This window comes from Daphnia magna, unplaced genomic scaffold (assembly GCF_020631705.1).
Source record: "Daphnia magna isolate NIES unplaced genomic scaffold, ASM2063170v1.1 Dm_contigs021, whole genome shotgun sequence".
In the NCBI taxonomy this organism is placed as follows: Eukaryota; Metazoa; Arthropoda; class Branchiopoda; order Diplostraca; family Daphniidae; genus Daphnia; species Daphnia magna.
The window spans coordinates 1,351,735-1,423,486 of record NW_025533118.1 but is presented as its reverse complement, the minus strand read 5'-3'; the positions used below and the strand labels follow the sequence as shown (position 1 = coordinate 1,423,486).

The 71,752-nt window shown below is 39.7% G+C and overlaps 4 protein-coding genes, 1 long non-coding RNA gene, 1 other non-coding gene and 1 pseudogene across 7 annotated transcripts; 4 read left to right on the top strand and 3 right to left on the bottom strand.

Moving 5' to 3' along the window:
• Positions 1-19: 19 nt before the first annotated feature.
• On the bottom strand, positions 20-626 carry LOC123477441 (uncharacterized protein K02A2.6-like). Its single transcript, XM_045180777.1, has 2 exons — positions 548-626; positions 20-495 (listed from the first exon to the last, which is right to left on the bottom strand). Exons 1-2 carry the CDS (start codon positions 624-626, stop codon positions 20-22), a joined length of 555 nt encoding a protein of 184 aa, XP_045036712.1.
• Positions 627-27,510: 26,884 nt separating this feature from the next.
• On the top strand, positions 27,511-28,471 carry LOC123477402 (putative nuclease HARBI1). Its single transcript, XM_045180738.1, has 3 exons — positions 27,511-27,624; positions 27,683-27,823; positions 27,888-28,471. The coding sequence occupies exons 1-3, from the start codon at positions 27,526-27,528 to the stop codon at positions 28,425-28,427; spliced, it is 780 nt and encodes a 259-aa protein (XP_045036673.1). The 5' UTR covers positions 27,511-27,525; the 3' UTR covers positions 28,428-28,471.
• Positions 28,429-29,968, bottom strand: LOC123477401 (annotated as a pseudogene).
• Positions 29,969-36,902: 6,934 nt separating this feature from the next.
• Positions 36,903-37,599, top strand: LOC123477440. The gene is made up of 2 exons (XM_045180776.1): positions 36,903-36,922; positions 36,976-37,599. Exons 1-2 carry the CDS (start codon positions 36,903-36,905, stop codon positions 37,583-37,585), a joined length of 630 nt encoding a protein of 209 aa, XP_045036711.1. The 3' UTR covers positions 37,586-37,599.
• A 42-nt stretch (positions 37,600-37,641) lies between these two features.
• LOC123477439 lies at positions 37,642-39,517 on the top strand. Its single transcript, XM_045180775.1, has 3 exons — positions 37,642-38,445; positions 38,616-38,955; positions 39,252-39,517. Exons 1-3 carry the CDS (start codon positions 37,642-37,644, stop codon positions 39,515-39,517), a joined length of 1,410 nt encoding a protein of 469 aa, XP_045036710.1.
• Positions 39,518-55,876: 16,359 nt separating this feature from the next.
• LOC116924098 lies at positions 55,877-56,040 on the bottom strand. Its single transcript, XR_004394752.1, has one exon. It is a non-coding gene; the product is annotated as a U1 spliceosomal RNA (small nuclear RNA).
• A 954-nt stretch (positions 56,041-56,994) lies between these two features.
• Positions 56,995-58,896, top strand: LOC123477364. 2 transcript variants are annotated; one of them, XR_006652565.1, is made up of 8 exons: positions 56,995-57,265; positions 57,337-57,667; positions 57,738-57,913; positions 57,975-58,060; positions 58,118-58,198; positions 58,257-58,472; positions 58,534-58,613; positions 58,671-58,896. It is a non-coding gene; the product is annotated as an uncharacterized LOC123477364 (long non-coding RNA). The 2 variants fall into 2 exon arrangements; XR_006652564.1 differs by having other exon boundaries at positions 57,329-57,667.
• Positions 58,897-71,752: the final 12,856 nt, after the last annotated feature.

The window sequence follows — 71,752 nt, the reverse complement described above, 5'->3', positions numbered from 1 at the left end:
AATGATCGGCGATGAGCTTTTATATGCTGCTGATTGCTGCTTCGACTAATCCGTTTGATTGTGGATAATAAGGGGAAGAATTTGCAATTGAAATGCCCCAGTCTCTTGCAAAATCTTTAAATTCGACGGCATTGAATTGGGGCACATTATCACTCCAGAATTTGACAGGGGCTCCTGGTCCTCGAATGGAAAAATCACGAATTGCGTTGACGATGAGACGGGCTGTTGTATTTTTATTCGGGAAGGGAATGACGTCTGGCCAACCACTATATTGGTCTGCAATGATAAAAAAATCGCATCCGTTGAATGTAGCTATATCTGAATGTAGCTGTTCAAATGGTCGTGTTGCTGCTTCATGTTGAATAAGCAGCTCACGGGGAAGCGATGGAAGTTTTTCGGTGCATGATTGGCATGTTTTAGCGGCGTTCAAGATGTCATTGTCCATTCCAGGCCAATAAACAGATAATCTTGCCCGCTGTCTCAGCTTTGTGGTACCTTGATGCATGTTGATTAAATCTTAGTCTTAGTCTTAGGAGTAACGGCTTACGGCATTCGGCTAAAATCACGACTCTGGCTCCTGCTACGATCATCCTGTCCGTTTCCTCTATCGCCAACTGGGACCTCATATTCACAAATGGACGTAAAGAGACAGATAAATTGCATTTGTCATTTGGGAAACCGTTGATGATGGTTTCCCTCAGCTCAATCATCTGTTTATCCTTTTTTGGCAGCCATTTTAATGCATTCAAGCACAGGGTCCAGTACTGATGCATTGGACCTACTGATGGCGTTTATAAGAGCCAGCTTGGCGGAGAAAAAATTTTCTTCTTCAGCTAGTTCATCTTTTCGGGATGCAACGTCAATCAGCGCTCTGGATAAGGCGTCGGCGTCGATGTTTTTTTCCAGGTACCCACCAGGCTTTTAACTGGTAGCGCTGCATCAAGTCGGAGGCGTAGAATAGTGGATTGTCAAGTTTGTCGTGGCTGTGATCATTCAGGATCAGAACTAGCGGTTTGTGATCAGTATAATGAGTTCGAACGTTGGAAGACGTTCGATAAACTGGCGACATTTTTGCATCGCCCACGCGGCTCCAAGACACTCTTGTTCTATCATCGCATAACGCAATTCTGCTTCAGACAAATACCTAGAGCCTGCTTGGACCCTTCGCAGGCATCCTTTTGCTTCAAAATAAATCCCAGACCGTGTAGGCGTTATGCGTCGACGTGCAATGCTGTCAGTCGTTTCTGGTCGTAAAAGGCTAGGTCATGTGTTTCTGATGGAGCTATTCTTGCTTTGAGGAACGCGTCTTCATGCGCTATCGTCCACTCCCATATCAGGCCTTTTTTCAGAAGGAGTGAAAGTGGTTTCAGCAACTCAGCAACCTTGATAGAAAATTTGCCGACCTGTTGACATAAACCATAAAATGCTCATACGTCTGTGATGTTTTTTGGCTGCGGGAACTCGCGGATTGCTTCAATTAAATCCGGATTGGGCTGGAAAGCATGGGAGGTCATTTACTATCAAAATTAATAGAAATGAAGAAGATTATCTTTTTTGGAAGAAATTTGAAATTTTGGAGGCTGCAGCCTGGTATTGGCATTTTGTTGACGGAAGAAAAGAATATAGTAAATGATTTATATAGAGTTTTCTATTAAATTCATTTTTTTACTTACCTTCATTTGTTTAACTTGTATACCTCCGTTGTCAAATTACTCCACAACGTAGCCCCCGAATCTCGCTGTTGGTTGCGCAAATATCATTTTTCCAACGTTGACTACGATGTTGTGGTCGGCTGCTCGTTAAAATTGACGACGTACCAGCTTCATATGTTCTTCATACGTTGCAGAAAAAACAATAACGTCTTCGACTATTTCTAAGATTTGGAAACAATATGGAGCCAGGATCTTTTCTTGGCACCTTCTTCGTGATTGCGTTGATGCTCTCATGAGGATAACCAGTTGGTAACATTCCAAGTGCTTTTTGAGTTTTCTTCGAAATTACTCGTTGATTAGATCCTGCAAGACGTGAAAAATTGTGTTGATTGATTTATTGTTGCTGCTGTTACCCGTTGGCCACCGGATAGTTGCTTTGAACGCTCAGCGGCAGATGAAGGGGCTTCCGATTATTGTAATAGCGTTGGTGCCCCTGGGCAAAAGCTTTGCTTCAGAAATTTCGTAGCGATGCATATCGGCTGGAATGGCGTCCATTTGCGCACCTGTTTCTGACAAAATTGAAATTAAAATTTCTCTCTTGCCTCCACTGGGCTGAATACCCGCTTCTCCGAAATCTGTTTCTTCCATGCTGGCAACACGTGCTGGAGGTTTTTCGATGCGTGATGCTTCCTGTTTGAGGAGGAATTCCATTCTTATTGGCGTTGCATACTCTTGCAAAATGACCGATCTTGGTACATTTGCTGCACTTCTTTCCGTTCGCTAGGCACTGCTGACGTGGATGGCAAGTCTGATTGCCACAATTCCAGTATCCATCTGATTTGCCGTCTTCTTTCGGCTGCTTGCTGGAATGTCTGTCCTTTGCCGGCTGACAATTAAAATTAGCGCCGGATTGTCTTTGTGTTCTGCCTTTCTTGTATGATGATTTGGCTAACATCTGAATTGCTGCCGCATTACCTGTTTTAAAATTTGTAGCTTGTTGAGTAGCTTCTTCTGCTACACGTAAAATCTCCATGTCTTGGTCGAGCGTAAGGGTTGCACCTTGCTCCAGGAATTTTTCGTCGAATATCGTCATCGTTAACTCCATACACAATTTGGCCTAAGATGCGTGTTCTTTGGCAATTTCACAGCAGTCGGTAGCGAATTCACATTTGCGAGCTAGATCTCGGAGATCGCACAGTCGATTGTCGACCGCCTCGTTCACCAGTTGTTTGCTCAACGCGAAATGTAGGCGCCAAATGTGTCAATTTTACCCTGCATTGCAACGCTCATGCAACTTCTGGATCACGGTCTAGTGATTTCCCATTTCTGCATCTGTCAGCCCCATCGACATTACGGCCTGTAGAATTTCTTTTGAAAGACAAGAAAGTAAAATATAAGTTTTTTAGGCTGGGCGTTCATCATCATCAAGCACTGTGTCGAGGGTTGAAAGCGCGAGAAAAATCTTCCACTGCTGATGCCAAAGCTCAAACGAATCATTATTTTCGTTGAGATCGAATCGTGGAGGAGAACCGTATGGCTTGAATGCTTTTAAAGGCATGGCTGGCACGGGGTTGTATTCTTCTTCTTCTTGAGCCACGTTGACTAGTATGGAGGTGCCAGGATGGTCTCTTGAATTGCTTTTGCCCTCAATGTGCTTTACCTTGAATAAATGAAGAAACTGGATGACCGTTGAATACTTTCAGAACGGCCGTGGATGTGGCTTTGTAACTTGATTTCTCAAAAGTCCCTAAAAATACTTGCCTCCGATTGATTGTTGAGATCAAGAATACCGATTAAAAATGGTGGCACACGCACAAAAAACGAAAGCATCTAGACAAAGTTGGCTGATTGCTAGTCACGTGGGGGCGTCCATTGTTGACTTTCCTCCTTAATTCTTTCTTGAGTTAGCATGCTACAGTATGGATTGCTGCTCGTCGCTCGTTTTTATTCTTCCCTCTCTGTGTTTCATCTTTTTGGATTTGAGATCAATTATCGTTTTTGTTTCCGCCGTTTCGTTTCGTGAATTTAATACAAACAACGTTGCTTTGCAATTGAGTTAAACCGTATTTTTAGTGACTTCGTTTCAGTGGTTAATATTTGTGTTGATGGACCGGGAATCTCACCGTCAGTGTTCATTTTCTTGTCCATCTTCATTTTAACCACGTGGAATATTATCCCTTGGTCTCGTCTCGTACCTCCCTCGATCATCGTTTGAACCCTTCAAAAGGACGTAAGGATTTCGTCATCTGGCAGTTTGTCCGACCTTTGATGCTAGGTCAATTTGTGTCAGTTCTGCAAACTGTTCAATCTACGTTCGTCGATACCTATTCAGGGTCATCGATCAGTAAATTTAACTTGAAGTTTTTGGTATTCTTTCACTCGGTTTTCTAGGTAATTTATGTGTTTTTCCTGTTCTTCTGTATTTGTTTGCAGTTCTTGTAGACCTTTTTAGAGTATTTTGTTCCTTGCGGCAATCTCTACCAGGCTTTTTCTTAAACTAGTTTATTCTGAAATGGTCTTGTCAAGGTCTCTTTTTATGTTCATGTTAGTTTTTATTTTCATTAATTTGCAAAATACAGGATATCTTTATAAAAATCTTCGTTCTTTGGGTATGTTAATTGCTGAAAACCAAAATAAATTTTTATTGTTTGTAAGAGATAATGTTAAATAATTAAAACAAATAAAAATGTTCTTTGTTCTTAAGCAACATTCCCAACGGACGAAGATTTTTATGAATATACCACAAATTTTGCAATTTTTTATCTGGTTTCGAGCACCGGTCTCCGGTGTCGAAATCATACCCTCTACACATATGCCATCGATGTCTAAGAAACCACGCACAAGCAGCTAGCTAAATTTTTTTGGTAAGGAATTTTTCAAAGCCTTAGCTCAACATTTCTAACTGTCGTTAAAAAAAACAAACCCCCTGAAGGTTTCAAAAATGACCTGACCTGTTACTTGTCCTGAAGAAAAAAAGCAAGGTGTAGACGAGTCAAATTTCACGTCAACATTCGATCCTTCGAAGCGGAGCTTTGAAGCTTATTCTACTTCTAATTTCTACCTCAACATCCTCATTTCATAGTCATGGCAGAGAGCAAAAGCAAGGCCCATTTCTTTAACCCAGGAGATGTCGAAACTGTAAAAAAATGGCGGAGGGTTACCCGTGGTAGGAAAACGGTCACTTGTGACTCAATTCAAGCCAAGGTTAGAGTGCAACAATTTCGCCATGCCGTTTGAGAACTCTTTGCTGAAGTGGCTCAGCTTTTGGAACCACCTTCCGTTACCCATCTAAACTAACAACTCACTTAGGGGTTAAAATGATGAAGTTGTGCGACAGCAAGAAAGATTCATTGAATGCGTGTCTACAGTTTCCTCCACCAGAGAACGCGTTGAGCAATATCTTTTGGATCGCATACAAGATGCGTCATGTTTCGTCTCATTAGTATCGGCAACACATCGGCAACTAGATCTTGATCATATCCCGGGGCCGAACAATCATACTGGCTCATGTGATCTGCAGCACGATTACGGGTCTGGGAAACCAGCAGCAACACGACAGCCAGATGAGTCTTCTCTTCTAGTATACCCAGACAACCAGGCTGATGACCCACATTATGTACACCATCCGAATGAACCCGGTCATCTCTTTGGGACCCGGTTTTGACGCGACGAACCGATCCCAATGTTACGGGATTTACAGAATCTAGGAACTTCACCAATTACCCCGACTATCAATCAAGACCAATCCTATACTCTACGATTAGAAAAAAAGTGGCGTGCCTGTCAGCGGGCTTTGAATGGGTAATCTCCTATCGCATTTGAGGACAACAATCTATGTCATTGGATCGACCCTGACGTCATGGGGATAGAAAGACCTTCCACAAGAATGGACATGGGGCAGCACTTAGTAATGGTTACCCTGAAGGTGTTTCTCGGCGAAGCGTTTCATTGGATTGAGTGGATCGGCATATTCTGTTCACTAGTCCACCAAAACATCCAAGATGTCTGCAGAGAAGCTAACTGTACTTACCAATTATCTGTCAGATGCGTGTTGAAGTGTCATCCAAAGCAGATGTGGGGAGAAAGAGGCCTACAAATACGCATTTCGACGCCTAAAGGAGACCTATGGACGTCGGAATGTCATGCGTGCCGTCCAACTACAAGCCCATGACAAGCAAGATACACCTCGGGAAACCCAGCATGATTAAATAGATTTGCAGAAAGGGTACGTCGACATCTTATTGACCTAAGTCGCAGGAGAGAATCCAGCAAAACCGACGTCATTGGGCAGATCACTCAACGATTACAGTCAAATATCCACCTTACATTGAACAACGGAAGAGGAACCGGACTAGAAAGGCTACAAATTCAGTAACTGGTTATGATCCCGTGCGGCGTACCAGAATGCTTATACCATAGTTGGCGAACAACTATCCAAGGCAACTCTAGCGACCGGATCCAGCCTACATTCGGAAACCAGATGTAAAGATTTCGAGACTGTGTATTTGCCAATAGACAACACTGGTTATGATGTTATAGATGTGTCTTTTTATACTGAACATTGAAGGTTAAGATGGGAGGGGTTTATAGTCACCTTCACTTAACAGTTAGCCTAAAGGAAGGTTGTGTACGTGACGACCATCCTACTGGGTGGGGTGCTGTTGCTAGGTGGGGTTGCAGCTGCCTGTTACATTCCTTCCCCCCTTCGGCAAGAAAAAATTAGTCCCCCAATTTTCCTCTATGTCGTTCGCTTTTCTTCTTCTTCCCCGGCATGTAGCATGACATCAGTTGGATGAAAACCTGTTTTAATTTTTTCTGTCGCCAGTTGACCAGTTTCTTTCCTTCAACATTTTATTTCTACGTTGTCTTATGTATGAAGTTGGAGACACGAAATAAAAAATACATTCCCCTTTTCCCGTTATTCATTGCCATTGGCTATACATGTGTTAGCAAAGAAATCATTTCTACGTTCCTTTTTAGTCGGAATACTACACTAGGTTTCCACTTTTTGTGTGCGATTCTTGATTGTCTTTGTGATCTTGCGTGTTGGTTTGAAAATGAGGCCATCCTTTTTTGGTTTCCTTATGTGTCACCGCGGCAACTTTGACGAGATGCTTGATGATGATGATCTTGAAGATTAGTGTTGTTTTGTAGTGTTTGTGTTATTGTAGTAATTTGCTGCATTGGGAATAACTTTTAAATGGCGTTCTTAACGGTTTCCACATTAATTGGAAAATTCTTCATTATTGGGCACCCTTCGTTTTCGGTTTTGATGAGGTTTCCAGTATTCGAACACGCTTTCTCGAATACTGTCAGTTGTATAGTCTTGTGGTGTCTTTCCGTTTAAATCTATTTCTTCGGTATAAGCTGCGTATCTTATTAATATATTTATTACGTCAGATTGACGAAATATTGCTGCTAGGTGCAGAGCCGTGTAGTTGTCTGGTATAGTCTTTTGGTCGATGTCGACTTTGCTCTTTTCTTCACATGCTACTCTAACGAGGCCTCCGTTTCCATATCTTGCTGCATAGTGTAACACAGTGCTTTTATCCTTTGCTATTTGTGCGACATTGGAACTACACCATAAATGGTTGGCGATATCCTTATGTCCGTAGGCGATTGCAACCATTAACGGTGTTTCTCCCAGGCTATTATACACTGCAAACTTGTATTTGTGATATCGCAATATCCTGATTAAGAGCTTGTTGTTCTCTGCTGCCGCTCTGTGTACGATGGTCTTGCCATCCTCTGCTATGTCCGGGTGAGCTCCCTAGTCTAACAGTAAATCTCTTATGTCCAGTTTTCCCGCTTTCACGCTCCTAGAAGTAGAAGTTTCGTTTTGTCGTTAAATTTCTGGTTTAGAAATTCTGCCTTCGGGTGGTAATTCAATGCAACGGAACCCAATTTCTTGATGATACATCTTCTTATTTCTTTCCTTGGAGGCATCTATCATTTCTAAGAAAATTTCCTGATCACGTAGTCGTGTGATAGCTTGAGTTCGTTTGCGAATGTCATCTGCTCTCGCTGTGGATAAAGTTCGGTGCGCTTTCGTTGCACATTTACCACAGTTTAGTAGTGTTGTTTTTGTGTAGCATTTGGATCGAATTTGAACGTTGGTGGATTATAACAATAATCTCTTAAAAGTCCTTCTTGTTGTGTTTCACTTTCTGTTTCAATGTCACTTTCGATCACTATGTAGTTTATTTCTTTTTGCGATTCACCATCTGTTGCTTAACTACATTGCACTGCGTCTTCACTGTTTCGTTCCATCACTAATGTTTCTTCGTTGTTTTTCTTCACTACCATTTTCCATCACTTCATTACCATTCACTTCCATTTTTACTTAACACTTGATTGTTCGTTGGCTGTTTTAACACTAATGGTATAGTGGAGACAAATCAAGTTTTTTTTTAACGTGTAACATTTTGAATTTTAATACACTTTTTTACACAATTTTTCTTCTATCCCCCTTTAGATAGAATAAAGATTTTTAATGTTCCGAACCATGAAAACATGGTACCGATCTGGTTATCTTGTTTTTCTGACAATACTATATCAGATACTGAATTTGCTTCTGATTCTTGCATTCCGCCTACGATATCGTTCAGAATATTCAATTGTTCGATTTCCATGGGTTCGAGTGCTGGGTGGCTCTTTAGTTCATAGTCGAAGTCGTTCAGGTGCAGTTCTTCAAATTCTGTGATGAGGTCCAGGTTTGGTATATGGATATTTGCTTTTTGTTTTAACCAATCTCTGTCTGTTGCATTATGTTCCCAGGTATGCGGGAATCCGAACCAAATGCGTTTTCCAGAAACAATCGGAGTAAGGATATATAGACCATGCGTCTCCTCCAATTGTGCAGTTCTTATCTTCATAGGTAAAGAATGGCTGAAATCCACATTTCCATTCTTTTGCGGAGATAAAAATCCGTTTTTCTTCGCATTGTCGAAGTGTCATTGTTTATCCAAAGCCTTGTAGCCCCGAGCAAATTGGCAGTCCAAGTGTTGACGCAGCGAGAATGCCGTTACCTTGGGCTAAAATAACAGCTAGTTTCTTTTTATCGTTGAAAGTTGGCAGCATAAGTCGCGGATTTCTTTAGCGAGCTTGTTCTCGTGTTAAGTTTAAACGCTGATTTTGTATTTCTTTTGCATTTTTGTGATTTCGAATTTAATTTTGTCATTGAATCCATTTATGTTTTTGGGTAGGCCATTTTCCGGACTTTCTTCTTTTATTGGTACCTCTGGTATCTGTTCTAGTGTTAAAGATGCTGCCTCGGGTATTTCTTGCTGAGCTGTTTTGTTCAGTGTCATCAATAATTTCCATTATTGCATCTTCCGTAATTGTTTGATTTTTCGTGACCGGGGGATCTTTTATTTTTTCGGTTGTTGTATGATGTGTTGTTGATTATTCAATTCAGTTGTTTTTGTCGCCTTAGTTGTCATCGATAGAATTGTAGTGGATGTTGTTTTAGTTGTAGTTGAGGGCAATGTAAGCTCAGTATTTGTAATTGTAGGGTTAGTTGTTGTAGTTGTTGGCTTAGTTGTTGTTGTTGTAGGCTTAGTAGTTGTAGTTGTTTTCTTAGTTGTTGTACTTGTAGGCTTAGTAGTTGTAGTTGTTGGCTTAGTAATTGCTCTAGGCCTAGTTGTCGGTGGTGTGCTTTTAACGGTTGTTTTTATGGCCGTGGTTGCTTTTTTTGTTTTAATTGTTGTTGTGCTTAATCTTGAAGTCGGTTTTGTTGTCGTCGTGTTGCTTGAAGTAGAAGAAATAGATTTTTGTGTTTTGGGCGTGGTCAAGCTTTTGTTGTTTGCTTTCCTTTCTTTTTTGGGAAGATGTGGTATAGCTGAGAGTGGTTTTGCGTCAATAATTGTTGAGCGTGAAGTGCCATAATGGCTGCTGCAGAAAGTGTCTTCATTTGGTGTGGATTTTGATATTTGAAACTGTACTGTGGTTTTCGACTGGAGCCATGGCAATGCCCCAAGCTCAGACGTCCTACTTTCAGTGTGAGACACTTTCTGTCTGACGCCGGTGAATGAAGACCAGAACTGTCTGATGCCATGAGTTGTCCAGTATGTTCAAAAATGCCCCAAATCGAGCTGGTGTTAGTGCACTCCTGTTAAACAAGCATCGTGGTGTTTGCTTTGATGCAAACATTACTGTTGAATGGTCTGATGGAGACCATTATGACATTACGTACTGAAAAGCTTGGCCTCTGTTTGTTACTTTGCTGCAGTTTCCTACGGATACTTGTGATTGCACTAGGGATCATTTTTTGTGAATAATGTTTTCAGTTCATCTTGACATTTTGTCCAATCTGTATCACAATCTTCCATGATTAGTTGTTTATTAAGCCCATAATGTGTGACACATTTTCCATTTGGATATTGTCAATTTTTCAACAACCCCCCGGCGATCATGTCCGAGATGATATTTCGACTGCCATCATTTGCCTTTAGGATACCTCCAAATATGGGTGAGTTGATTGTGGTTGTAACCGCTCTTCGTTGTTCTAATCGGACTTCTTGAATATCCTGCAATGTTACGTCGGGGAAATTTTCTATAACATCCGGGTTGGTATTTATTATTTGAAAAAACCACTGCTGGTTTATTCTGGTATATCCCTCCATAAAACACTGTTCCAATTTTAAGGTTTTGTCGATTCCTACGGTAAAGAACATTTTTTATTCTTGGGAAATTAGGTAGCTGTTCTCATTTTCTTATATCCATTTAGTTAATTTCCTGGTTGAACAGGTTGGAGCCAAAACGTAGTCGTTTGTTGTTTCCTTGATGCAAATATTAGTGTTTTGTACACTTATGGTTTGATCGACAATGTATTCAAATTTCGATCCTGGTGGGAGAGGGTCGTTCTTTGAAAGTGGACTGTACGTTATTATAGGATTATAGCAATGTATATTGTTGCATCCTTTTGTACGATTTTTCCATCTTCATTGATTATTTTTGGTCTTCTATGCGCCAATCTTATAGTTCCCCAGGCGTATTAAATGCTGTACAGGCGAATCCCAAGGGGTTCGTCTTCGATTTGGGTGTTGAAAAGATAGTGGACTTCTTGAAGAAGAGAACGTTGTGACCTGGACTTCTCTGTAGTCTTCGCATACTGGTGTAGCAAGGTTGGTATTTTTAAGGCATGTTGCTTTTGTGTTCTTGAACATTTCGTATAATTTTTTTTTGTTTCTGCAGGAAACGTCAGGTATGTCAGTGGTATTTTAATTACTTTATATCTGACTGCTGTAACATCTTTATCCGGCTTATTGAAGAAGGATATCTCTAGCTGTCGATTGTCGTCATAGAGGCGACTGGAGTTGTTGTTTTCTGTTGAACGAGGAATCTCGAGGTAACCATTTCCTTTTAGTAAAGTTTGGGAATACGAATTGTTTGTTGTTCCCACACAATGATGTTCTGATAAAGGGTGAACTGGCCTTCCTGTTGTGTGTAATAATCCGAATGGGCTCTCGATCGATTGGTCAGGTTTTTCTTAACATAGCGTTACTTATTCTGCTATACAGTTGAGGATATGGTACTCCTTAATGGCGTACCATTTCCCTTCACCTGTAGGGGTGGCAGTGAAGCTGAGCCCATTCCAGGGTTGGGCTACCGCGGTAGGAAAAGTACCGCGGTATTACCGCAGTATCCCGGTACTACCGGAAGTACCGTACCACGGTACAAAAAAAAAACTACGGTACCACGTTACTGGAATGACTTTTTCAAGTCTGCGGTAGCGGTATTTATATTTTAATTCAAGCGCCATATAGCATTTGTTTTGAAAAGATTTTAGACAATGGTTGTTTAATCTCTTAGCAGTCGATACCAAACTTTTTCTACTGGTTTACTGAATTACTGGTCATAAAAAAGTTATTATTTTTTCACATAAATTCATAATGAGTGTGCTTCATAATGAAACCAGGTAAGAGTTCAGTGCTGGTATTCATGGTTTTTGTTAAATTTTACTAGTTTTCTGTTTAGAAGTAAACAGCCAGATTTAGACTTAGTTATACTAGAAGCAAATGAAAGGGATCACGACCATCGAAGTGTCACTTCATCTGATGAAGAAACTGATCATGGTGTAATAGACCGAAGCAACTCCTCCCAGCAACAGCAGCAGCAAGAAGGTCGTCACAAATGCAACCTTCCCTGAGGAAAATAGTTTATGATAAAAGTTAAAGTTATTGTAAACCCCTCCCTTCTTAACCTTCAATCTTTTGGAATATAAGTGCATGGTTGTATCGTCTTAAGTAGAGTTAGTTTACTGGCAAATACACAGTCTAGAAACTATTACATTTGGAGGTACCAACGAGACAGTCAAGAATAACAACGAGACTCTGGAAGAAAAGTTTCTGATTTGTGCTTCATTTGCCAGCTGCAAGTGTTCTACACTTCTGTCACCAAGTCTTCAAGCAACCGACATCGGAACACCATCGAGGAAAGCGAATGCCGTTTGATTCCCCTGTACAAAAGACTGCTCTCAACGAGAACACACTACTACCTTTATACCCCGTACTACAAGAATCTGATTTAACCGACCAAGACCCAAACCTAAGTCACCATCGAGAACAATTTTTGGACCATTGGAAGACCTTAATAGAATTAGAATTTAAGCAAGACTTAGAAAGAAGAAAATCATACCAGACCATCTCAACAACTGAAAATATCCAACAGTTACAAACACAGAAACAAGAAGCAAGTCAGGCGACGCAAAATTCGCTGCATTTTACACTTATTACCTTCTAGAACAAACTTTAAAAGTAACAGATGGTGTAACGGCAGAAACCATTGCAAATGCTACTAAAACACTCAAAGACGATATAGTTGCACAAGGTGGGAACACCAGAACACTCCATAGTTTACTCACACAGCTACACACATTGCACGGAAAAGAAAAAAAATTTTTGTTCGGTACCATCAGTGTATTGCAGAAAGAGTCAGCAAATTGCACTAATTGAAGATAAAAAGCAGATATCTACGCTAAAATTTGAACTTTCAAACGCGCAAAAACAATTGGAGAGTAACAAAAAGAAGTCAAAAAGTTCCAAATACACTTTAAGCAGTTCGTCAGAGCAACTTCAAGAAAACAACGAGGCTCTGAAAAACTCCCTTGAAAAAGCCAATTCCCGAATCACCGACCTAGAACAAAACCTTGAAGCCACCTTAGCAACCGAGAGCCAATTGCAGAATCTTCTCAAAAGAAAAGAGGAAAACAACGCAGCTGTCGAGACCGAAGGGCAAGAAATAATTAACAAACTTGAAGGTGAGAAGACCAGACTGATCCAGAAACTCAGGGCTGCAGAAAACCAGATAAAACAAGTATCAGAAACAGCAAAGCAGCTCCAGAAAGAGATAAAAGTTTTGGCAGACAGATTCGACAAGGCTTCAACAGAGAAAATCAATTTAAAGAAAAACTTGCTAGATTTTACTTCGAAGAATAAGAACCTTGAAAAAGACCTTCAAGAACTACAAGATCGGGTACAAGGACAAGAAAATCAAATAATATTTCTAGAAAACCGGGTGAAAGAATACAAAAAACTTCAAGTTAAATTCATCGAGACTGAAGACTCCAACGACTCAAGGCTAGACGAGGATGAACCAGGAGAAATAACCAAACTAGTGGGAGATATAAACTAACTGACCTTGCCGACAGACAGTGGAGACAAATCACTCCACTACGAGCTGGAAATAGAACAAACAAACGATTTTGAAGAAACAATAGAAAACCTCAAAACGCAAATAGAACACTTAAACAAAACAATCATCTATTTGGAGCAAGAAAATCAACAGCTAAAAAAGAAGTTCGACATGGTCGTAACACACGATGACAAGGACACTTCGGAAAAATCGTTCGCGAATACCTCCAAGAAAAATCCCAAGAATGACAATATTCCAGCAACTGAGCAGGACGACGAAGACGCAAAGAAAGTGAACAGGTACTTCACTCAGCCAATATTGAAGGCCCTAGGAGAGCTATTCTCCAGAGAAGACAAAAAGGCAATTCCAATCTTTAAAGGAAAAAGCACTGATAAACTAATATCAGAGTGGCTACGCGGCGCCGAGCACGTAGCACGAAACAACGAATGGGACGACAATCAAAAGATACGTTTCTTCTCTGATCGATTAAAAGGCGAAGCCTTTGAATGGCATGAAAACTACGCTGAGGAGGAAGGCGATGATCGAAATTACCAGGATTGGAAAGAAGCATTAATAACAAGATTTCAAGACACCTACGACTTAGCCTGCAGAGCTTTCGTGTCAATGTTAAATAATCTTTACGATACCATCGCTGGTAAAGAAGAAAGGGCTGACCATAACCAAACTATTATTGAAGGACAATTACTAAACAAAGTGAAAAATATGAGGGATCACAGAAAAAGCAAAATCCTACTACAAGGATTACTACCAAAGTATAAAGCAGAACTTTATCTACGAATGCCAGAAAACACAGAAGACTTTGACGCATTATGTAAACAACTTTTCATTTATGAAAAAATTCTACACACAAAAGAAGCTACAGACGACAAGGAGATGTCAGCTGTCATAGCAGGGATAACGCATCACGAAAAACAACAAGACAATAAAATCCAACTACTTGAGCAAAAATTATTAGAAGCTCTGTCAGAATTAAAATGTACTAATACGAAAGTGGATCCTCACAGGAAAACGACGTTACCATAGCTGCAACTGACCAATACGAAAACGGGAGACCACGTCCAAGTGAACGTTACTCAAGATCACGTGATTCGCGAAAGCGATTTTCTGACAGTCCTAACAGCCGAGAATCAAGTCGAGAAAGAAGTCTAAGTAGGAGCCGAGACAACAGCCCCTACCACAGAGATTACAATTCGTCAGGACGAAGAAATTATAACCCTTCAGGATACAGGCAAACCAGATTTCCATCTCACCAACGTCCCTCATGTTGGAATGACTTTCCCAACCGACAAGGAAACTACAACGGACCAAACAACTACAGACATCAAGCACGTTATAACAGCAACCAACATACACAGCAGCAACAGAACACTGGCAACAACCCTCGAACCACTGAAAATCGAGAAATAACCTGCTACAAGTGTAACCGAAGAGGACATATTGCAAGAGAATGTTGGACAGATATGGCACGTACCAACAACCAAGGTCACCGATAAACACCATAAAACCAATCCGTAACTCCCAACTAACATACAATTTAGGATCAGATGTAGAAGTAGAAATTCCTAAACTGATACGTATTCCCGTTAGAATTTTTAATAAGGAAATCATAGCTTTAGTGGGCACTGGCGCCGCCACTAGTTTAGTATCCAGTAAAATATTGGTTACTCTAGAGTGTAATGAGAACTTAAAACAAGTAGAAAATGCGAATCCTCCTATTTTTAGAACGATGTCGGGACAAGGACTTAAATCGATAGGGAAATTTGAATTTTCAGTTATTATTAACGATAATCATATTATTAACCATCACTTTTATGTTATGAGAAACTTAAATGAACAATGCATCTTAGTATTAGATTTCTTATCTAACCATAATGTGAAGATTAACACTAGAAATCGTCAAATATGCTATGATCACTTTGGAGTAGAACATAATTTTTGAAGTAATACCATGCCCATTTATAGCGTAAAAGTTAGCAAAGCAGGCATCCATATACCACTAATCCCAATTGATAGAGAAGACGAAGATCTTACACAACAAGATTATCGTAATTTAGAATCCTTCACTCAATTGGACTTTAATAATAAAACAAAGCAGATAGCTAAGATTGCTGAAAAAGAAGAACAAGCACTCAATTTATCAGACGACATACAAACTAAAATTGAAATTTTACTAAAGAAACACGAAGATCTTTTCGCAGACCAAGAATCCGACTTGGGTCTAGCTACACAAGTGAAACATCACATCAACATAGGCCATAACGCTCCCATTAATCTGTTTATTTTTCAACATTGGACTTACTGAGCGGCTACTGTCAGATAGAAATAGAAGAAAGTGATAAACACAAAACAGCTTTCATTTGTGAATTTGGCCAATACGAATTTAATCGAATGTCATTTGGTTTAACAAATGCCCCCAGCACTTTTCAAAGAGCAATGAATAACATCTTGAAAACGGTATTGTACAAATTCGCATGGGTTTACCTAGATGACATCATAGTGTTCAGTAATTCAGTTACTGATCATGTGACACACTTGGAAGCAGTTTTTAGACTTCTTAACCAAGCGGGTTTAAAGTTGAAAAGGAAGAAATGCGAATTTTTTAAAGAAGAATTAGATTATTTAGGTTACATCGTATCCGGTAAAGGAATAACACCAAGTACAAAGAAATTTGACTCGATTATTAAATATCCCGCTCCTAAAAACGTAAAAGAATTGAGCTAATTTTTAGGTCTAGCTAGCTACTACAGAAAATTTATTCGGGCTTTTGCTGATAAAGCCCATCCACTAACTGCACTCACTAGAAAGTCAGCGGAATGGAAATGGGGGGAGGAACAAAGGGACGCCTTTGAATGCATTAAGAACTGTCTCATCACAAGACCGGTTCTAGGTTATCCGGATTTTTCTCGAGAATTTATCATCTACACGGATGCTTCAGGATATGGAATAGGAGCAGTCTTGGCTCAAATACAACCTCCACCTCAATCAGCGGATTTAGCGGAGTCCGACGGACAGGACCTTCGTAAATCAGACGGCGTAGAAGTCGTCGTAGCCTATACCTCTAAACATCTGAACGACCACGAAGCCAAGTGGTCAACCACGGAGAAAGAGGCATACGCAATAATCCACGCCATCGACGTGTTTAGGACGTACCTATACGGGCATAAGTTTACCGTATTTACAGATCATAGACCTTTAGAATAGCTAATGAGTATGAAAGAACCAGCAGGAAGATTAGCTCGATGGGCTCTTAAGATCCAAGAATTTGATATCATTATTGGGTACCGACCAGGAAAGTCACACCAAAATGCTGACACACTTAGTCGCACCCCAATAGTGCGCCTAGCGAATGTAGAAACAAGGTCAACAGGTACAAAAGAGAACCCAGAAGTAAACAACTAAACCAAGGAAACTAGAACAAAACAAGTAATTTTCGAAACGGAAAGTAATCAGTCCAAGGACACGGAAAAATGGATAGAACTCCAACACAAAGATGAGTATTGCCGAACAATATTAAAAGAAATGGCAAAGGCCAATCCAAGTAAGGACGTTAAAAATAAATTGAAAATAAACGAAAAAAGATTATTAGCAGATATCAGAGGAAGAATTGTAATGCCAGTAAGACTGGTGCCACAAATTTTAAAGAAAAATCACGATCACATATTGGCAGGACATTTAGGAGTTGGAAAAACGTTGGCTAGACTTCAAAGACAGTACACATGGCCATGCATGCGTACCGCCGTAAAAGAATACGTTAAAAGTTGTTTGATGTGTAATAAAAGAAAAGCGGTAGGTGGAAGTAAAGCACCATTGCACCCTTTGCCTTTAGTTGAAGGAGTATAGGAAAGGATCGCAATTGACATAGTGGGCCCAATTCAAGAAAGCGCTAAGGGATACAGATATATATTAGTTGTTTCAGATTATGCCAGTAGGTTTGTTTTTACACTTCCAATGAGAAATCAAACTGCCCAAACAATTGCGAAGGTTTTAGTTAATAAAATATTTACTAAATATGGATCTTCAGAAGTAGTTCTAACAGACCAAGGTACTAACTTTCTATCCAGTCTGATAAAAGAGGTGTGTAAACTATTCAAAGTAAAAAAAATAAGGATTACAGCCTATCATCCACAAACTGATCGTGTGGGGAGAAAGAACAACCAACAGTTCATACACTCAGAAGCTACTAAAAGGAAAAGGATACCGGGAAATTCCTCGAGAACCGGAGTCGGATAACTCCAGCCGCCTTTACGACACCAGTCGGCAGATCGAAATATCTTTTCATAATAAACCAGATAAGGACATCGTGCCAATAGGACATAAAGTGGTTGGAATCCCTCTAACGTACTTGACGTTTCCTGCAGAAACAACAAAAATTTTATATGAAATGTTCAAGAACACAATCGCAACATGCCTTAAAAATACCAACCTTGCCACACCAGTATGTGAAGACTTCAGAGAACTACACAAATCCAGACCACAACGTTCTCTTCTTCAAGAAGTTCACTTTCTTTTCGACACCCAAGTCGAAGACGAACAACTTGGGATTCGCCTCTACAGTATTTCATACGCCTGGGGAACTCTAAGATTGGCACATAGAAGACCAAAAATAATCAAGGAGGATGGAAAAATCGTACAAAAAAAATGCAACAATATACATTACTTACGAGTCTGGAAGCAGAAATCCTTTAACGTAATAATCAAATCCTAATAACGTACAGTCAACTTTCGAAGGACGACCCTCCCCCATCAGGATCGAAATTTGAGTACATTTTCGACCAAACAATACGCGTACAAAACACTCATATCTGCATCACGGAAACAACACACGACTACGTATTTGCTGCAGCCTGTTCAGAGGAATCAACGAGATGGATATTAGAAAAAGAGAACAGCTACCTAATTTCCCAAGAATCAGAAATGTGTCTTACCGTAGGGGTCGACGAAACCTTAAAATTGGAACAGTGTGCTTTGGAAGGAGATACCAGGAAAAACCAGCAGTGGTTTTTTCAAACAATAAATACCAACCCGGATGTTATAGAAAATTTTCCCGACGTAACATTGCAGGATATTCAAGAAGTCGAATTAGAACAACGAAAAGCAGTTACAACCACAATCAACTCACCCATATTTGGAGGTATGTTGAAAGCAAATAACGGCAGTGGAAATATCATCTGGGACATGATCGCCTGGGGGTTGTAGAAAAATAGGCAATATCCAAACGGAAAATGTGTCACATCATGGGTTTAACAAACAACTAACCATGGAAGATTGTGACACAGATTGGACAAAATGTCAAGATGAACTAAAAACATTAATCACAAGTAACGATCCCCTGGTGCAATCACAAATAGCCGTAGGAAACTGCAGTAAAGTAACTAACAAAGGCCAAGCTTTCGAGTATACGTCTGATTTCACCGTTAGACCGATCAAAACTAATGCTTGCCTCAAGGCAAACACAACGATGCTTATTCTAAAGGAATGCGACAACACCAGTTCAATTTGGGGCACTTTCGAACACACAGGACAGCTCATGGCAACAGACAGAACTGGCCTACATTCACCGGCGTCAGACAGAAAATGTCTCACACTAACAGTAGGACGTCTGAGTTTAGGACATTGCCACGGTTCAAGTGAAAAACAACATTTTAGCTTCGAATATCGAAACCCGTACCAAATACGGACGCTTTCAGCAGCAGCCATTATAGCGCTTCACACTCAACAATCATTGGACGGAACACAACTCCCACGTATACCACCTCTTCTCAAAAGAGAAAGTAAAGCAAACAACGAAAACTTAACCACGCCCACCACACAAAAACTATTTCATCTACTTCAAGCACCACAACGACAGCAAAACCGACCACAAAATTAAGCACAACAACAATTAAAACAACAATAGCCACAACGGCCATAAAAACGACCATTAAAAGCACACAACTAGGCCTACAACAACTACTAAGCCTACGACTACCACAACTAAGCCTACGACTACCACAACTAAGCCTACAACTACAAAAGCAAAGCCTACAACTACAACTACCGCACCTACAACTACAACTGCTACGCCTACAACTAACACAACAAAGCCTACGACTACAACTACTACGCCAACAACTACAACAAAAAAGTCTACAACTACAACAAATTAGCCTACAACTAAAACCACCCTGCCTACAACTACAACTACCACGCCTACAACTACAACTACTAAACCAACAACTACAACCACTAGGCCTACAACTGCAAGTACTGAACCTACATTACCCTCAACTAAAACTAAAACCACGTCCACTACACTATCATCAACGACAACTATGGCGACAACAACAGCAACTAAATTAATAAGCCATTCAACAATACCTCCCACAACAACTTAAAAAGTAGAAGATCCTCCAGTCACGAAAGAGCACACCATTAAGGAAGATGCAATAATGGAAATTATTGATGACAATGAACAAAGAGCTCAGCAAGAAATACCCGAGGCAGCATCTATAACACTAGAACAAGTACCGGAGGTACCAATAAAAGGTGAAACAGAAAGCGGTCTACCCCAAAATATAGAAGAATTCAGTGACAAAGTTAAATTCGAAATTTCAAAAATGCATGAGCAATATAAAATAAGTATAGAAACGGAACACGAAAACAAACTTGGAAAAGAAATTCGCGATGTATATTGTCAACTTTCAACGATAAAGAAAACTCAAGCCGTGATTCTAGCTCAAAGTAACGGAATTCTTGCTGCTTCAGCACTTGGATTACCTATCTGTACGAGACTGCAAGGCTTCGGACAAGCGATGACACTTCAACAATGTGAAACAAAACGGATTTTTATCTCCGCAAAAGAATCCAAATGTGGATTTCAACCATTCTTTACCTATGAAGATAAAAACTGCACAATTGGAGTAGATGAATGGTCCATACATCCATATTCCGATTGCTTTTGGAAAACTCATTTGGTAAATTTAAATGGATTCCATAACACCTGGGAACATAATTCAACAGACGGAGAATGGGTAAAACAAAAAGCAAACATTCACATGCCGAACTTGGACCTTATCACAGAGTTCGAAGAGTTACACTTGAATGACTTCGACTACAGTTTGAAGAGCCATCCAGCGCACGAAACAATGGAAATGGAGCAATTGAATATCCTAAACGATTTAGTAGGCCTAATGCAGGAATCAAATTCAAAATCATTTTCTGAAATAGTGATGTCAGAAAAAACAGGATAATCAGATAGGTACCATGTTTTCATGGTTCAAAACATTGAAAATTCTTAACGTATCTATTATCGGATTCATTATATTCATCGTATGCCTGCGCATATTCATCATTTGTGACCCTTTCACAAGAATCATGGAAAAAATTCGTCAAACTAGAAGATTAAGACAATAAGGAATCAATATAGAAAAAGCACACGAAATAACTTCAATGATCGCAAATTCAAACATTCAACCACCAGAAGAAATAATAGAACAACCATTCACTAGGATGACGGCTCCTACACCTCTTACCATGGAAAGACCCTCACAATAACGCCCAGCTCAACCAAGCGCACCGAAACATCGTAGCATTTACCCTATTAGGGAAGAAAACTGGGAATCCGATCAAGCTCGCAAATGCACAGGAAAACACACGACGTGCACTTACGTTGTGGGTTATGGAATGGTATGGGAAGACCTTTGCAGATGCTCAACGGAAGTTGAATCTAAAAACAACTAACCTTTAAAAAACAGCTAAACAAGTTTTTATTTTTTGGATGAAGGGGGAAACTAGTAAATGAATTAAAAATTCAAAATATGTCCCATTTAAAAAAAAAAAGAAAACTTCAAGTGAATTGTCTTCGCTATACCATTAGTGTTTAAACAGCCACCAAATAATCAAGTGTTAAGTAAAAATGGAAGTTTTTAACGTAGTGAAGAAAAACAACGAAGAAACCTTCGTGATGGAACAGAACAGTGAAGACGCAGTGCAACATAATAAAGCAAGTGATAGTGAAAGTCAACCAGACACGAACTACATAGTGATCGAAAGTGACATTGAAACAGAAGTGAAACACAATGAGATGGACTTTACGGGGATTATGGTTTTTATCCACCAACGTTCAAATTCCATCCCAATGCTACACAAAAAGCAACACTACCTAAATGTAGTAACTGTGCGATGAAAACGCACCCAACTTTATTGGCAGCGAGAGCAGATGCCATTCAAAAACGAACACAAGCCATCACACGATTACGTGATCAAGAAATTTTCTTAGAAATGATAGACGCTCCAAGGGAAGAAATAAGAAGATGTATCATCAAGAAATTGGGTTCCGCTGCATGGGATTACCACCCGAAGGCAGAATTTCTAAACCAAAAATTTAACAACAAAACACTACTCCATGCAAGCGTGAAAGCAGGAAAACTGGACATAACGGATTTACTGTTAGACTACGGAGCTGACCCAGACATAGAAGAGGATGGCCAGACCATTGCACATAGAGCGACAGCAGAAAATAACAAGCTCTTAATCAGGATATTACGATATCACAAATACAAGTTTTCATCGTATCGCCGTTTTCATCGTAAGGCGAAAATCCACATTAACATCAATTAAACGACTAGACCAGGAAACTATACGGCCCTACACCTAGCCACAATCTATAGGCAGGATCACATAGTAAATATTTTATTGGAACACGGAGCATATCCAAACATAACTGATGTCAATGGAAATACCCCGCGGGATTACGCGTTTGACGAACAAAGGAGAAACATATTCGAAGATTGGGACTATATAAGTTGCCGCAAGAGAAAAACTTCTGACAGCGAATAAAACTAAAATTAAAGAAGAAAAACTAAAGGAAAAGCAAGGAGAAAAACTAAGGAGGAAAAGCATACAAAAAAATGATTGAAATCTGCCGTAGTATTCCAGTAAAAAAGGAACGTAGACCATCTTTTATCAACTAACACTCTTATTAGCCTAAAGGCAACAATAACGGTAAAGGAAACATATCTTGTATTTTGTGTCTCCAACCATATACACATAGCCCAGCAAACAAGAAAAACTGTGAAGGAAAGAAAATAGGTTAAGCTGGTGACAGGTAAAACAAGTTTTTATTTAGCCATTGACACGCCACATGCCGAAAAGAAGTAAGGAGAAGAAGAAAATCAGATGACAAAGAGGAAAATTGGAAGACCAATTTCTTCTTGCCGAAGAGGGAAAGGAATGTAATAGACCGCAGCAACTCCTCCCAGCAACAGCAGCTGCACCCAGCAAGAAGGTCGTAACGAATGCAACCTTCCCTGAGGATAATAGTTTATGATAAAAGTAAAAGTTATTGTAAACCCCTGCCTTCTTAACCTTCAATCTTTTGGTATATAAGTGCATGGCTGTATCGTCTTAAGTAGAGTTAGTTTACTGGCAAATACACAGTCTAGAAACTATTACGGAGAAGAGGAGGGAAACTATTAATGAGACGGTTGGAGTGTAGGCCTACCACAGATTTAAGTTTTTTGTTTACAGTGTGCTGGATCTCTTAATTGATATCCGAGAAGATTCGTCAAATTTGAAATGGTCCGTTTCATTGATTTACGATTTTTCCTGCTGCCGGTGGCACCTTTAGTAATACTTGAGTCAACTATGTTGTATTTAGTAATTTTCGTGATTACGTTGTAGTATTTTTTCTGTCTTGTTTGGGATTTAAAGAGATGTTCTCTTGCCAGTTTTTGAGTTTTTTACCACTGCTGTGAATACACTAAACTGCTATCCTCATAGGTCTTGTATCTTTTGTTAGTCTTGATTTCGTTGGGCATTGTTGGTTCTCGCCCGAAAAATAGAAAGAAGGGTGTTTCTTGAGTTGAGGCTTGTTTCGCTGTGTTGTAGGTAAAAGTAACGAACGGAAGGTATTTGTCCTAGTTAGCAGGTTGGTCTGAGACATAATAAGCTAGAATGTCACAGATAGTTCGATTGAACCTCTCAACCAATCAATCGGTTTGTGAGTGATAGGCCGTAGTCCTTATTTGTTTGATTTTGAACAGTTTACACACCTTTTGTATCAGGCTGGATAGAAAGTTAGTACCTTGGTCTGTTAGAACTACTTCCGGAGATCAATATTTAGTAAATATCTTATAAACTAAATCCTTCGCAATTGTTTGGCCAGTTTGATTTCTCATTGGAACTGTAAAAACAAACCTACTGAAATAATCTGAAATAACTAATATATATCTGTATACCTTAGCGCTTTCTTGAACTTTGCCCACTATATCCATTGCAATCCTTTCCTATACTTCTTCAACTAAAGGCAAAGGGTACAATGGTGCTTTACTTCCACCTACCGCTTTTCTTTTATTACACATCAAATAACTTTTAAAGTTTTCTATTACGGCGGCACGAATGCATGACCATCTATACTGTCTTTGAAGTCTAGCTAACGTTTTTCCTACTCCTAAATGTCCTGCCAATATATGATCGTAATTTGCCTTTAAAATTTGTGGCACCAGTATCACTGGCGTTACAGTTCGTCCTCTGACATCTGCAATAATAATCCTTTTTCGTTTATTATAAATTTATTTTTAACGTCCTTACTTGGATTGGCCTTTGCCATTTCTTGTAATGTTGCTCGGCAATACTCGTCTTTTTATTGGGGTTCGATCCATTTCTCCGTGTCCTTGGACTTATTACTTTCACTTTTGAAAATTACTTGTTCCTTGGATTCTACATTTTCGTTTTTTACTTCTGATTTCTCTTTTCTACCTGTTTACCTTGTTTCTATTTTTGCTAACGGCACTATTGGTGTGCAACTAAGAGTGTCAGCATTTTGGTGTGACTTTCCTTGCCGGTACCCAATAATGATATCAAATTCTTGCATCTTAAGAGCCCATCGAGCTAATCTTCCTGCTGGTTCTGTCTTACTCATTAGCCATTCTAAAGGTCTATGATCTGTAAATATGGTAAACTTACGCCCATATAGGTACGTCCTAAAGTCGTCGATGGCGTGGATAATTGCGTATGCCTCTTTCTCTGTGGTTGACCATTTGGCCTCGCGGTCGTTCTGATATTGATAGGTACAGGCAATGATGACTTCTACGCCGTCTGATTCGCAGAGGTCTAAATCCGCTAAATACGTTTATTGGGGTGGAGGTTGTATTGAAGCCAAGACTGCTCCTATTCCATATCCTGAAGCATCCGTGTAGCTCATAAATTTTCGGGAAACATCCGGATAACCTAGGATAGGTCTAGTGATGAGACAGTTCTTAATACATTCAAAGACGTCCCGTTGTTCTTTGCCCGATTTCCATTCCGCTGACTTTTTAGTGAGCGCAGTTAGTGGGTGGACTTTATCAGAAAAAGCCCGAATTAATTTTCTGTAGTAGCTAGCTAGACTTAAAAATGAGCTCAATTCTTTTACGTTTTAGGGAGCGGGGTATTTAATAATCGCGTCTAACTTCTTTGTACTTGGTGTTATTCCTTTCCAGGATAGTATGTATCCTAAATAACCTAATTCTTCTTTTAAAAATTCGGACTTCTTCCTTTTCATCTTTAAACCCGCTTGTTTAAGAAGTCTAAAAAGTGCTTCTAAGTGTGTCACATGATCAGTTATTGAATTACTGAACACTATGATGTCATCTAGGTAACCCAATGCGAATTTGTATAATACCTTTTTCAAGATGTTATTCATTGCTCTTTGAAAAGTGTTGGGAGCATTTGTTAAACAAACGGCATCCGATTGAATTCGTATTGGCCAAATTCACAAATGAGAGCTATTTTGTGTTTGTCACTTTTTTATTCGATTTCTATCTGCCAGTAGCCGCTTAGTAAGTCCAGTCCTTTGAAAAATAAACAGATCCGAACAACGCGTCGATTGTGTAATCTATCCTAGGTAGAGGGTACTTATTTTTAACAGTAATTTTGTTCAAAGCTCTGTAATCGATGCACACTCACATCTCTCCATCTTTTGAGGTACCATTAATATAGCTGCAGCAAAAAGACTGTGACTTTCTCTTATTATTTTGTTACTTAGCATTACCTCTATCTTAGTCTTAACAACAAGTTTAAGGGATTCGGGTGTTCTTCGTAGTCTTTGATTAATGGGAGTGTTATGGCCTAGGTTGATGTGATGATTCACTTGTGTTGCTAGACCTAAGTCGGATTCTTGGTCTACAAAAAGACCTTCGTGTTTCTTTAGTACAATTTCAATTTTAGATCATATGTCGTCTGATACATTGAGTGCTTGTTCTACTTTTTCAGCAATCTTAGCTATCTGCTTAGTTTTGTTATTATAGTCTAATTGAGTGTAGGATTCTAGGTTACGATAATCTTGTTGTGTAAGATCTTCGTATTCTCTATCAATTGGGATTACAATTGGAAGGCATGTTTGTTTCGAGATAAACATGGCCACCAGCCGCAATTTCTCTCTTAAAATAGTAAGTTGCGTTCGTAAAACAGTAGGGGGTATGCGTCAGTCCCTTGCTCTATAATATGATTATCGTTAATAACAACTGAAAATTCAAATTTCCCTATCGATTTAAGTTCTGGGGTCGTATTCCGAACGGCGACTTGAACTTAAGGAAAACTTGACTTGAAACAATCTAAGTGTAGTCCGAGTTAAGTCAAGTTTTGAGCTAAAGTTAGAAACTTTCAATCTCGAGTCAAGGTGTTATTCCGAACACAAAATATGAAGTTTTTCCCAGGACTTAACTTAGATTTTTTACTTAGCTTTAAAATGCAACTTGACTTGAAATTGGTAACTCAGCCAATGGCAGAGGACGTTGCTCAAAATTCTTCTCGTGGTTGCAGACGAATTTTAAGTGTCTAAGTCATAGCAAAAAGAAGTTGGAAAGGGAATTCCCCTTCCCCAAAGGGAATTCCCCTTTCATCCAGCGGAAGTAAATTCCGCTGTGCTTTTGTCTTTCGTCGTGGTAAAATATCGGCAATAAGTGCTGAAAAATATAAATTTTTTAAAAGGGGAATTAATTCTGCATTAATTTTTGTGTGATAAAACCTGTGATGAATTCTATAGAAGGTCGATCGAACCTAAAAGTCGCCATTATTTTGTCAGCAGAAAAATAACTTAGAATATCTTTCCTTTTACGATAAAATGGAATAAGACGACGCTTTTTGGCTCGGCGATTTTCGGCTCGCAATTCATTATCACTCCCCGTAGATGAATCGTCAAAATTATCAGTTAAATTACCCATATCCTCCAAGAATTCATCAATGACGTCATAACAATAATCGGCCATTGTGTAAACAAACGCAACGCCACTGCCTATTCTCACCGCTACTTATAGAACTAAAGCCCGTAAGTCAGTTTCAAGGCACTTGAGATTCGAGAGACTTAACTTAGTTTTAATGCTCGACTTTTGAGTTTTCAAGTCCGAGTTTCTTACTTGAATTGAAATTTTTGAGTTCGGAATTCAACTTCGGTTAAAGTCTGAAAGTTTTTTCAAGTTAAGTAGGAAAAACGCCTAAGTCAAGTCCAAGTCAAGTCTAAGTCGACGTTCGGAATACGACCCCTGGGGTGGAATTCTATCTGTGGCTTAAAGTAGAAGTATGTACTTTAAGTGCAAAGTTTTGTACTTATTTCTGTACTTTACTTAAATATTGAATTCTAAGTCCTACTCAAAAGTTTTCAAGGAGACAAAGGACTCTTAAGTTTAAGCAAAAGTAGTCAATTTTTTAAGCCAACTATTTCTTGGCTTAAACGCAATAAAGTACACTTAAAAACTAAACCCGATTAATGTTCTCCATATTAAGGTGGCGCTATTTAACATACGTTATTGTTGATTGACAGTTTCAATTAAAATGAATGACGATAGAGGTTTCAACGAAGAGCTAGAGTTCTTTTAAACGACTTAGACGAAATGAACTACGAATTGACAAGTAGTGATGACGAAGAAGCTCGGCGTGAAAGGCGCATTGAAGTACGCAGAAGAATGGTTCCTTTCTATTCTAGACGAACCGATATGTACGACGAGTTTTTTAATGACGATCAATTATACAAAACCTTTCGTTTTGATAGAGCTTCACTCCAATTTATTGAAGGTATACAAATTGGACCACACTAATGTTAATGAGCGTACAAAATATTTCTAATTAATACAGGATTGATAAATGATAAACTCGAACGAAAATTAAATGGTCGAAAGTTTCTTACACCGATGCAGCAAATTCTTGCTGCACTAAATTTTTATGCCACTGGAACTTTTCAAAAGAGGTTGGACATGTTCTTAGAATGAGTCAATCATCGGTGTGTCGCAGCGTACATGACGTTTCAAGTGCATTATGCTCTATAGCACGAGAATGGATTTCTTTCCCAGAAAATTTAAATATGGTACATATGAAATAATTATATGGTTTCTCATTCTAATCTCATTGACATTAATTTATAGGTATGTCTTGAGTTCTCAGAATTTGCTGGTTTTCGTGGTATAATTGGTGCAATTGATGGATGTCATATAAAAATAGCAAGGCCATGGGTTGACGAGAAAATCTATGTTAACCGTAAAAATTTTCATTCTATCAACGTACAGGTTAGTCCAACGCTTTTCAAAAATATGATTCGGAAACCACGTAACATTTCAAATGATTATTTAGGCTATTTGTGATGCCAATGGTAGGGCGTTAAGCGTCTATGCAAAGAAACCCGGAAGCACTAATGATGCAGCAATGTTTGTTGAAAGTATAATTGGTCAACGGTTAGCAAGAGGAGATTTTTCTCCTTTTCATTTAATCGGGGACAGTGGCTATGCATATACACCTTATTTACTTACGCCATATGCAGTGCCGAGCAATGAACCAGAACGAAGATTTAACGTTGCTCACAAAAAGTCTAGGTGCGTAATCGAACGGTTTTTTGGTATGGTAAAGCGTAGGTTTCCGGCTCTTTTCTTTGGAATACGCATGCAACCCGGTCGTGCTTGTCGCGTGATAATGGCATGCTTCATCCTTCACAATATAGATCTATCACGAAGACAACCAGATTTCGACGACGATATAGCAGTTAATCATTTTGAGGAACAAGATTATGACAATCAACCCGATAGACAAGAAAATTTGGCTCAAGCAGCTCTACGTCTACGAAGACAAGGTTTCGAAAAGCGAAATCGAATGACATTGAATGATTTCACTCGTTAAATAAGTTGCTTTCAAGTTTGTATTGCACATATTGATTAAACAGAATCAAACGAAACTTGTAACATAGCTCTTTCAAATTAATTGAGACGGGTTGTTCATCATTTCTAAAAGGTCTACCGGAATGTCTTTTTCGGCATCAATTGGTTTTCCTATAAGCTGTCTTACTGCAATGACAGAGTGCAGCAAATCAAAGCGATCGCGCATCAACCTCTTAGAAACAGAAACGTTTGATTTTTCAGCATGTGCTCTTTTGGCGCGATTGACAATATCACGAAGAGCTAAAGGATTTTTATTTAAAGATTCTCCATTCGTCGTAGAAAATGAAGTTACTGCAACTAGTGGAGCATCTTTTTCAACCGGTGCCAAAGTTGCTTGAGAGCGTTTCGCAAACACGATATTTGCAGAACTATGATCTGTTGTTTTAGTGGACAATACCGGAGTTGATGTGCGTTTGGGGAGCAAAGCTACAACTCGGGATGTGGATGGTACACCGTCAGCAAAGTCAGCGTTACTAAATGTTTGACATAAAGATGATTGGTTTGATTGGCTATCATCAAACTCAAATGTAGATAAGTCGTCTTCCTCGTTTTCAAGAAAAGACGATTGAACCGTTTTAGCCCTGTGAATAAAAATGGGATTAGTGTATGGCTAAGAAGAAAGAAATATTATGGCTTACAAGACTGCACAACTAGAGGCATTCATTGTATGGAGAGAAGCACTAGAGGCACTATTATTAATACGTAGAGTATCATTAGCGTTTTCCATCACGTCTGTCTCTACTCCGCCCTAATTGATAAATTTCATTGAAATAATGTTATTTGTGGAATGTAGTTTAATATAATATACGGATATGCTGTTTCCCGGCAAAGCTGCGCTACTTTCTCCCCAAATCATGTTGACAATCTTCTCGTTTAAAGGTTTCATTGGGAAAGCTTTTCCTTTTCCTATTAATCACAGTATTTTCTTTTATTAGAAAAATGTTTTCAAATGGCACATAAATGAAATAGTACAATACCGGTTTGCTCTACAGAGTTCTTGTGTTCTTTTAGATTTTTTCTTGCATCTGACGACAAATTATTCCATTTTTTCTTAGTCTCTTCCCTATCACGGGGATGCTGGCTTGGAAATTGCTGATTAATTGTAGCCACAATCTCATCCCAATGCTGTTGTTTGCTTTTGTTCGTAACAGTACTTGATTGTGCACCAAATATTATATCCTTATGGAAAAAACAAATGTCATTGAGTCAAAAATATTTTCAATAGAATCATTGTAAAACACACTGAAACGAGATGTAAGTCTCGTTCGGACTATGGGACTAAACAACTATAAGAAACGGTAAAATATAAACACAACAATACCTTTCGTGCGATGAGCTCGTCAACTAAAATTTCTGTTTCACTACTACTCCATGTAGCCGATGCGTTACGTACCATTATTATCAATTAATCCGTTCAATGAAGAAAAATCGAATGGAAAACTAGAAGAAATTTCGTAATCAAAAATCACTTGTTAATTTAGTCTGCTATTTGGAACTTCTTGTGTGCTTGTAACGACGTTTTCCATTGGCTTATACAAATTTAAATAAGCTCCTCCCGACTGAAGTCTAAGTCGACTTTTGCTACCTAGTACTTAACTAAGTAAAGGCAAAAACTGTACTTAAGCACGTGTTGGAATTCGAGTTTGTCTTAAAAAAAAGTAATACTTAGTTAAGTATAAAATTTTCTTACTTTAACTTAAAACTTATACTTGACTTTAAGCCACAGATAGAATTCCACCCCTGGTCCGGACACCGTTCTAAAAATAGGTGGATTCGTATTTTTTACTTGCCTTAAGTTTTCATTACACTCTAGAGTATCCAATATTTTTTACTTTGATCGCGGAGAGTCTGAGACGTCTTATAGTCGTCCGCGATTCTTGGTGTTTCCGTCGTCGGTCCCACGCAGCACACTGATGTCTTTTAAAGGATATTTATTCATCCCAAAAGCACTACTAGGATTTATTTATTCGGTCCTGAAATCCTACAATGACGACTTGAAGATGATTTCAGCAGGTGTTGATGACCAGCAAAAACTGCTCTAATACACGGATTTTTATGGTCACCAAAACTCACATTTTTTCGTTCACTGGGACGACTTTTTGTCTAACAAAAAAAAACACTAAAAACATTATCTGTCATCGGATTCGAACACGGGTTTCCCTTTTGACAGTGGAGTAGTCTACCATATACGGAAAATTTAATATTGTTACAAGTATTTGGAGACTGAGAAATTATACAGTGAAATTATTTTTGCTTCCATCATTCAAAAATGAATTTTTTAATAAAATTTAGCATTTAGTAAATCGACACTTGGCGCTCTTTGACCAAAATACCAGAAGAGAATCACAATTGTTATAAGCTTCGATTATTGGACTCCCGCATCATAGACAGAGCTTTTTCTTCTTAACCAATCTGTTGCGGCGAGAAAAGCGCGTCTTAAATCCTTACCATTTGGCAACACTTAACTGAACGTCAACCGCGATTTCCACTCCCTTCCCTCCCGAAGCAATTGTGTAAATTCGTCTGCTATCTTTCTTACGACTATAAGGCCACGCTTGTTTCACTCTCGAAGCAGATAATTACGTCGTTCTGTAACGATTATATTCCTTATTTTGTGTTTCGTATAGTCATCTCTTCAGTTTGTGAGTATATTAATTTGTGGTTACCAATTGCCTGACCTGTCTAATCTGTGAATGTGCTTGATATTTCCAGTTTTCGTTTCTTTCCGTTCTGAGCTGTCAGTCTGAACCTAATTCTGAGTGTTTTACTTGCCTGGCTTTTGGTAACTATTCTAAAATGCTTGTTATTCTATTCTGTAATCACTGCTGTTTGTTTAAGGCTTTGTATCTGTATTCCCTGTCTGTGGTTCTATTGGTCTGGTTGGCCACTCATACTTTCTCGTGCCATCCCAGGTATGATTTCTCATTATTCTTTTCCGTTCCCTTATTCATTCTTTCTCTTTTAGTTTATAGATACCACACATACTGTCACTCAGTTGAACTTAACGAATAAATTCAAGGGCTGCTTACAACAGTCCCTTTTGAAGGAAATCTCTGAAGGCTCCCAACTTATAGCGTCGAAACATTGGTCCTTCGAACCGGAGCCTTCCACAGAGATTCCCCTTGGCCTATTCGTTTTCTGAAGTTGATCCTACGTCTACGCTCGTTGACCAGAGCTTGCGAACGTTCCTGCAGGTCGAATTCTGTAAACCATTAGTTAATTCTCTGTCAATCACCTAGGGTTGACTCCTATCTCTTCATTAACGTCCTGAGGATCTTCTGCTCACTGTCTCGTCCTGCTTCCAGCATTAGCTACCTGCTCTTGCCTTTTTCATCAGTATGGCCGGTGTAGGTGGAGACAACGAGGTTCCTCAAGGAGAGACGATCACACCTCCAACCCAAAGGGACCTTCAAGATGCTGCTACGTGGAAGAAGCAACGTAGTGCCTTGCGTTAGCAGATCACCAAGACAATGCGGCATCTAGGCAAACTCGTTACTGACGGAGGTTCCAGAGGATCCATTTCCAGTTTGATGAAACACCTCGAGACTCTATTGGCCACAGCAGCTCAATTCCATACCAATCTGTCGATGGTCGAAGATCAGGAAGAAAACGACCGTCAAGACGAGGTTCATCTAAAGTACATTGAGCTAGCTGGAGACGCGCTGGAGAGAGGTCAACAATATTTGAATTCAAGATTAGGCGAACCTCCTTCTGAGACTGCAGGTAATCTGGCACCATCTATCCCGGGTAGGAAACAATACTGACCATTCTTAATCCGATGTTGATTTTAGGTCGGTTCACGTCGTAAATGCGTTATAAGTTACATGAGATTGGTCCATGGTTGGAAAAATATTGGAATGTGGTTTTTCAAAAACCAACTCAATTCCATCCTGGGCCATTCTTAGAAAGTTGAGTTTTAACGATGCATGTATCCCGCTACTAAACCAATGTCGATACAATTTCGAACCTTTGCTGTTTTTCGATATCGACTAGCCAATAATAATTCAATGTCCGAAACCCAAATTTCAACGATGTATATATCCCAATATTTATCCAATGTCAATACAATTTCGAATTTTTGATGCTGTTCGATATCGAAATGCCAATGGTGCCCCAAAGTCAGAAATTCAAGTTTAAACGATATATATATCCATATACTAATCCAATGTTGGTATAATTTCAATTTTTTGCTCTTGATCGATATCGATTAGCCAATTATAAGCCAATATTGGACAAACAAGATTAAACGATCTTTATACCACGATACCAACCAAATGTCGATGCGATACGAATTTTTGTTGTTGTTTAATGATAATATTATTGGTATGTATGTATATATGTATAGTTTTGGGGTAGAAGTCGGGGAACGGTAAACACCCTGTGTTTAGAACTGGTTTTTGGAACCGGGTTTAATTTTAGCGAGGAATTTTTAACATAGGTCCTACGATGTTACCTAGTCTCGTCATTCGATAACTGATATAAGTGCAGAATTTCATCATTGGCCGAGCATTGGCTTGCCAATAGAAAGCTTGTATTTTTGTGCATCAGTCCAAGCCTATACGAACATCGGATTAGTTTTGGCGAATGTTGTTTCCTACCCGGGTATATATCGAACAATAACATAAATTCGAAATTGTATCGACATTGGATTAGTATCGGAATATATAGATCATTTAATCTTTTTTTCCTAATTTTGGTTTAGTAATGTCAAATTGATATCGATCAACAGCAAAAATTCGAAATTGTTTCAACATTAGATTAGTATTGGGAGATAAACATCGATTTCTCACATTGGTTTACTGTTGGCTAATCAATATCGAACAAGAGCACAAATTTGAAATTGTACCAAAATTGGATTAGTATATGGATATATAAATATCGTTTAAACTTGGGTTTCTGACTTTGGGGTACTATTGGCATTTCGATATCGAACAAGAGCAAAAATTTGAAATTGTACCAACATTGGATTTGTACATGGATATATATATCGTTTAAACTTGGGTTTCTGACTTTGGGGTACTATTGGCATTTCAATATCGAACAAGAGCAAAATTTTGAAATTGTACCAACATTGGATTAGTAGATAGATATATACATCGTTTGAACTTGGGTTTTTGACTTTGGGGTACTATTGGCATTTCGATATCGAACAGCAGCTAAAATTTGGAATGGTACCAACATTGGATTAGTATATGGATATATATATCGTTTAAACTTGGGTTTCTGACTTTGGGGTACTATTGGCATTTCGATATCGAACAAAAACAAAATTTTTAAATTGTACCAACATTGGATTAGTATATGGATATATATATCGTTTAAACTTGGGTTTCTGACTTTGGGGTACTATTGGCATTTCGATATCGAACAAAAACAAAATTTTTAAATTGTACCAATATTGGATTAGTATATGGATATATATATCGTTTAAACTTGAATTTCTGACTTTGGGGCACCATTGGCATTTCGATATCGAACAGCATCAAAAATTCGAAATTGTATTGACATTGGATAAATATTGTGATATATACATCGTTGAAATTTGGGTTTCGGACATTGAATTATTATTGGCTAGTCGATATCGAACAACAGCAAAGGTTCGAAATTGTATCGACATTGGTTTAGTAGCGGGATACATGCATCGTTAAAACTCAACTTTCTAAGAATGGCCCAGGATGGAATTGATTTGGTTTTTGGAAAACCACATTCCAATATTTTTCCAACCATGGACCAATCTCATATAACTGATAACGCATTTACGATGTGAACCGACCTAAAATCAACATCGGATGAAGAAAACAGAATGGTCAGTATTGTTTCCTACCCGGGTGTGCTTTTTAAATTTGTTATTTTTAATTACATTTTTTGTTGTACTTTTGAAATGTTTGGTCTAAATTAACGATTAAACATGAAAATCAAATGATTGTTGTGTAAATTAGTATCTATAATCAGTAAAAATAATAAAACTGTAACCACGTACTAAATTTAAACTAACTTTGGTTTTTCACTGGGAAATTTTTTCTAAGTTTTTAACCAAATTCCGGAATTACTCCGGAAAACATATTACTAGATATGTATAGAAATAGCTAAGTGGATAAAGCGTCTGAAAGATGAAGTTGTTGTACAGTGGTCTAGGGTTCAAATCTGGCATATCCGCCTAGGTTTGTCTTTACTTTATATTACGATGAATAAAGTAATTGTTTTGTTTTAGGCTACTATTTAATTTTTGATGTTGGAATGTTGAATGTTGGTCCAATGTTGTTTTGCGCCATTATTGGCTGCATATCGAAATCGCACATCGGCCCGGGTCATTTCCAACTTGAGTCGCCAAACCTTGTCCATTTCTGTTTTGCCACTACTGATAAAATTATCCCGGATAAACACTGCTCGCCAATGTTCTACCAAAATACATTTATAACATTGGTTAGGTGTTCAATTTTTAACATTGATACAATGTTGTTTTGCGCCATTATTGGCTGCAAATCGAAATCGCACATCGGCCCGGGTAATTTCCAACTTGAGTCGCCAAGCCTTGTCCATTTCTGTTATGCCAATATTGATAAATTAATCCCGGATCAACACTGCTTGCCGGTGTTCTACCAAAATTCATGTGTAATATTGGCATAGCAGAAATGGACAAGGTTTGGCGACTCAAAGGGCCGATGTGCGATTCTGATCCTGAACCAATGGCCGATTCTGTATCGGCAACAACATTGGACCTACATAAAATTCCTACCCGGGTATTTCAGTATCCGAGCAAAACCGTCAAGAGGAGGAAAGCAATTTAGCCCAACAAAGAGCAGATGCAACCACTCTACAAGCAGACGAAGCCCGTCGTCAAGCCAACGAGGCGTCCAATCGAGCAGAGGAGGCCCGACGATAAGCTGCAGCAGCACAGCAAGCCTTGCAAGAACTAAATGTCGATGACGACCGTGCTAGTGCAGTCACCCACGTTTCTCAGCGCCTTTCTCAGCTTGGACAAGATTGGAGACAGAACCAACGCCGGCTTAATTCTTCGACAGCACAAGCAGCTCCTGACGAGTAAATCGACCGTTATGCCGCCGGCCAGCTGAAGCCAAATGTCACCGCGAGTTCATGTTCTTCAGTCAAGACAGATTAAGAGATTTATTCCGGGAAGTCCCTCGACTGGTTTGAGTGGATAGATATGTTTAGAGCTCTTGTCCACGATACCGGAAAATCCGCTGGAGAGAAGTTGGCCATTCTTAAACGACATCTGAAAGGGGATTGCCTCAACCTGGTCCAGGGTCTCGGAGGAGGCGAGCCAGCCTACATTGCAGCCTTAGTCCGTCTCAAACAGAGCTGTGGGAGACGGGATTTTATGCGAACTGCTACTCTACAGGTGGTCGAGAAGGTGGAACTGAAGAATGATCTAGCCAGTTTCAAACGTTTCGCCGAGCGGATTAGGACTCACCTATTTGATCTCAGCCGTATTGGAAAATACAACGCCCCAGACCTGATCGAAAAGATTTCCATGAGACCCCAGCCACCGGATCGTCTTGAGTGGAACAACGGACGACGAGGAGGATTGGAAACCAGAAGTTTCAACGCCTTTGGCTCTTGGCTTAGAGGAGAGAGCGGCGGAGTATCAAAATGCATACAGAATGGCGTCCGAGCAGATTTCATCCTCCGCACTCAAGCCACATCATCGGCAACATTCTCGCATACAACCTGCTTCACCCGCAAAGGCAACTGACAACTACTCAGCACCCAAGGTCACCTTCCGGCCGTTCTGTTTCAAATGCGAAGGCGACCACAAATTGGAAAATTGTAGTCGGTTCAAGGCTTTAGTCGTTGCAGACCGAGTTTCTTTCTGCGCCAAGCACAGGTAAAGTTTCGGGTGCCTTGGGTCCAAGCATTCCGTCCGGTATTGCGCTACGAAGAAATCGTGCAAGATCGCTGGTTGCAGCCTTCACCATCACGAATTGGTTCACGATCCCGATAGACTAGTCACTGTATTTACGCTGGATGCAACGAGGACCGGAGCAACAAGAACAGCGACGGCTTACCTCAAGAAGCATAATCCGCAACAATTCGCCATGGGAATGATGCGGCCGAAGGTTTGTGGTGCCGACAAAGGAACCGTATGGGCGAACGTCTTCATCGACGAAGGGAGAGATTCAACACTCATGCGGCAAGGATTCGCCAGTGCAAACAGAATTACTGGTGTTCATCAGATCCTGGCCGTGAAAGGCGGAGAAAATATGGAAAACGGAAAACTTGAGAAAAAAGTCGGGGTGGGGGAAAGGTAACAATTCAGAGGTTAGCCTTTCCCCGACTTTTTTCTCGAATTTTCCGTTTTCCAAATTTTGCTCGTAGCAAAATAAACTGAAATCATGGCAACCATCTCGTTTTTGCAGTAAAAAAAACAAAAAAAAAGTTGCATGCTTTTTTTGTTTGTATTTTGCAATTAAAAAATATGCCATCTACCGCTCATAAGTAATTTTTATTTTTGGGGCTACCGGGGGGGGGGGTGCCTCTTTTTTGTGGAGGATACTTTATGTGGACGACTTTCTGGGGTCCGCAAGAAGCGTCGACGAAGGCGTCACGGAAGCATCTGCCGTAAGAAAAGCTCTGGCTGGGGCCGACATTCACTTTCAAGATTGGATCTTCAATTCAGCCGAATTTGTGGCAGCCATGCAGGAAGGAAAGAAGCCACTTCCGGAAATCTCCAGTCTTTCCGCGGACAGTGAAAGCACGAAAGTGCTCGGTGCAGTTTGGAGTACCACCCGCGACGCTCTAGGATTCCGGATAAATAGCCCGACGGATGGAGAATACACCCGCCTCAGTTTGACCAGCAAGGTCGCCGGAATCTTTGACCCTCTTGGGTTAGCAGATCCTATCATCATAAAGGCAAAGGTCCACCTTTGCAAATTGGTCGTCAAGGGGCTTAAGTGGTCCGACCCAGTGGAAGTAGCCGATCGAGCGTGGTGGGAGTCGTGGTTCCAGATCGTGCAAAAATTTGCCCACGTATCCATTGAACGCTGTTTATTTCCGGAAGAAGATGATATCGTCAAGTCTCAGCTTCACACGTTTGGAAATGCTTCGGAGGAGGCCTACGCCACGGTGGTGTACGTCCGTAACCAGTACCGCTGCCGTTAAATCATTGTCAGAATTGTGGAGGCAAGCAGTGTGTTGGCCCAAAGAAGAGTCTGTCGATGCCAAAATTGGAGCTGAATGCCGCTTTATTGTCTTTCCGTGTCGCCGCCGCCATCCAGAACTGTCTCATTCATCCCATCAGCCGCACATATTTCTGGACGGACTCCAGCACTGTCCGTAATTGGATAAGAGCCACCGCCTCCTTTAACCAAATCTTCGTCGCCAACCGAGTAGGGGAGATACAGACGTTAACGGAGAGCGACGAATGGCATTTTATCCCCGGCAAACTAAACCCCGCTGACGCTGCTACCCGTTCCGCCATCGGAGAAGATGTCTGGCCATGGATCTGGCAAGACGGCCCGGAATTTCTACTACAACTGGAATCCGCCTGGCCCACGGATCTTCCTTGGATGGCCGCGACGGTAGAACTGAAAGCCACCAAATCGTATCACGTCCAGATCACCCCAGATCCGTTTGATTGGTCAGCAGTTAGTTTGGACCATTCTTACCTTTCATCTTTCTTGAAATTAGAAGGAGAAACGAAGAACCTCCTCAAACGATGTCAATCAGAAGCCTTTCCGGAAGACCTCACCCGACTTAAGCGAGGAAAGCTCCTTCGTTCCTCTTCCTATCTGTTGGCCTTAAGTCCGAAGCTCGGCGAGGCTGAAATCTTACGTCTAGGCGGCCGGATTGATAGAGCAAAGCTGCCATACGATGCCCGTCATCCTCCGTTACTTCCCAGCAAGCACCCGCTCACGGAGAAAATAGTCGAAGTTGTGCACGGTCAGATGCACCACGCCGGAACTGATTATTTATTCGCAAAATTGTGTCGACATTTCTGGGTCATTCGCGGGCGAGAGCTGGTAAAGAAAAAGCGTCGAATGTGCGCAACGTGAATCAAGGAGAGAGCGGTCCCAGCTGCTCAACTGATAGTCGATCTACCAGCCGTGGAACTGGATTCTTATTCCCCGCCTTTCTTCCACACCGCAGTTGACAATTTCGGCCCTAAAGAGACGAGTCCTGGCCGGAACAGAGTGACAAAGCGGTAAGTGCACTCTTCACTTGTCTGGCGACAAGAGCTGTACATATAGAATTAGCCGAGTCCCTATCATCTGAGGATTTTCTGCTGGTCTTTCGTCGATTCATCGGTCTTTTCGGTAAACCTGCCACTGTCCAATCCGACAATGGGACGAACTTCGTCGGAGCGGAGCGTGAGTTGAACGATCTTGTTAATCAACTCGGAAAGGACCCGAAGCTGTCGCAGTTCCGAAAAGAAAAGATGATTGATTATACCAATCAATCATTCCAGCCTCCACGAGCACTGCACTTCGGCGGAGCTCACGAGAGCTTCGTCCGTTCTACAAAACGTGCCTGTACCAAGCCTTAGATCTTGAGAAGAAAGCTTTACGCTACCCAACGGACGAGATGCTGTGGACTCTATTTGCAGAAGTAGCCGTATTTCTCAATTCTCTTCCTTTGACCTACGCTAGATCGGATCGGGAAGACTTTCGGCTCTGAACGCCAAACGACTTCTTGAATCGCCCGCCTACTTCCGACTTACTGTCCGGTGAATTCAGCGACGCTCTGCCCAGAGAGCGATTCGGCTACGTCCAGAAGACGGCCAAGTAATTCTGGGATTTATGGACTAAACTGTATCATCCGACGTTAGTTCCGCGGAAGAAGTGGAAATCAGCTCAAGAGAACCTTTCCGTCGGTGACATCGTCCTTCTACTGGATCCTAACCAACCGTGCGGTCTCTGGAAAATCGGCCACGTTAATCAAGTTTATCCGGGAAACGAAGGACTAGTACGCGTCGTCAAAGTGAGAACAAAAGACGGGGAGTACACCCGAGCGATTCATCGCCTAAGTATTCTCAAGAAAGCTGCCGTCGCCGATGTTCATCCGAAAGAATCTCTTCCGCCTTCATCAAAATAGTCTCATCATTTCATGATTCGGGGGGAGAATGTTGCGGCGAGAAAAGCACGTCTTAAATCCTTACCATTTGGCAACACATAACTTAACGTCAACCGCGATTTCCACTCCCTTCCCTCCTAAAGCAATTGTGTAAATTCGTCTGCTATCTTTCTTACGACTTTAAGACCACGCTTGTTTCAATCTCGAAGCAGATAATTATTTCATTCTCTCACGATTATATTCTTTATTTTGTGTTTCGTGTAGTCATCTCTTCAGTTTGTGAGTATATTAATTTGTAGTTACCATTTGCCTGACCTATCTAATCTGTGAATGTGCTTGATATTTCCAGTTTTGGTTCATTTCCGTTCTGAACTGTCAGTCTGAACCTAATTCTGAGTGTTTTAGGGGAGACCGGGGCTATATGGGACAAAAAAATAAAAACTAACTTTAAGAATTTTTACTGGTTAAAAAAATAAATTATCATTAAACTTGTTGTATTCATGTTAAACCTTATCATGTCCTCTATTTAAAGATATTTTTAAAATATGGTTTTGTCCAATACACAATTCTCTAGCAAATTATGTAATGAAAGACCTTTTTTTGTTGAACACTAAAACATTACGGGGTTACCTGGGACAGCTCCATAAAATTCTTTTTTATCCTAAAATAATTAGATTTATTTAAAGTTATTATAGCCATTCGATTACGAATTATATTTCGCGTCGGGTAATGTGTAACATTTATCGAAAATGAATTGTTACAATTCTAAAAATAGTTTTAAACTTTTTTTCTTCAAAATTTTCCTTTTTTGTTATGGGGGTTGGCTTTAGCTGCAAAAAGGGAGGGATTATTTTTTAATCGATAGCTACATGTTATAAAAAGCTAATTGTTAGTATAAATAGGCGGAGAATGGAAATGGACTTCGTCCCAAACAACCCCAGTCTCGATGTCCCAAATTGCCCCACCAAAACCACTTGACTCATTTTACTTATTACACCTAAACGATAACAGCTACACAAAAAAAATCTAAACACAAAAAAAAGGAGAATGAATTTACTTTTCAATGTTTGTTTTGGTTTTTTTATAACGTATTTAGAAAGTACCCTTTTTTGGTTTTTTTAAATGGGAGGGATTTCACTCAAAATGGAATAAACCAGATTTTTCCCTCCATCTCCTAAACAAATTATAAGATTTTAATAATTTTTTTTGTCAACATGTGTAACAACATTTCACATGTTTGGCTAAAAAATTAATATTTTCAAAAAATGGGAACATGCCAAAAACGGCGATGTCCCACCTAACCTCTGTCCCAAATAGCCCCGGTCTCCCCTACTTGGCTTTTGAGCTTTTGCCTGGTTTTTGGTAACTATTCTAAAATGCTTGTTATTCTATTTTGTACTCATTGCTGTTTGTTTTAGGCTTTGTATCTGTATTCCCGGTCTGTGGTTCTATTGGTCTGGTTGGCCACTCATACTTTCTCGTGCAATCCCAGGTATGATTTCTCATTATTCTTTTCCGTTCCCTTATTAATTCTTTTTTTTTGGTTTTGATACCACACATACTGTCACACAGTTCAACTTAAAGAATAAATTCCAGGGCTGCTTACAGCAGTCCCGTTTTGAAGTTAATCTCTGAAGGCTCCCAACTTATAGCGTCGAAACACAATCAATAGGTATTGAAAAAGTAATTCTAGATTTTTATTCGATGTGGTGTAGGTAACTCTTACAAAGTTGAACCCCAACGCTACACTGTTAATTTTGGCAACGTGGTTTTTAAAGAAATGGATCCAAATAAGACGTCTTCTGAGGGACGTGATTTATTTTTAAAAGCGACCGTGGCTTAAGAGCGTCCTATACCATCCTTTGGAGGTCCAGTACTGCATGTCCTATTAAACCACATTTAGGATGAGTTACTGCATTAAATTGTTATGTGGGGTTTTCTCCTTCTCGGTGGTTGCTGGATTCCAGGCCGATGCACTTGAACGAAGTTTAAACTGGCACGTTCACCAAATGTAATGTTTAAATAATTGATGGAACAAATACACGTATTGGAATGAACTTGATTTTTTATTTATCTAGGGACATGAACATTGACACAAGTCGTTGGTTATACTCCCGTGACGAGATGCTTGCGGGTCCCGTCTTTTATAGGTGTTGCAGACGTCGTGAGAGGCGCGGAAGCATAGCTCACGGTGATGGTTTGATGTGTGATGGTGGTGTGATGGAGGTAGAAAAGTGCCTTCCTTGTACGCTGCGTCTACGGCGATATTGGCTTATCTGGATGATGGCTTGACACTTTCACTTTCACAGGAGTGAAAACCAGGTAATAGGCTTTAGTCTCGAGACAACCATCAGGCACCTTGGCCGTTTATTGAACTAGGTTAGGAGCTACCTCAGTATTCACGGGATAAACTCGGTGTGCTCCGTGAATTAAGGGATAGTGTTGTTGCCTACAGCTTCCAACATTGCAGACGTTATCGGTGGACATCGGGACACTCTGTTCCACGATGTGTGGCATTTAGACATGGAAAAAAGTTAGTAAACGCATTTCAAATAAAATATATAATATAAAGATAAAGAATGGATTTGGGATTGATGATGTGGATGCAATTTCTTGACTGGCGGAGATATAGAAGCATAAAAAACTACTTGACCTTTGCTGAAAAGTTTAGTCAATTTATTGGAAGTTGAAGAACTTCCCATCTTCGTTTCTTTCTGCTGAGATGGTGAGTTGATGGCCGTGTCATCAATTCGCCCATGACCATCTCTTCTATCCTTTTTGCTAAATCCTTGAGGGTCACTCGTGCCAGAGTCATCCGGTACACTTTTATGCTACAACTACTTCGCATTCATGGTAACAAAGCAATCTTGTTAATAACCAGTGGTCATCATGGCATGCATAGCACAATGAGGAGCTCGGTTCAGCTTGGCTCCTGCCTAGTGCCATCGTGTAGAAATGATTGGAGATTTATTCAGCTATATTCGAACGAGCTTTCGTGGTGAGAAGCTGGTTTATGAAAGTATGCCGTTGAGCGTCTGACGGTACCACGTTGTGGATCATGTCTCGAAACGAAAATTAAAGGTAGGCCATTTATCTGGATTGCCATTGAATGAATATCTCTTCATCTGTGGTAATGCATTCATCAGCCAATTTTCACTGAAATCCACTGCCACTTCCCTTGATGGAGGTTTGGCCCCTCATCGCAGCTGACCAGCCTTTGATCATAAATGGATTTCCAATCGGTGAAATAGGCCAATAGGTACGAAATCCATATCATTTATTCATCCCACCGATTGGATACCTTGGATGGCTTGGCACTAGACCATACGGCCGTAGATACTGCTGATTGTAACGACATTCACCTGCCGTGAAGAAAGACTGCTCCGGCTTGGATAATAGTTGCACGACTAACAGTAGAAGCTGACGAATTACGTCAAGTCTAAAGGTAATGGTTCAGCTTTTGTAATGCACTGTTAAAAAGGGTACAAATTATTTGGGGTTGTCAACCCCGAAAAATGTGAAGTTGTGCGAAATTTTGACTTTTTTCGAAAATTTCGGGGTTTTAACTACTATTCGCAGTTTTTTCAAATTCAATGCAAATATTTTAGACAAATAACCCAGAAAATTTTTGGCTGTATCCCAGAAATTTCGGGGTTTGTTATAAAGAGAAAGATATTTTCGAAAAAAACGACGCAGGTATATATTATTCATAAAAGTAGTCTACATACAAACAGAAACGAAAAGAGGCAGGATGAAACTGATAGACATGAAATTCCTCAGTTTTAAGAGATCCAGAGCAATTTGAAAATTATCTGGTCTTTTTTCAATTAGGAAAGACTGGACTTTGTTATAGAATAATACAGTTCGATAAATCTTACAAATAAAGAAAAATTTTCCGCAGTGAGAAGCAATATTTAAAATCATACCAAATTCTTGAGCTGTGTGAAATAATTGGACCCAAAATCAAGCTTTCTTTTACACTGTTAAAACACATACTATTGTTTTGGATTGCTGATTTAATGTTTTTTAATTACATCAATTTAACTTAAGTTATATTTATCAACTTAAAAAATTTTTGAATCGGCGATGTTCAAAAACAGAATTTCAGCACGTAAAATCGAATGTTACCATATCTAAAAAAATGTCCCCCTAAATTTTTCTATCACCTAACCGACTTTAATTATATTTGAAGGGATGTTTGCTAGTAAAATTCCATTGAATGTAGCTCAGTGGTAATGCATTGGACTGCGAATTGGAAGATCTGGTTTTCAAGTCCCGTGGCAGACTATTTTTTTTTCTCTTTCTGTACCTATAACAAATACAAATTTAGGGTTTATAACCCTAAAAATTTCGTATTGCGATACGATACAAAGTTTTCGGGGCTGAGAACCACAGATCTCATTTGCCGAATTTTTCGGGCAATTAACCCCGAAATAGTGGTGTACTTTTTTAACAGTGTGCTTCTCAAAGAACGAATTTCTATACCTGCAATGGAAGCATAGGCATCGTTCATCGAATGATTAACTTTCCATTGTCTTTGAGTTAATATGAAATGCGAGTCTTGCACTTGTTTCAAGCGGTTATAGATTATGTTTTTTAGGTGCTTTTTAATGGAACAACGACCACTTCTGTGTACATGTTGTTCTATCTAAAAAAACTGCACTTCCAAAATGGTGACAAATGTGTCTCGTTCGCAACGTGCCATTTCGATTGCGTGAAGTCTTTCTGCTGGTGTAACAGCTGTTCTATTTGTAGATTCTGAGGATCCACATGGGAAAAGGTATTAAAATTTATAGTGCCCGATAAAAGATCCCTCTACGGGCTACCACTGATAGGCAGATAACGATTTGTGATACTTCTTTATCACTATGCCAACTATTTGTATAAATAAGACAAATTGATGCGATTGAATTCAACTTCACATTTAAATTTTTAAGTCTAGATGAAAATTAACATATCAATCTTCTAATTAATTATTTTCTGTAGTCAGTTGCTCCATATCTCCTGAACGGAAAAGCTGACTCGAAAATACCATGCACACCATCTGGGTCCTGGTGTTGCGGATTCTCCAGCTTCTGGCGGGTTGCTCCGTCTCAGATAGATGCGACCTTGTCAACTTACTCCTCAGCTTAGCCGCTGAGGTTTTCTCCTTTCGTGAATGATAAGGCTGTTTTACAAAATGTCATTAAATAGAAAATCCATAAATGAAAACTGCCAGCCCTAAAAAATATGTATGATTGAAAAAAGTCAAAGGATTGATGAGAAAATTTCCAATCGACGGCCCTGAAAAAGAATCGACGATTGACAATACGTAAAACAGATTGTAGTGCCAATCCCTACTACCTGTTTTGCGTTGAAAAGCGGATTTTTAATGCATTTTTGTGTTGAAAATGGGAATGATAAACGTTTGCCAAACTTTCATTGATATCGGCAAGTTCGAAAACCAAGGGAGTTAAATAAACCCGTAGAAACTCGTGTGTTACTCGTTTGCGGCATCCTTTCCCCTTTTTTGTTGAAGAACAGTAAACTGCAGTTGGACGAGTGAAGGGTTGGGTGAGGAATGTACAGTATGTTCCGAAAAAATCCGACCACCCTTTTCAAATAAAAACGCCCCCTATTTTCAAATAGCACAATTGCATCGAGTTTTAGGCCAAATTGAAGCACATGGTAAAATTTGGAAAAACCATGTAAGAAATTGCCATGGAAACAAGACAACCATTAGTTAGCTCGCATTCTTACATCAGTGTGTGCTGGGAATACTTGCCGTTAGGCATAGCCAAGAATTTTACCAAGTTTTATCATTTTTTTACTCTACTGGTCTACGCGAGACAGACTAAAGGAATGGAAGTTTCGTTTCTATGGCAACCAAACATTTGTTGTAGGCGGAGTTGCTTAACCAACAAAATCAAAAGAATACTTTAACTATATCATTATTAAATTATAGTAATATAATATAAATCACAATTTATTAAAAAACAACAATTGGAATTAATAATATATATTAAATATATTAATTATAATAGTGACTTATTAAGTATTCTTTTAATGAAAACGTTTCAAAACAAATGAATGCCTAATAATTTACTATTATAATAAAAAAACTAATATTCATCAATAGAAATTAAATATTTTTTTTATTTCAGTTAAAAAAAATTTATAAATAGTAATTTTGATTCCAAATATCTTTCCAAGTACAATTTAATTACGTGGATGGTAGAAAAATTTTGCGAAATGTTTGAAAAGATTTTGAAACATTTGATATTACGTCATAAAATTTTGTTTTCGAACATCACCGATTGATAAAAATTTATATAGTAAAATTTTTAATTTTCAATTTACGACTAATTCAAAGGGTTTAAAAATTTTTTTGGGTGAAAACCTTTTGCTGTAATTATTTGAAAGCCCGTGAACACAATAAAATTATGAGCAAAAATTATATTTTACGATATTTTTATGTACTATTAGTTTCTTTTCTCTCTATTTAAAATACATTTTTAAAAACTGATTTTTTGGGTTCTAATTTATGGGGTTTAAGCCCCAAAAATTTCGTGTTACAAAAAAAATGTATCTTAAATCCCAGTTATTTCGTAGCGGATACGAAAATTTTGATCGGTGAAAATTTTTCGTGGTTAAAACCCCCGAAAAACTTGTAACCTTTTTAACAGTGAATCTGTATACAGGGTTATAAGGATTTGGCACGCTATGACATGTCAACAATGCGAGTCTAAACGCATTTACTGTTCTCCCAAGGAGACTAAGTGTGGATTTCAACCTTTCTTCACTTACGAAGACAAAAATTGTACCATTGAAAAGACGGACGGTATATCCATCCATTGATTGTGACTAGATTTCTGGAAACCAATTAAGTCAACTTGAACGGACACCCACAAGCCTAGGCACATAACTTGACATCAGATATTGGATAAGACAAAAGAAAAATATCCAGAAGCCAAACCTGGACCTAATTACAGAATATAAAGAATTGCATCTGACAGACTTCGATTATTCATTAAATAGCCTTTCAGCTATTGGGACCACGGAAATGGAACAACTAAACATCTTAAATCACCTGGTAAGCAAGATGCAAGAATTCAACTCAAAATCGGGATCCGACATGGTCAGAAGAACAAGATAACCAGAGATCATACAGTTATGGATTTTTTCAATTAAATTTTTAAGTCTGTCTATCATCGGATTCATCCTATTCCTCGTATGACTACAAATCTCCCTCGTGCGAACTCCTTTCCCAAGAATTATACAGAATTTCGTGAGCGAAGAAGATCTAAAAAATAAGCGGAGACATTGGGAAATAACTCGAGTTAACATATACCGATTAATTTTATAGTCCTGAGGAGGCTGTAGAACAAACATTTACAAAAAATTACCGCAAAGCCCAAAGCGACATCAGCTGCGCCCAGACCGACCAAATGATCCAAAAGAACGAAGCATCTACCCTTTGTGTAAGGCAGTTGGGAATAAGAACGACCACGTGCCTGCACGGGAAAACACACGACGTACACTTACGTTTTTGGGTACGCCATGGTTTGGGAAAATCTATGCAGATACACACCAGAGACAGAGACTAAACAAAACCAAACAAAAACTGATAACTACGGTGATAGTAGAAAAGGGTTAGATATTTACTGACATAAAAAAATTTGAATCGCGTAAAACGAGGTCACAGTTACAAAATGAATAACAAGGATTGCCGAGAAAAAAACCCACAGTAAGCAGTCAAATAAAACCCTGAACAAAAACCTCAAAGATATTAGCACTAAAGAAGCAGAACCACGGACTAGCGTTTTAAGTGTTTCAAGTACCTACTCTAAAAAGAAACTAAGCAAATGCTGAAAAGTGTGTAGGCAATCTCAGTCAACCATGAAATATGTGTTTTTAACCACCACGAAGAAATTGTAATCAGTGATAGTGAACCAGAAAATGCCGACTCAGAGATCTAAAATGTGAGAATTGTAAGAAAAAGACTTCTCCGGGACTGTCCGGGGCCAGTGGAGACGCCATCCGAAGAAAGCCTCATGCTGTAACACAATTGCATTATTTACACGAAGAAGTTCTATCTCTCGAGGTGTTCTACGAACCTAGAGGAGAAAAAAGAAAGTGTATAAAAGAAAGGACCCGACATCTCACAACCAATACAAAGAGTAGCTGGATTCCTAAAAATAAAAAAATAATAAGTGATAAAATGCTGATTAATATCCTGTGGTGCTCTCTGGGTATAAAAGAAGACAAAGAGACCATCTCTCATAGGGTGGCAGCAACGCATCTCTTACGAACCCTTAACACGACCATTGTGAGTCCACAAAATACAATAGTTAAGTTGAGACACCCTTAATGGTTGCCATACAGCGGCGACAAAATACTTAATTTTTGATACTTAAAAAAGGCCAGCCTACTAGATTTTTTTTTCGTACTTAATTTCTATAAGATACTTAATTTTAATAGGCTACTGAAAAATTCAGTAATTTGAAGTTAATTTTTGAAAACAAGAGTTAGCCGTGCTAGGATTTCAACCATGGACCTTTAGATTCGCTGTCTTATACTCCACCGCAACTCCCCCTCAGTTATTAAAGAACGAACTAATTTAGCTAAAAGTGGTGATAAGATAGATAAAGTGATTGAAAATTTTCGCAAATTTTTTTTATACATTTACAAACATGTTTTTTAATACATTGAAATGTAAGGATCGTACAAAATGTATTTCATAAAATTTAAGTGGCATATATTTCAGAAATCAAACAAAATTAACATTAAAAAATTCTAAGCATGGTTCAAAAACCCAGAAATCCCTTAGATAAAATAACTGATTTGTAGTTATAACTAGTAACTTAGTTCAGGCAACCTGTCTTGAGATGGGCTTATGTTTGCCAAAAATAGTTAGCCTTATTGCTTAATTTAAGTTTGGTTTCTTAAGATTAACACATGGTTTTGAAAACGAAGAAGTTTTAGTCACCGATACTTGTGAAAAGGTGATGTTACCAAATATAGGGTTTTTGTAAAATTGTCATTGCATATTAGACCTAGTCTACCTAACAATAGAGGCCATTATTTAATAGTGCAGTCGACGCATTTCATATGATTAAAATGACTGAATGTATATGTTGACTTGAAATCAAAACCTGACCGATTGGGCACTTACAAAGGTTTGTCAGTTGTTAAACCAAGGTGACATCAGTTTGCCAAATCTATACTCTATAAAAATCTAAGGCAAAATGTGGGAGGAGTTTTGAGTCTTTTGCAATGCACGCACCCTGTGATTGGTTGGCGTTGGGAGGAATTGGTGGGATAGGACTTTGGAAGACTAAAAGGTGGATGAAATCGTGGAAATTGACAATTTTTCAGTCCATGGGCATTAAGTAGGACGGGTGGACGAGAGCATGTGAGCCGACGGACAGGGGCAATAAATAGGTTGACGGACAACTAAAACGGACATTTTGGTGGGCACTAAGTGGGTTGACGGGCAGAGACTGTGAGTAGGATGATAAACAGAGGCAACGATATGGTCGACGGGCCCCCTACAGTAGTTATTTTTGCTGATTGATTGTTTATCGACGGCAAAGACTGTTAGGGATTAGATAGCCAGAGGCAATATATAAGTTGGCGGGCAACTTCATTGGGCATTTTTGTGTGCAGCGAGTGGGACGCCGGGCAGAGAGGTTGAGTGATTCGACGGGCAAATACAGCGGAAATTTTGGCCGGCAGTGATTGGGTCGACGGGCAGAGACTGTGAGTGAGTCGACGGGCAGATACAGGGATTGGATTGACGGGCACAGACTATGAGGGGGCGGACGGGCAAAGGCAACGATAGGGTCGACGGGCAACTACAGCGGGCGTTTTGGCGGAAAGAGAGTGCGTCGACGGGCAGAGAGAGTGTTTTCGGACAGATTTGAGTGATGTGACGGGCAAATGCAGCAAGTGCATCGACGGGCAGAGGTAAAGAGTGGGTTGGCAACTACAGCGGGCAATTTGACGGGCAGTAAGTGGGTCGACGGGCAGATACTCAGAGAGGAGAAATGAACAGAGGCAACAAAAGGATTGACTGGTCACTATACTGGGCGTTTTTGCGGATCCATTGTTGATTGACGGGCAGAGATGAGCTTGACGGCCAGAGACTGTAAGGGAGCTGACGGGCAACTACAGCGGGTTTTTTGTGGGCAGCGAGTGGGTCGACGAGCAGAAACTGTGATGGAGAGGGCGGGCAGGGGCAAGGACAGGGAAGACGGTCCACTACAGCGGGCGTTTTAGTTGACAGAGATTGAACCGATGGGCAGAGACTGTGAGGGAGCACTGGTGAGATGGAACAATCTTGCCCGAATTTGCCGCTGTTCTACGTTAAAAATCCATTTGTAAATGTTCAGGTAAAAAGACGGTGGAATTCGGGCTAGGATAGACAAATTCTCCTAGGACTCCATTCACCAAAATATCCGAGCGAGGTGCTAATGATAAATATCCCTGTGATTTTCAGGATAAAACAGAAGGCGAATAATGTAACAAATTAACAAAAACTAAAGAATAACAAAAACCCACCAATAATAACAGTCATTGATCAAAAATTTTTTAAAACCATAGTTATCCTGCTGTAAGAGTTCATAGGCCGTGTATTTATTATCCCAGTACAAGTACTACACGAGATACGATTTCATGCAACTCTGAGCTAAATAGCGAAAGGGACAGGTTTATATACTACTTGGCTAGGGACTATGGTGCACGCCATAGAAGAATCTGCAACATACCTAGGCGGTAACAGCATGAGGTGGGCGTGGCGTATGAGTCATCACTGTTAAAAAAGTCATTCGTTTTTCGAATGAAAAAACCTTTGAATTGTCAACAACCCAGATCGAAGGTTAATAACCTTCGAAAACTGAATTAGTTTCCACGTTTCGAATTACGCCAAACGAAACTTTCATTTTTCGAAGTATTTTACCTTTGAACACTGTACCTCTTTGTGACAAGATCGCTAGTCACCCGCTCTAACCACTTAGCTAATTGTTCTTATAAATAACAATTTATTTTGCTATGTATATTGGGGATTCGAATAAGGACTTAGAATTTTTTTTTGTTTCCTCACAAAAATGTGAGGTAATTGAGAAATGTGAGTGTGTGAGGTAACGTAGGCGACGAGAAATTGAAATAAAAGTATGAAAGCACTTGCTTTTCTATAAAATACTTTAATGAAAAGTTTTTGTTTTACAAATAAGTATGTAAATAAAAATAAAGTACGTTAACTTAGGCACTTTATTTTTTTTAAGTACTTAATTTCTTTAAAAATACTTATCTAAAAACTTTACTATTTTTTTAAGTATGTTCAATTTCATAAGTATAATCATTTGAGTTTAAGTATGGTAAAAACGAATAAAAGTATGTTATTTTCTTATTTCAGTACGCTAAAATCCCGTTATACCGTCGATATTAGGCAGTAGTTTGAAAATCGAAGGTTTCAAACATTCAAATAACGAAAAGGTTTTTTACGTTCAAATTTCGCAGTGTATTTTTTACGTTTTTCAATTTTCGAAACCTCCTACAAATTTTCGAAGGTTGAAAACCTTCGAAAAATAAAACCCTTTTTAACAGTGATGCACTACGCGCTCTCTCTGGCTCCTCGTCATGGTGACTTATTGCTTAGCGCACTTACAGCGGCAAGAATCCCCACAGGTGATGACGTAGTGTATACACTACGTGTCACTTACACTTCGTTATTACAGCAAGTTGCCGACAAGCATAACCAAAGAGGTTCGTTACCAGCAAGTTTCTGACAACCACAATGAAAGCGGTTCCAGCTCGATATATCCCCTTCCCCTATCAGAAAAAGAAGATGGACCGCCAACTTCCATACCAAATAGGGATAACATGTGGCGCAGCTGGTTTATGTATACATATTCAAGAGGATATCACGGTATACACAACATTTTTAAGTTTATAAGGCACATAGCTACAAGCATATTTAGGTTAATGGTCAAATGCCTAACGAGCAAAACATAAAAAAATGCGTTCTCTATACAAATGGTAACGATGATTCCAGCCTTATGTTATGTTTGTAGCCGTTCGGTAATCGCTGTTTCGTCGTCCGCGATGTAGTCTTGTGGGTATTTTCCTATGCGTCAGGTTCGTCGTGTCTCTCACCAATGTCGTGGTGGCCATACCGCACGGTGACTATTAGCTCAATCTTGTAGCGGCTAAAGTTCGCTAGTTGATACCTGTGTTGTGTGAAAGGTCACACGCGCTTAGGGCGGTCGATTCTTGAGTCATAGTGAAGGACGATTTCTCCATTACAGCTTAATGATAATATTGTAGCAACGCGTTGTATTCACGGTTAACAAGACTAAGACTGAGACCCGATACACGACTACGGGGGGACTATATACGGGGGAAACATTGACGTTCACACGTCCGGTAGTATTGAATACTAATCAGATCACATAACGTGGTCATTGACCACGTGACAATATTAGGGGACCTACCTGAAGAAGTGGTACTTTATTTGTTATTTAACGCGACGGTTACTATCAAAGGGGTTACCCAGGCAGTTTCACGCGGTCAATCGACAGTGGTGGAAGTGTAGAATCTTTAAGAGATGTACGTTGTTGTTCGCGGTTGGCCTGTGCGCAAGGGTTTACCCATTTCCCATGACGTCAATATCGGCATTATAGCTCAAAAAGAGATCCGTAATGTCAAATCTCTCTTCTGAAACATTCCCGTGTAGTAGAGTCCTTCCACTAGTGAATATTGTGTGAAAGATATCATTTTCACTTTTTACTGTTCTTCTCCCTTCTTCTTTTTGAAAAAGAATTCTCGTATCGTTTCTTGAGGGATGTGAAGAAGGTCGTAAGTGAACTTCCTCCGTTTAAACGCGATCTCGGCCAACATCCTTTCCCAAACTTTTCCGGCTTCTACAGCGGATGCTAGCGGGAGAGTCTTCATCATAGAATTCTGGCAACTGCGTGTCTGTATAAGTTCTTCGTTCAGATTATCAGCTCCATACTCTTCCTCCTCGTACTGTCTTTCTTCTTGCGTCTCACTATTTCTGTTTTCGTCCCTATCTTCGAATGGTTGGTCAGTTCCAAACTCGTCGTCTTCTCTTGTCCTGTTGCCGGCAGGGGCCCTAGCAACAATTAGGGGAGGGTAGCATAAAACACTGTTCGTGTTTTGTTTCGCCCAAGCCCAAGTCGACAGAAGCGGGTAAAAAAACAATAGGGAAACTCATGCCTCTGTCAGCAACGGGAAACGACGGCGAAAAAAGCTTGACCGTCACAAATTTAAAAAATTCTCTTTAACACATTAGATAGATTGTTTTAAACTTAACTTATAAGGGTAATCTTAAAAATATGCTCCAGTGAATAATTCAAAAACTTACAAGTAAGTTACAAAAAAATGTGTGTAGTTTAGACAATATTTTTTAAAGTATGCGGTAAAGCCATGCGCCACCATGGTAACGAACGGAGGTGTTGTTACTCCTGGTTTCGGTGTGGGGTAAATCTCTATGGATTTCGTTGTGGGATTCGTGCTTGTGAATAGATTTACACTTGTTTCATTTTCGAAGTTTGAATCGGCGTTTGTCGTTTGTTTAATGGTGGTTTAGTTGGAACAGGTTTCCCGGTTAATGATTGCTGTTTACGCAAGGCTTTGATAGCTGCTGCTGATAAGGTTCTCATTTGACGAGGGTTTTTATATTCAAGGCTCAAGTCAAGGTGTCCTAGGCGCAATCTTTCTATTTTTAATGTCAAGCATTTTCGGTCCAAGGCGGGTGTAATCCGGTTCTATCCATTGCCGTGAATTGTCAGGTGTGTTCGTCATCATGATACTCATTCTGTTGTAAGTCATACATTTTTCGTTTAGTGGTTTTTTATTTTACAGAATTCCCCAACTGATCATTTCCCATATTATGTTTCCATGCTCGTCATTTGATTTGGTTAATCCTCCGAAAATAGGCGAGTTTATGGTAGTCGTTACTGATCCTCGTTATACTAGTCCTATTTCTTCTAACTGGTAAATGGATGTTTTCTAATACTTATAAGTTGGTATTTAGGGATTCGAATATACCCACTGCTAGTTGTCATCTATATCGTCTGGTCTGCTGCATTTTTGTTGAATTTGAAAGCGGTTCATTCCTGCGTTCTCGTCTTTCAGTGAGATGCACAGATGTTTCTCCATGGACGATAGTTGATAATTTATTGTGTTGAACCTCCATCGGGACGTGTTTTTGTTGCACGGCTCCGTATAATATTATAAATTTCAGTTTTGTAGATGGTCACTTGTTTGTGAGTATTTGAGGTTTTTATGCATATTATTGAGTCTTGTTTACGTATTTCTCCGTTTTCTTCTATTCGTGTCATATTTTTAAAGTCTGAAACGAATTCATCCTCAGGCATATGAGAAGAGTTGAAACTAGCTCACCGAAACGTGAGCTTAGCTCAAGCTCTCCGCTCACGGCCTAAAAGTGAGCGGAGCTCAAGCTCAAGCTCGCACAAAAGAAGTTGAGCTTCGCTCAAGCTCACGTTCGCTCAGGCTCATTTCCAAGTTCTTTTTATTAATAGATTACCTTTGATAACTGACAATCAAAACGGTGTATTTTTTTCAGATTTGCTTTCACGAGAAAGTGGTCAATGCTCAATGGTCTAACATTGAATGAGAATGACAAATCTCAAATGGATAGACCGAGAAAAGTAATTAATAAAATACGCCAAGTTAGAATCATTGATCATTTTTGATGAGTCTTCTATGGAGAACTCTTCCATTTCCTAGATGACACACCGTTTTGTTTCATGAAGACGAGTTTATCGAAGTTGGAATCAGACAAATTACTTCGTTTCGGTACAAAGACGAGTCCTGCTGTACTAAAAAGTCGTTCGCATGCAGCGGAGGATGGTGACGCGCTGTTGAATTCTCTGATATTAAAATTATGTTTAATTTCTTGTTACCAAAATAACGAATGTCACAAATAAATAAAAAATTGTTAGCAGGCAGACACTTACACAAAAATTTTCTTAATGGTAGTAAAACGATCCAAATCTTTAAGGGAGGCTTTAAGAGATCCTTCGTTTATAAAACGGTCTGCTTAAGCAACTAGTATAGGCTAGGCTATTAGCAAGTAGCACAGACAGCTTTCCACCTCCAAACGTGGACACTTGTCTCATTTTGGCAACCACTTTCAATTTTGGCCGCTAGATGGCGCCACAAGCGTGAGCTCCCGCTCATGAGGCAAAAGCTCAAGCTCAAGCTCAAACTTTTTCAAAAAGAGCGAAGCTCAAGCTCAAAGCTCACAAAATGAGTGAGCTTTTAAGCTAAAGCTCAAGCTCTCGTGAAGCTCGTTTCAACTCTGCATATGAGATGCTGTATAGGCGTTTTCCGAATTCTGCTTCTTCAAAGGGGTCGTTTAACAGGAATTCTACTTCTTGTCGTATTGATCTTTTGGTTCTTCTTGTAATAGCGAATTTATTGCATGCCCATGAGTCGATATTCGTTTGGTTTCTACCTTTTTCCTATTTTTCGGCTACCATGCGTAGTAGAACGAAAAAGGTAGAGAAATAGTAGAAAATTTCGTTTACTTTCAGCTAGTAGGGGAATAGACCTCTTTCACGGTGTGGATAGCAGGATTCCTGTAGTCCGGCAACGGCGCAATCCTCCATTGTTTTTCCAATCCCACCCTGTTTTGCTTGGATTTGAATAGGAAAACAAGTTTAGCATTAAAAATTCTCCTCTCAGTAAATTTTTCTGTGTTTCAGCGCATTGATAACTAGCACCATCATCTGGGTAAGAGATTGAGCCTAATTATATTGTCGCAAACTGAAAATTAATGGTCACCTTTTTATGTCGTGGATAGGGCTATCCAAATGTAAACAAGAAAATTCAAAACAACACTAAATAGTAATAAAGTGAAACGCGTATATTTTCCATTAATAATCATGGCTACATTTTAGAATAGGAATGCCAAATGAGAACATGGAAGAACTTTTCAATGATGCTGTCATAGAATTGTTTGATTTATCCAGTTACTCTTCAACGTCACCAAAAGATGCTAAAGGAAGATACCTGTCGAAGCTCAATGATGTAAGATGTGATTGCCCATACAGCATCGAGAATGGATACTGGACATCACATAAGGAGCTTGAGCATGTTTTACCATCAGTTGAATTTGGTGACATCTGGCATTACCACGTATACCGAAACAACTTTACACAGTTTAGGCATCATAAGTGACTTTCTTATCGGGCTTGACCAATGCAATCTTTGCGTTTCCCTTAATAGTTTGCATATATAAATAAAGAATAACACCTTTAATGCAATGGTTTTGATCACACAGTGACTAATTTACCAAGTGAAAAGTATTCGACAAAGTCTGGTTCAGTTAGTATTATAGTTTCTGCTGCTCAAAGGACGGCGCGAACACAGTCCCCCACTACCAAAAATTGTACTCTCGAGTTAATCACATTTGGATTAATCGCAAGGGTCAGCCCATCCTTAGTGCAATGGAAAGGTCTCACCCTGGAGGAACCACCTTGGTGATCATGGTTGCCCCTGAGCCAGGTAAGTATAATAAGCATGTCAAAAAATAAACAAACTAATTAAAACTAAACAAAAACTAAACTAAAACAATTTGGAGCAAAATGGGATAATTTCCAACGATACACAGCCCTGAGGAAAGCCGATGGGAAAATGTGCGTGGACGCCCATGTAAAATAAGCAGATTCACGTATTTAACATAATTGCATATTTACACAATCTCCCTTCGATTATTTTCGATTTACTCGGAGCAAATCTAAATGCAAAAGCAATTCAAAGGAAATTCAATTTAGGCATCATTTCATCTCATCTCTAATGAAAACGGTAAGGGGAAGCTAAATTATAGTGGTTTTTCCTGCTCTGTACGGGCTGCGCTGACGGGTGAAATATGGAGAGACTACTCCCCGTTTCTCGTCTGTAAAAAAACGACGATCCACTAATCTCGATCTTTATTCAAGGGGAGTAGGAGGAAGCCAGAGAAAATAGAACGTCTGCTAAGTGCAATATAACATCGATAGGGTATAGATGTACGCTTCCCTGTAGGAAAAGGGCGGGTTACAGATTTTCTTTTTCAGATTTAATATCGAAAAAAACCTAGGAGAAAAAGTAAAAAAAAAAAGGTAAAAAGAAATGCTAGACTGTAGACACAGTGTGCGGCAGGCATGAAATTTATAAAAGCAGTTATCTCTACTATATTTTTACGTAATGAATAGTAAGAGAAGAATCGAGTTGGCCAAGGGTGGGGTCCCATATTGAACTATTTTTTTTTCTATTTGATGTCGTAATGTTTGTAGCATCGTTTGACGTTTTCTTCTTCATTCGTGTTGTAAACCATTTGTTATCATCTATATATGTATTCAGCAGTATATGACAGACTGGAGAGCGAATGGGATTTTGCTGAACCACAATTCATAAAACCTTTTTATCATTTACCGCGTCAAATTCCAACACTTCTGACTCCTCCCATTTCCACGTTGGCTTCCGCGCAGTACCGTTCCAAGTTCTGCGTTCCATGTAAAAGAATATACGATTATCGATCGAAATCGAAAACTGTTTATTTACATTATCACCATAAGAAAATGATTTCAGAATCGGAGAGTGACCAAAGTTGTGAGGAAGAACAAGACGTAGCAAGGAGGAGGCTGGATGAAGCTTTGATAGAAAAGAAAAAAACAGTTCCAGAATTTCAGGAACATTAAAGGAAGAACAGTAAAACGACGAGATACGGATCAACAACAGAGACTTACTGCGTTCAAGGTAGGTTTTCGAGTGTTTTAATTCATTTTTCTTATTTGTATACTAATGAACTATATTTATAAGTGTTATAGGAGTTTTACAAAGGGAAAAAAGAGGTAGCTCAAAGAAACAAGCCATGGTTGGTTGCTGAGTGCAAAACCATTGGAACTCCCTCGACCAAAGACAACTGGACAATCTAGATCGTAAGAAGTCTCACTGCCATATAAGTATTGGTTCTAAGATTAATGAGATGGCAGCGAATTACAGTGCCTCAGTAATTTGCTTAATCCGTTACCCCAATGGAACTCAACACACCAAGTATGTGTTAGTAAGAGGAGGTGGAATTAAATATTCCAAATCAAGAGACGGTCTTCTAAGTGAACAACTTTGGCATCAATATTGGAACAAAAAACCAAATTAGTAGTTAGTTATATAATTTAGGAGTTAGTATTAAAAATATCTATTATTTACAATTTTAAATTGTGTTTTTCAGAGAAACGACAACAGTTATGTCAGGAGAATGGCCAGTGGCCTGGGAGAGCCAGTAAAAGAAAAAGAAAAGAGAGAACGGTGGAAAGGACAGAGAAAGAGAAAAGTATGCAATCAGATTTAGAGAGACTAGAGAAAGAAGTAGATGAGGAAGTATGGGACAATCGAAAAGGGAAACAGGTGACAAATATCTACAAAATATACACACGAGGTTTAAAGATTTTTATGTTATTTACATTAGAGAAAGAGAAAGAGGCAATCCGATAATGAGAGCGTAGAAAGTGAGAAGAAAACAATGAAAGATTTGACAGCGGAATAGAGAATCAGGTAATAAATAGATACAATATATACACATAAGTTTAATATAATTTAAATTTACAATAGAAAATAGGAAAATCACACAACGAGACAGTAGAAAGCGAAGAAAGAAACGACGAAAGATTGAACAGGGGAATATGGAATCCGGTAGGAAGTATATACAAACTAAAAAAACAAGTTTAAAAAGATTTTTTAAACAAAAAAGATAATAGAACAAACACGTAATCAGAGCGTACAGAGCGATGAAGAAAACGATGAAAGATTGGACAGGGGAATATGGAATCATAATAAGATTTATATACAAAACAAAAAAACAAGTTTAAAATAATTTCTTTTTACAAAAAAGAAAATTGGACAAACAGGTAATGTAGAAAGCGAAGAAGGATACGATGGAAGATGGGACAGAGGAATAGGGAGTAAGGTAAAAAATATATACAAAATATACAAACAAGTTTAAAAAATTTTTTTTTGCAATAAAACAGAAAATAAGACAATCAGATAACGAGAGCGTACAAAGCGAAGAAAAAAACTTTGAAATATGGGGGAACAAATGGGGGAACAGGTAACAAATATATACAAAATAGAATTCAAATTTCAAATATTGTTTGTTACAACACAGCAAGGGTACAAAGCAAACAGATAATGAGACTTCACCAAACAAAGAAGAAGACGAGGAAGGAAGGAGAAAAGAAATGGGAAAACAGATAACAAATATATAAAAATAAACATTTAATTTTGAACATTGTTATTTATAACAAGAAAGGGAAGTAAGGAAATTATATAATGAAACAGCACAAAACGAAGTTTACGACGAGGAAGGAAGGAGCAAAGGCATGGGAAAACAGGTAACAAATATATACAAAAAAAAACATACAAGTTATAAACATTTATTGTTATTTACAACAAAAAAAGAAGAAAGAAAGGAATCTGATAAATGAAACAGTACAAAACGAAGGAGAAGACGAGGAAGGATGGGACAAAGAAATAAAAAACGGGTAACAAATATATACAAGAATAAACATACTAGTTTTAAACATTCTTTTTTATAATAGAAAGAGAAAAGAAGACATCCGTCGACTTAGGCTGCCGAGGCCAGCGAGACGGCTGCTGCTGAGGCTGAATCGTATCAAATCACGGTCAAAGCCAATCGATCATTCGCGAACAGAACCAAGCGGTTACACTTCAATGTAATTAAAATAGAGGTACTATTATTTACATAAACTACACAGAATGGACATAACGACAAACAATTTTTGTAGATCCTAAATTGGCACAATTGCCTCATGTAATAATAAACCGTCTGCCGTCATATATCGCTCACCAGGAAATAAGAACAGAAACCGGAAGAGGGAGAGAGGAGAGGGAAGGAGGGAGAGGGAGGAGAGAGAGAGGAGAGGGAGAGGAGAGGAGAGGGAGAGGAGAGGGAGAAGGAAGGAAAAAAAAATGTGAAATACACATTTAAATCTAACAACATCGAACTTTTCTTTCAAAGTTACCTGAACTTTTCTTTTCAAAGAATAGGAGGCAATAAGTATTTCTGCTGGCTTTATTATCAAACGTGACTATGTGTAAATGCAACATAATATGTGTATCTTATCCATCATTTGTTTGAGAGGGAGAGGAGAAGGAAAGGGAAAGAGAGAGAGGAGAGGAGAGGAGAGGAGAGAGAGAGAGGGAGGAGAGGGAGGAGGAGGAGGAGAGAGAGAGAGGGAGAGGGAGGGAGAAGAGGAGAGGAGAGTAGAGGGAGAGAGAGGAAGATAGGAAAGGAGATAAGGAGGGGAGGAGAGGAGAGGGAGAGGGAGAGAGGGAGAGGGAGAGGGAGAGAGAGAGGAGGAGAGGAGAGAGAGGAGAGGGAGAGGGAGAGAGGAGAGGAGAGGGAGAGGGACAAGAACAGGAACAGGAACGGGAAAGGGAAAGGGAAAGGGAACGGCTACGGGACGAGAAGGAAGACCATGAAAAGAAGAAAAAAATTTGTTGAAGCAGTTATTAATCCAGTCAGGCAAAAGGAATACAACGAATTCAAAAGCAGAAGATTTTTTAAACTTTTGATTTTTAAAAATAAAATACTACGTCTTCTTCGGCATTATTCTGGGCTGATCGACGGACGAATCATTTATAATTCTGGACTTGTCGACAAATATATTTATTCTAAAGAGACATCTTTGTCTTAAGTTGGATGCAAGTCATTTTTTTAAAAGGTTGGTTCATCTCTGAAAGAAAATGTGTTTGTAAATTTTTGTTACATTTTACGAACCAAAAATTTCACAACATTGTCAACATGAGTTAGTAAGTCCTTCAAGGTAATTAATACTGGAACTTTTTTATTTCAATTCGTTTATAAATAGTTCATATTCAACCGCTAGATGACGAATGGGTAGAGAATATTTTGTTAAAGAAAATATATATGATGTAAAATCGACAATTCGCAGGTATGAATGAATTTGATTGGCTAATGAAATTTCCCGCGCAATTTTTTCATCTGGTTAAAATTTTAGTAAAATGAAGGGAGACCCAGGTCGGATCGGGTTGGACAAAACTTGATCCTCAAGACGCCCCAAATGTCCTTATCAAAAACCCACCCAAATATAAAGTAAAATGGAACCAGTTTTAAAAAAATTAACTTGAACGATTATAAATGAAAGCAACAATTTTGAAACATAAGAAAGAGCTATGTCTTAAGAAAATATATAGCCTATGAAAGCCTCGCTTAGGGCGTAAATCGATAAAATTATTTACAGTTAAAATTTAAAATTAAGGTAAATGTGATGAAATATCCTGTTCAATGAAGCAACCGTTTAAGGTCTATAATCATTTAGGCCTATCCTGAGTAGCATACTGTTGCAATGTGTTCGGCCGGCGAGCGGATTCGGCCAAGCACATGAACTTAATAAATAAATAAATAATAAAATAAGGAAACCCAATAGATAGGGTACTCACATATATTAAACACTACGCAGAAGTGGCCAGGCAAACACCTCAAACCTTCCTTAGACGACTCAAACGAACGTAAGAGTCTTACAGTTTGTTACACACACATCACACATACGTACGCCTCCGACGGGAGACAGGACAAGGGACGACAAGAGAGACAAGTGACGACTGCCCCTCTTTTCGTTCGCTGCAAGCTTACGAGACCGTCATGCCCTTACTCGGCAACTATAACACAGGCCCTCAGGGCCCACACATACACATACCTAGATGGGGTGAGGAGACGGACATCACAAAGGGTACTGAGACGGGCGGACCGTCTGCAACAATACTGATGCATTTGCTTATTAGGATTAACTAACAATCTTTAAATTTGGATTAATTAATATTTTAAACTACAATACAATACTATTAGGACTTTGGCTATTAATACTTATTGTTACAATATTTTGTCAAACTGATGTCACCTTGGTTTAACAACTGGCAAATCTTTGAAAGTGCCCAATCGGTCAGGTTTTGATTTCAAGTAAACATATACAATCATTCATTTTAATCATATGAAAATTCATGCATCGACTGCACTGTTAAATAATGGCCTCTATTTTTAGGTAGACTAGGTCTAATATGCAATGAAAATTTTACAAAAACCCTATATTTGGTTACATCACCTTTTCACAAGTATCGGTGCCTAAAACTTCGAATAAGTTATTTAATCTAAGGGATTTCTGGGTTTTTGAACCACGTTCAAAATTTTTTAATGTTATTTTGTTTGTTTACTTAAATATATGCCACTTAAATTTTATGAAATATATTTTGTATGATCATTACTTTTCAATGTATTAAAAACTTTAGCTGCAAAATCACATGTTTGTAAATGCATCAAAAAATTCTCCGAAAATTTTCAATCACTTTATCTATTTTATCACCACTTTTAGCTAAATTAGTGCGTTTATTAATAACTGATGTTGCGTAGCGGTAGAGTATAAGACAGCGAATCTAAAGGTCCATTGGTCAAATCCTAGCACGGCTAACTCTTTTTTCCAAAAATTAACCTTAAAGTCGGTAGTTTATAAAATTAATTAATTTTTCAGTAGACTATTAAAATTAAGTATCTTATAGAAATTAAGTACGAAAAAGAAATCTAGTAGCCTGGCCTTTTTTAAGTATCAAAAATTAAGTATTTTGTCGCCGCTGTGTAAGAAGTGGTCGCCCAGATCCAATTTTGTGCCGTACTACTATCGGTTCAAAAAAACCGACTCTTAATTTTTCGGGTGCGATAACTACTGACGAATCTTGCCTATCTGGAACCCAGGAGCGCTGCGTTCAGCGCTAACTTAGGAATGGAAACGGTTTTCTTCGGTGCTAACTTGTTGCTGGCCTTGATGTGATGGATGCTGATCCACCCGCCGCGATAAGTATTTCGTAGGTACATAACGGTGGTGTATTCCTCCTCGGATACGTCAGAAAGAAGTGTAACTGAGACTCCATGATGTGTGCCTCGCCCTGAAGCAGGCACCAAACCAACAACGTATCCACCAATCTTGGGGCCTATTCGAACCAGGATTTCTACCAGATGTGGTCGATCTCGTTGACAGCTTCTGCCCAACCAGATCCTTTCAGGCCAAGCTCTCACAATTTAATCTTCGTCTTAACGAATAATTAAGCACATGTCCCAAAAGGAAAAAAACAAAACAAACAAACTGGCCTCTTTGCTAGTGATTCCGACGCGGGTATATTCGACGTTTTGCAGATTATTCACTCGGAAACCGAGAGCGTCCGCAATAGTATTCCATACGAGTCCAAGTACCTCATCATATTTATTGCTGAAAGATTGTAAGAGCCGGGTGAATCGGGAATTGGAACTGGCTTCACAGCTTTTTTCCTTCTATTGCGTGAACAAACTCGGGTTAATTTGAGAATCATCCTTGCAGGTGTAGATCGCCGGTAGTCAGCACTTTCTCGTTGGCAACGGCTTCCTCTAAACCCTATGCTACGGAGCTGGATGAACTCAGGTAATCATTATCAATACGATTTCCTCTTAACAACCTCAATTATCGTCTCCTTGACTCCAGCGTTGATGGCTGCTCTCCGGCTGGTATGGATCACGATAAAAGGTGAACACGTGACTCCGAATGGAAGAAGTTCTATACAGCAGATCAGGTGATACAGCAAATCGGGCTCTTTCCACGGGAAACATAAATTGTTTGCATCTGACGGACGAAATCGGAAGCGGCTGAACATGCCTTCCACATCGGATGCCAAGGCTACTCCCCCCTCTCGAAATCAACACTGCTGGCAGTTTAGGCTCTAGAGCAGGGTTAGCCAAAATGAAGTTCTTTTGACATTTCCATTAGAAAGGCGTTACTGCTTCGAATATAACTCGTTGCTATGGTCCCTTGTACACTCCGTGATGGTCGTGGAAAAAATTTTCTTCGTTTGCGGCCGGACTGACTATAGACGGGACGCATAGTCCTGATCCAGTCTTTTTCATTGCAGCTCGATAATCTGCCTCAAACTCGCATCACGATCAAATTAGAGCATAAGACTCTTTAAACGATCTTCAGCCATCCGATGATTATTCGTTATATCCGACTCACATTCTCACCAGTTCGTGGGAAACTCGTATCCCACGTCTAGCTTTCGCGTCTTATCGTCTAAGATTGAGTTGGCCTGTCTATCGTACTCAGTTGACATATCGGCTAGTTCGTATTCGGTTCCGTAGTTCCCGGCCCCCAAGAAACTCCTAATCTCTTGGGTCAGCTTGGTCAGTTGAATTGATCCGGTGGCGGTGTGAGCTCGAACGGTCGTTACCATTGCTTCATCCTGCACTACGCCAAATGAGCCATCCAAATCTATTCCGTCCGCAGCCGGTTCGTAGTCTCCACCTACTCTTGATTCTAAGGCGACCACGAAATGCCAAAGATCTGTTTTGATCAATATATCAATTCTTCCACCGGTCACTGTGACTGGAAGGTCTGTCAGATGACTCCACCGCTCCTTCAAATACGGCCAATCTGCTACCGGAGTATCGCTGGCCACGGTCGGTAGAGTTGAACAAGCGATGGTGATGAACTCCCCATCATCTTGCATACACTGTAAAAAATCATCACTTTTTTTTCGTGCAAAAAACCCAAAATTTTTTGTTCTACCAGTTTTGGGGTTAAAACCCCGAGAAATTTAGGGTGATTTCCACAACAATAAACACGGGGTTTCTTTTCCCTAATATTTGAGGATTAAACTACCAAATTTTGGGGTTTTATCTAATTGTTTTTCAATAAACAGTGGTCAGGGACGGATTTCGAACGACTGAACCTGGGGTACTGATACTTGGGTTTCCAGTCCAGTGTCTTACCACTGAGCTACGTTTGAGGACTAGAAACCAAATATCTTTTCAAGTACAAGTTAAGTGCGTGGATGGTAGAAAAAAATTTGCGAAAAGTTTGAAAAGATTTTGAAACATTTGATATTACGTCCTAAAATTTTGTTTTCGAACATAACCGATGGATAAAAATTTATATTGTAACATTTTTAATTTTCAATTTACGACTAATTTGAAGGGTTTAAAATTTTTTTTTGGTGAAAACATTTTGCTGTAATTATTTGAAAGTCCGTGAACGCAATAAAATTATGTTTTACGATATTTTTATGTACTATTAGTTTTTTTTTCTCTCTATTTGAAATACATTTTTAAACACGTTTGCTAACACCCAATTTCTATCCGCTTCTCGTGTATCGGAGCCGCATCATCACCATCGCCACACGACGATGTTTTCCCATCTCGATAAGTAGCGTGGATGGTCTGGTGGTGACGGAAGCATCGGTACTGTTTCTACTGTCCTCTTGAAATAATTGATGGTGGAAACTGGAACAGTTCGTCTAGCTGCAAGGCTTCCTTTGAGGACAGAAATGAACTGAATGTTTAGCTTTCTAACAGCCAAAACACAGACGATGTCTAGGGCAAAATGGATAGGAGTTAAAAATCCCCACGGGTTTCTAGCTTATGCTTGCCTTCGCCTTTGAAACAGAAATGACGCGAAGCGGGCTTTGACGATGTAGGAGCGATTGACGATTGTTTCGAAGAAACTTGATTGTTATGGGCAGCGAAACGAATGCTGGATTTTTTTGTGGGTGATTGCAGTTGATCGGCGGCTATGATGCAGTCATTCTGGTAGGCAACGGCAAGATCACACAGCCATGCACCAAAGGTGTTAAAACTCTTGGTCTCTAATCCTTCATATCGACCGTCGTTTCTGGTCAAACGGTAGTGGAATTGAAGTCATTGACAGACTTTCTTGATCAAATCGACTGCGGCGGTTTCCCAATAGAACCGTCGAACCAATCTTCAGGAGCTACGTTATGTTGTCGTTGCCGTTGTAACCAACCTGCAGCTAGCGTTGACTTTTGGTTAAATTGTTGACTAATTGAAGTGAAATGGTTGTGATCGCCATCTCCCAACTGTAAGTGTAATGGTGATAATAATGTATCTTCTGCTACTTCTTGTTTGACGCGAATCTCCTGTGCACGAATATGGGCTTCCACTGTTTTACTCCAAGCATCAATTTCTCGTTGCTACGCTGCTTGAATTTCCTCCTCCCAGTCTACGCGGTGTCGCCCGCCAACCAATCTGGGAAATATCTCCGACGGAGTATCCTTCTTATTGTAACAGAATTCCCATTCTGCAAGCATGGCTTCTTCACTTTCTCTCCCCCATATCCCTCACACAGACACCACCAGAACCCACTATAAAACTGCAAGCAGCAACAGAATAGACCTATTTCCCATCGACTCCACAACAACCCTCTACCTCCTCTGCTTTCTTCCAGCCCGCCCACGGTAGTGGGAGTTCTCAGCACTTTAGTTAATTGTCTTTTGATTTTTCCACCCCTTCTGTTAACTATAGTTGCCCTCCGGTGGGCAGAAGATTATTGAGATTTTCTGCTGCTTGGCATTTAGTTTCTAACGATCTCTATATTTTAAATTTTGTATACTCGGTCACGACTTGATTTTATTGATCTCCCTTTCAGAACTCAATTCCGCCAAATTATCGTATGTCCTTTGAAATGAAGCGCGTTTGCTACGACGAGGTTTTTTCGAGTTATTTATTATAAACGCGATAGTTCCTGTCCTAGATTCGTCTTCTGGTTTTTACAGTAGTATTTTTTTTTTTGCCCAAAAAGACAGGTGGCTTCCGACCTATTATTAAACTTAAGACGTTAAATTCCTTGGTTCATTACGAACATTTTAAGATTGTAGGATTGGAATCTGTTAAACAACTTATTCGTCAGGACGACTGGATGGTCAAACTAGATCTTAAGGATGCATGTCTGGCTGGTCTTGTACGAATGGAACACCAACTATTTTTGCGTTTCATATTGCGGGATCTCTCCTATCAATTCAATTGCCTTCCCTTTGGGTTGTCGTCAGCTCCACGCCTTTTCACTAAATGGTTAAAACCAGTCGTTTCTTCTCTTCGTCGAAGGCGAATTCACTTAGTTATCTATTTAGACGATCTCATTATTATTAGCAACAGCTGAGAAGGTACTTTGCGGGATCTAGCTGTCGCAATTTACTTGAGCACCTCCTTTGGTTCCCTTATCAATTGGGATAAATCCATTCTTTCCCCCACTGAATCTATCGAGTTTCTTGGATTACTGATTAAATCCAATACACTTTCATTGGCACTCCCATCCGAAAAAGTGGTATCTCTTTCATTTATTGGTCGTCGTACTTTAGAGAAGGGATCCGTGTCTCTTCATAACATATTATCCTTGATCGGTAGTTTTTCATGGGCTATTCCTGCGGTGCCTTACGCTCAAGCGTACTATCGTAATTTGCAACGTTTTTACATCTTCCATTCTAAACGCAGCAATTTCTCTCAAGTTGTTTCCCTTCAATTGGGAGTTAGAGAAGATATTTCTTGGTGGTTACACAATCTCTCCTTGTCTAAGGGGCTGTGCTATGTAGCTAAAGAACCGGATATTGTTATCTATTCTGATGCTTCTCTTCATGGAAGGGGTTCTACTTGTGATGAAATTCAGTCCCGGGGGTCTTGGACTGGTCATGATTGCTTGCGTCATATTAACGAGCTCAAGCTGCTTGCCGCATTCTACACATTAAAATCCTTGACAGCTTTCTCTACAGATCTAGCGGTTCATATTTTTCCCGACAATTCAACAGCAGTATGCTACATTAATAAGAGTGGTGGTACTAAATCTAGAGCTTTATGTGATTTAGCTCGACTGATTGTCTATTGTGCATAACCTTTTCTTCTTCACATTTACTTGATCTTCTAAATTCTATTGCAGACGATCAATCAAGGAAAACGCTCGACGCCAGAGATTGGATTATGAGCAAATTGGCCTTTCGCGATCTCTCTCTGATTTGGAAAACAAACATTGACCTGTTCGCTGCACCTTGGAACTTTCAGCATCACAAATTTGTGTCTTTGACACTACAGTCGGATGCGTTTGCAAGAAAACGTCTTTTCACTCCGCTGGAAACACCTTCAGGGTTATGCGTTTTCCCCGTTCTCTCTAATAGCCCGCTGTCTGGCGAAGGTTCGGAACAAGCAAGCGGAATTGGTGTTCATTTTTCCCTATGGACCAGTCAACCCTGGTTTCAACTCTTGCTACACCTGGCCAGCGGCATTCCCCGTGTATTCTGGTTTCCACACGATCTTCTATTGTCAAGCAAAGGAGAGCCTCGCCCTTTAACGTGCGAGTATTCGCTCATCCTAACCGCATGGAGGTTGTGTGGGAACAATTTATACAGCGTGGCTTTCCGAACTCAGTGGTCAAGCTACTCTTTGTGAGCACCAGAGACGCCACGACAATTGCTTACCAATCGGCGTGGAAGTCTTGGTGTAATTGCTGTAGTCAACGGTGTTCCAATCCCTTGCCTTGCGATTTACATATTGTCCTCGAATATTTAGCATACCTTAGTCATTATGGTAAAGCATACTTTACGATATATATTCATAGATCAATGTTGTCTGTTACGTTGCCTTCCATTAATGGTTTTCCTTTGGGTAAGATCCCCCTGGTTAAACAGTTAATGAAGGGCTGTTTTAATTATCACCCACCCGCTCCTAAATATTCTTCAATGTGGGACCCTGATGTACTCCCTCAATTGATGACTCAATCGGGTGACAAGTCGTCTTTGAATTTTAAAATTCTATCCCGGAAAGTTATGAACTCCTTGGCCCTTGCCTTGTTACTGCGTGTCTCTAAAATAGCTTCCATCGATAGAGAATCAGTTAATTTTTTACGTTCTGGGGTCACTTTTTCTTTCCAAGCCTCGAAAATAGCAAAAATCGGGAGCCCTTCAATCTTTCTCTCTTAATCGTACGGAAAATTCTCTCATTTGCCCAGTCGATTGCTTGGCGCAATTTGTATACCGTACGGACATACAATCTGATCTCAATCAATCTCTTTTACTTGTGAGTCTTCGTGAGCCTCACGAGGCGGTTTCTGGCTCTACTGTCGGTCAATGGGTTAAGGAGTATCTCTCTTCCGCTGGAGTAGAGTCTGGCGTGTTTTCCACTCATTCGACTAGATGCATGGCCTCGTCAAAAGCCCTGTCTATCGGTTTGCCCATTGACTCCATTCTTGCAACAGCCAATTGGGCTGTTTTGAGAACCTACTTTCTCAAACTTTTACCGTCATGATCAAATTCATTGAAGTCACTGCTGAGGTTGACGCCGAAGTAGAGTTCAATTGGTGATTGCATGACACGACTAAGGAGACCTCAATGATCTCAGATCCAACCCAACCGACCCGGAGTAATTAACGTCTCGTCTTCTTTATTCCATTTAGGTTCCATGGTACTCGACGTGGTAGATATCGTTCAGGCAGCCGTTAGACCCGTTCAGTCACACTGCAAATTTTAATTGTATTTTGCATTGAATTGGGGTTTCTTTCCAGGAGCTAGGCATACTTGTTCTCTTTTTTTTTACCTTTGTGTACTAGCGCTATGCACTGCCGAGAGCAATCACCAATTCACGTTAACGTCCGACAACACGAGAGAAGCGAGAGCAGTAGTGCAAGTCTCAACCCCATTCTCGCAGTACAGCATACTCACACACAATCACCCCATAGCGGACAAAACACAAAACAGACTACCATTCTCGCAGTACAGCATACTCACACACAATCACCCCATAGCGGACAAAACACAAAACAGACTACATATAAGCGAGAAAGCCAGTGAATGCCAAACAACACCACTTACTCCACCACGCGGAAAACCAACGCAGCTTCAACAAAAACAAAACTACCAGCACCAACCGTGGTGGAATCATCACCAATAAAAAGCAACAAGCCGTGTTCCGAACGTCACGTGCAGATGGACGTTGGAACAGAGTTATAAAAGAGAGTATGAAAGGGATGATGATGACGATGAAGGGGCTGGCGTGGACGTATGCCAAAGTCTTACAAAGCGGAATTCCCGACAATTTTACTGAATCTAACACGTTTTTACTGAAAATACGAAAGAAATGCAAGTGATCGTTAAATCCCGGGTTTAGGCACTATTTGTTCCGAACGTCACGTGCAGATGGACGTTGGAACAGAGTTGAAGTATGAAAGGGATGATGATGAAATGGAAATGATGGATGGGAACTGAACAAATTTATTTCTAGATTTGGAGAAAGACAATTTGTCCACCGGCGTGAGGGGGGAAACAGAGAGAACTGGGAGTACTTGGTTACTTCGATACTTAAAATACACTGAACAAAAGGGGCAAGGGCTACTTCACACGAAAACAAAAATAAGAAGACCCTTGCCACCTACAATCCTGCCCGTGAGGGCAGTACTGTAAGTGACAGCGGGCCCACCAGTCCACAGGTACTAAACAAAAAAAACCAAACTCCAAAAAGGAAACAAACAAAAACAAGACAAGTTCTCGCAGAAAGGGGAAAACAAAAAAAAAAAAAAAAAAGAAAAGAAGGCAAACTTCAGCATCGCCACTGGCAAAGGCCCACGTTCAATTCTACACGGGGATGACTTCTTGACAGGCCCGTCAGTGCACATAGGATGTGGTGGTGATTCGGGGAGTCGCACATTTCGTAAACCCGCGGATGAGGGCAATCAGCGAGTTTTAAGTGTCCAGCCACCGACAACGGCAGGAAGCATCTGAAGCAGCGGTGTTGGGCGAACAGCAACTCCAATCGCTCCCGGTTGGTCATCAACATAAAATCTTCATATTCTGAGACTTTCCGACCGCAAACCCACATACCAGGCTTTCCAAGTTGGGTCCTCAGAAGGCAGAGGTTGGACGGGGTATGCTTGGGCGCGACGAACCGCGGGGCGTCCGGTTGGGAAACGGGTTTGGAAGCTGCCTTCTCGGGTTCCTTACGTAGGAGGGAGCCAACGAAGCTGCTCAGCAGGACTTCTTTTTCGGAATGAATGTGAACGTGAACGTTCTTTAAGTCCTTGGCGTTCTCTTTCAGCTCGTTGTCGAGTTTGACCATGACCTTTTGGTGGGCTAACACCACGTCGATAACCGCAGTTCGAGCGTTCAAGAGATCCTGCCGAATTAGACGCAGGTTGACCGCACACTTCTCTTCACGTTCACGGAACTTCTTTAACTTTTCTTTTACCGATGCAGCCGATGGAGGTGGATTCTCGGCCATGATGCACGTTGGGAGAGAGGAGGTAACTTTAACGTGTGCTCACTACAAGTTCAAGGGAATAACTGTCGTCTGCTAGTCTGGGGAAACTAAACAGTTTCCCAAAACAGTCAGGTGCTAAACAGTAAGTGACCGAACTTTAGCCTTTGCCCTTTGAACTGAATATAGATGGCGTTGCTGTCGGAAAATTTTACACCGCTCTTGCAGTGACCTCTACGATATTTACATCGGGGTTTAAATTTTTTTATACAGTTTTACATATGACTTTATACCATTTTTACATTTTACGATTCTGACATTTGACATTTGACAATTTCCTACGCTGAATTTCATAGCCCGTTTGCAAGATTGCACGATCCTTTCCCAAACTCCGCCAAAATGAGGTCCCTAAGGGGGAGAGAAATGCCACTCGATATGTTGACAAGCCAATTTCGATCGAAGTTCTTGGTGTTGTTGTAACAATTCTATTAAAGCCTGACAAGGTTCTTGTTCTCCAGCGACGAGATTGGTTCCATTATCACTGCAGACGACGTTCGGCTTTTCACGTAAACTCACAAACCGGGTAAAATAGAGAAGGAATTCTTCGAGACCGAGACCCCCGGAGACTTCTAAGTGAACAGCTCTCGTTGTAAGGCACGTAAACAAGCACATCCAACGTTTTTCGTGTCTACATCCTCTTCCACCGACTCGTAATGTTAGAGGGCTGAAGTAGTCGATTCCCGTATATGTGAAAGGTGGAAGATAGGGAGTGAGCCGATGCACTGCTAATGATACCATGAGTGGCGGAATAGGCTTAGATGACCAACGCTCTAAAGGCCAGCAATTGTTGACAACTGATTTGATGACTTTGCGTCTAGGGATTATCCAAACGTGTCCGTAACTCCGTCAGTAATCTTTCCGATTTGATATGAAGATTCCGCGTGTGATGCTTCCATACAATCCTTTGCGTCACGAGTTGATCAGCTGGAAGCAGGATGGGATGCTCTGTGGAGTAATCGGCTGGAGCCTGTAGTATACGTCCGCTTACACGTAGCTTTTCTACTTGGTCCAGAAAAGGGCTGATAGTGCGTAGGCTTGACTTCAGAGGCAATTCCAGGTTCTTCTTCAAAGTGTAGATTTTTTTGGCTAATGTCAATTCTTGGGCG

What these genes read in the sequence shown, in the direction of transcription:
- LOC123477441 (XM_045180777.1), bottom strand. Translation starts at nt 626, where the DNA reads ATGAGGTCCCAGTTGGCGATAGAGGAAACGGACAGGATGATCGTAGCA. An exon ending in CGTGATTTTAGCCGAATGCC is followed by an intron (nt 496 to 547) that starts GTAAGCCGTTAC and finishes ACATGCATCAAG; the next exon opens with GTACCACAAAGCTGAGACAG.
- LOC123477402 (XM_045180738.1), top strand. Translation starts at nt 27,526, where the DNA reads ATGAGTCAATCATCGGTGTGTCGCAGCGTACATGACGTTTCAAGTGCA. An exon ending in TCCCAGAAAATTTAAATATG is followed by an intron (nt 27,625 to 27,682) that starts GTACATATGAAA and finishes ATTAATTTATAG; the next exon opens with GTATGTCTTGAGTTCTCAGA. An exon ending in TTCATTCTATCAACGTACAG is followed by an intron (nt 27,824 to 27,887) that starts GTTAGTCCAACG and finishes ATGATTATTTAG; the next exon opens with GCTATTTGTGATGCCAATGG.
- LOC123477440 (XM_045180776.1), top strand. Translation starts at nt 36,903, where the DNA reads ATGCCATCTACCGCTCATAA. An exon ending in ATGCCATCTACCGCTCATAA is followed by an intron (nt 36,923 to 36,975) that starts GTAATTTTTATT and finishes TTTTTTGTGGAG; the next exon opens with GATACTTTATGTGGACGACT.
- LOC123477439 (XM_045180775.1), top strand. Translation starts at nt 37,642, where the DNA reads ATGCCAAAATTGGAGCTGAATGCCGCTTTATTGTCTTTCCGTGTCGCC. An exon ending in TCATTCGCGGGCGAGAGCTG is followed by an intron (nt 38,446 to 38,615) that starts GTAAAGAAAAAG and finishes TGGCCGGAACAG; the next exon opens with AGTGACAAAGCGGTAAGTGC. An exon ending in CCGTTCTACAAAACGTGCCT is followed by an intron (nt 38,956 to 39,251) that starts GTACCAAGCCTT and finishes ATCCGACGTTAG; the next exon opens with TTCCGCGGAAGAAGTGGAAA.